Raw genomic sequence first — 72089 nt, 5'->3', positions numbered from 1 at the left:
GACTAGACACTAATGCAATGTCTAAAGCTTTGTGATGAGCTCTCTCCAAAGCTATTGCTTATATTTCTGATGGCCTTGGTGAGGAAGATGAGGAGGCGGCCTCCTTATCACAAGATGCAGAGCTGCCTCCGCTCTTCATAAGTGTTTTACAGTACTGCACAGAAATGGATTTAGAAATAGCTGGTTAGGGCCAGTCAAAATCATTGACAAAAATAGTCATTCAGCCTGATGCCACCTGAATTTTCTATGTTCTATTGTCTTACATTTACCAGCTACAAGGAAAAAAATTATGGTTTCCAAAAATAAAAGCACAACTTACTGAAAGCAGTGGCCATGACTTTAGAAGATTCTAGTCGAGTTACAGCCAAAGTAGACCTAGAGCTATTTGATAAAGACATTAAGAATTCAATTTAGTCTTTTATATTTTCCTAAGTTTCTACTCAAAGTAGGATCAGCAAATTGAGTTGTGGACATCCTTTGAATTAGACCTGCAATCATGCTTCCAGTTGCACAGAGAAGATTAGACCCACTTTTTCAAGCGTAACTTGATTTATATATGTTGACTCTTGGTACTGTGACATTCAAAACTTCAATAGTAAATGATACTGGGCTTTCTTGCAAAGGGTAAGCCCCAAAAAAGCCTTTGTTTTGCTGTTTTCTCTTGTGCTTTCCTGTGGAAATTCATATAACAAAGGTTTTGGGAAGGTAAGAGCTGTAAGAATATAAGCATAGGCTTATATTTAAAGAATATTTCTTTATATTTGCTTAACAACATTTATACTTAATGTTTGTATAATTCATTTTCCTATGTCTAGAAGCAGCAATTTGAAGTAGTAATAAAAGGCAAGCACTGATAGTGAAATAAAACTATGATAAAACTATGGATTGTTTATAGGTATTTTCAGGCTAGTTTATATTTGAATGCTTTCTGACCTTCTTTGTGCCCTATGCTGACATAGACTTGAATTACCAAATATTACGTTTAACATCCTAGCCTAATAAATCTTTGTTGCCAGCAGATTATCTAATGCAGTCTGCAGTTCAGTCAAAAGGCTGGGTTTAAATGCTCTAGAAATGTAGGAACTTATGCCAGCACAAAACCTGGCAAATTATATTAACCCCTTTAGTCAAATTTACACTTATATTTCAAACACGTGATTGGATTCTGGCATTGGGGGGGGAATTTTCTGACTTTATATGTTTCCTTGTAAGAGTCCATCAGTGCTATCGACTGGTCATGTCAATGGCTTAAGGACCAGAATGGAGAGATCCCAAAATGGTGTGTTTAATCTCCCTATGCCTGACCTTTCTGCTGGGAATATTGAAAAAGTCAGTAATGGTTACAAAACAGACACTGGTTTGCATTGACTTGGACTGAGAAGATTGCTTGTCTTCAGTATGCTTGCCCATGGTGGCATCAGGCAATTCCTCTGTACTTTGTTTTCAACTCACTTTATAAACAGAAATCCATCATTCTTTTAATCTGCTGGAGTGCTGGTTGAAGTTGACTCAAACATAAAAGGGTCTGTATCCTGTTGGGCCTCTGCTATCCTTTAAGTAGTATTTAATGACTGTACTGTTTGTGAGACAATTCTGGCAGAGTCATAGGAAGACCCTACTGCATTGTAACCTAGATCATTATCAATCAGATAAACTTTAGAAAGAGAAAGAGCCCTACAGAGCTGGTTTTTAGATTTAGTTGTAAATAGAATGCATTCTATAAAGTTTTGTATGAGATCTGTTTTACAGAGGATGTTTATGAGTCTTTTCAAAAAGGAAGGGAAGTAAACTATTTAATAGACTAATTAATATATTGAAAACGTATTTTGGGCCACAAAAAGTCTTGAGTTTATCCTTCTCCCATAATACAAACTAACCCAAGACAGGTCCTTTTAATTGACCTCCTGTGTTTTGAACTGTCAATGGACACAAAAGTTATATTTCCAAGCTCCAACTTCAAAACAGAAGCTAAAGTACTTCATTTTTAAAAGAAAGCTTAGTTTCTGATGTAACCATAGCATTCTAAAGAGAATAAGAGGGTATAGAGACTATAAGGCAGATGTTATTAAACTTCAAGATAATGAGAGAGTCATGAGAGCTGACAACACCAGATAAGCTTGAGTTTCCACATTAATTCATGGTGCTGCTCCTTGCAGAACCAAATTGAGATTCTGCAAGCTGGGTCTTGAGGCTGTCAAGGACAGGTGCATGAGGTTGTAACCAGTGGGTACCTTGGTGTATATAACATGGGAGATCACAGCTTTGGTTTCTATCTGAGTTTAACCCATTTGTATTTCAGGGGAGATTAAAAAGAAAGATTAAAAATGTTTGTGTCAGCCAGACATCAAATGTAGCAGTCTGCTGCTTTAGATTTACCCAGTCCATAGTAAGATGGAGCTTTGTCATTGCTAGTGTTGAGAAGATCCTTAAGCCACAGAAAACTTTGTGCTAAAAGTTCTGTTTCTTCTAGTTACTGTGGAAAGTCTAGGAATCATCTTTTTCAGTGCAATCTTATTCCATAACCATGTTCATATCCAAGAAAGCTGCGTTCACCTAACAGTTCTATTCAGATCTTAAATACTTCTCTAACTTGAGTTCTAGCTCAAGGCTAGTCCATAGAAAAGCCTCCTGTCAAGTTTTGGGTGTTGTCAACTGCATATGAAAAAGTCAGCATTTTATTCACAAAAAAAGAAAGAGAAAGGTTGTAACTGTCTGCTGTCCTCTTTGAGGGCACATTTGAAAATATGGCTAGTGAAAAGGACAGCATGTATGCCAGGATAAAAATTCCTTAAAAGGGAGGAAGAAATTCCATTTGACTGGCAAGCAATTCCAGTTAGCAAGGAAGTATGTGTTCCACTCCAGGTTTGAGTTGGAATATAGCATTAACCAATAGTTGTGAGGAGTTATTAGCCACACTAACATTTCTTTTTCCAATTAGTAATAAAGTGTTTACTAATACTTCCCTTTAAAATGTGGTTACTCTGTTTCAGGATTAGCTCCCATGAGACATACAGAAACCATTCACATCTCATGTCTTTTGTTATACCAGTCAGCAATCCGTTATTAAGTTGATATGCATATTTTGAAACTTAATTGTACAGCTGCAGGCATTCCGAGACAGATATTAAGGTTCTTTGAATATATTTTTATAGCATCTTACAAGAAACTAGGACACTGGATCACAAATACATCAGATAAAATAGGATTCAATTTTGGGGATATGAGAGATAAATAGTAAATCAAAGTTTAGACTCTGAAGAATAAATAAAGCTATGTACTTCAAAAAAGTAGAGTCATTACTACTGAATAATCCTTTAGATATGTATATGGCAACATATTCCTGAGTATTTGCTACACAAGATAGATGGATCAGGTAATACTGCTTCAAATTCAAAAATATCCTATCAGAAGAGTTCCTAAATAACAGCATGCAAAGATATTTGTGTCTATTTATGTCTGATTTTAATTCATTATCTGTACATGAAGTCAACACTTTGAAAAGTGGAATCGGTTTTAAAAATTAATGTGATTTCTGTACACTCTGGCTTTCAGAAAATTTATGATTTATTGTCACATTTCTCTGATTCCAAACAAGTGTCTTCTTTCCCTGGTTTCACGTGAGAGACTTACGAAGCTGACCAAAGGTAAGCTGTTATCAAAAAAGCAAAAGAAACAGACAGAAGCCTCTTTTAAAAAAATTCTTTCTGTTAAAATGACATGCCACAAAGATTAAGTTAATATCCAATTCTGGTGGCTTGACCTCGGCTGGATGTCCAGCGTCCACCCAGCCACTCTATCACTCCTTGACTGACTAGAAGTTTGTTCCAGTGCAGGCTTCCCATGGGATCACAGCATCCTTCAAGCATTACCCTGTTCCAGACTGGGCCTTCAGGAGCCACAGGTGAAGCTACAGGTGGATCTCTGCTCTCCTGTGGATCTCCATGGCTGCAGGGGCACCGCTGCCTCACCATGGGCTGCACCAGGGGCTGCAGAGGAATATCTGCTCCAGCACCTGGAGCACCTCCTACCCTTCCCTCTGCAAGTATTTTTCTCTCAGGTATCCTCACTCCTTCCCAGTGCAATAATTTACATTTATTATTTGATTTTTATCTCCTGTATGATTTAAAACAGTAATGTAAAAATTGTTAATTAAATAACAGATGAAGTAAAATAACAATCTATAACCATATAATAGTCCTTTCTGCATAGCAAGACATTTGACTTAAGGCATCCATAAATTTGGGAAATTACTGTCTCCCACTCTTTGTCTTTTTGGTTAGCTAGAATGTAAATGTCTAAGAGTTTATGTCCAATTGCTGAGTGCTTCAAGGAGAGGACACAAATTTTCCCAGTCTCATACAGCTTTTGTTCTGACCAGCCTGTCCAGCATGAATCTGGTCCATGTACAGGGGGAGGTTCAGTCCAAAGCCTGCATGAATCTCAACCCTGCAGCAGGGGCTGATGAAAGCTGCTGCATTGTTTCAGCCTTATATGAATTTTAGTCTGAACCCATGGAAAGGTCTAATCACTGTGTAACTCAGCACCATTGGTGATTCCTTATGCTTGTACAAAGTGTAAATATATGGTGGGAAACACCAGGCTTTATGAAGAATATTGTCCAAATAAGTCTCTTAGACAGCCTCTACCATACATAAAGCCAGCAAGACCTTTTCTGTGCAGTCATTACCTTTGAGTCTCTAGAGGCTTGGTTGTGATTTTTTTTCTTGTAGACACCCTCCCCCAACTCTGGCATTGTTTTTTCCCAGGAGCTGACTTCAGTTAAGCTTTTAATCTCTATAAAGTCTGTGCTGTCTAATTCAGAATGGAGAAAATTTCTTGGACAGATATTATACCTTCACTGTGCTCAGCTTGAAGTTTCAGTTGAAAAATCATTGTCTAAGTTATCTTTCCTGTCACAGTTTGTTGTACAATCATGAAGAATGTTTCTATCTGTAGTATTTTTCTTTATTTTTTTCCTGTTCTCTCTTTTCTATGCAACTTGCTCCATGGAATTTTGCAGAGGTAAGACTTAACTATAAAATGTTGATGTCAATCCAACATGCACAACTGCCTGGCTAAGTAAATACGCTCTTACTGCAAAAAAAGAAAAAAAGGAAATAGGCTAAGGGAGTGGAACCAAAAAGCAGGAGAGAAACATAAGATTGGTAGCAAGAGAACTTGAAAGAAAATTAAAGAGTCAGCAGCGAAGAACTTCCCTGACTGAGTAGCCTTATGTGTAAAAAGAATGGCAAGCTTGCGCTCAGAACGTTGTCTTGCCTTCAGCACACAATCGACTTTGATAGGAATTTTTTCCTGTCTTTTTTTTTCCCTCATTGCTTACCTAAAATCAAATGACAGTATTTGAGGAGAAAACAGGAAGCTGATGGCCTATTTTTTTCAAAGGGCTGGTTTATGGCAAAGGTTATAATTTTTGAGTGGCTCCTATTATGCAATTGACACAGAACAGGAACTTGCTGTTCAGAACAGAACATGAAAAATCTGAAATGCAGCTCCTTCTCAAAAGGTTGCTGATGTGATTGTGATTGCATATGGCACTTACAGGTTGCTGGGAAATCCAAAGCAAATTTTATGTACACAATTACAGGCTCTAAGCAGTTACTGTTCAGAAATACTACTAAGGAAACATCAATGCAATATTCAATGGTGACCACAAAGCAAAAAGATTTTAGATATGATTTAGGGAGAAAAATACAATGAAAAGAAAGCACTTTTTTTTAATCTAAGGTACTCATATTCTGGAGGATACTGCATTTCTCTTTCTGTCTTCTTTAAATAAACAGGCAGCAAAATTGGCAAAAAAAAAGATGCTGAAATATAAAACAGTTTCCATGAAAGGGACAGAAAAAGATGTTCTGCTAATAGATACATTATTATCTCAATGAGCATGAGAGAATTTGATGGCATGTGAAAAGTATGGAAAAGGTGAATAGGGAATAACTTTCTTTCAATGCAAGAACTATGGGGTATCATATAAGTGGAACCTCTGAAAGAGATATTTCTTGTTACAAGATAGATAAGCTTCTTGTAACTCATATACCCCATGTAGTTACTACAGAGCTCCTTGTCACAGGACATCATGGATGTTAGGAACTTATATAGTTCAGAAGGCAAGAGATTCTTTAATAGAAGCTGGTAAAAAGCAGCATATCAATGGTGACACAGAGCTGCAAATCACTTGAGGAAGGGGAAGTAGTCTATCAAGTTTGATGTATGTTTACTTATCTTTTAAAAATATATTCTTGCAATGTCTTGTCAACAGCTGTTGGAAAGAAAATACTTTGCTAGATGAATGTCTGCTTTAGTGTAGAGTCCTGTTTTAACATTAATTTATGGTTTTTGTAAAGAAACAGACCTGCAAAACCAATGATGATCATGGTGCTTTTACCTCAGTCTCTTGTTTAAATAATTGATATTTAAAAGTAGCATGATTTTTAAGATTATTGAATATCTCAACCTAAACCAAATGTTTAAGGATCATGTTCTGCAGGATTGCAAATGCATCTCAGAGAATCAAAGTATTCATTTCTCTTGGGCAAAAAAATACTTATTGTTTTTGCATTTGGCTGTCATTCATCTTAGACACTTCAGTTCCTGGAGCTTTTTCGTAAAAAAAATCAAAAGGTCAGGATGATATCCTACACACAGAATCCAACAGATAACTTTTCCTGTAACAGTGATTCACATTTCTATTTGTTCTTCCAAAAAGGAAAAAGGTTCAGTCCGTCATTTGGTGACACGCTCTGTTGGCAGAAAACTGAAAATTTACTGGAAACAGTCCCCTCTGACTTTCTATATGTGCATTATTACTTTGTTACAAAACAAAGTAAGCATAAGTGCTTTATTCTACAACGTTACTTAAACACGTGTCAAATGTGTTTCTGCTGAATTTCACAGAAGTTTTTATAAAAGAATGACATTTCAAGGACTATGGTGTAAATGTGAATAGACAAGCCCAAAGCTTTGTAAGAAGATTTACATTAGCAAATCATCATGTGCAAGAAATGTATCTTGTTGTGTTTGATGGAGAGTTCTGTTTTGAACTTGGTTTTAATGCCATGGAAAACAATGTTATCTTAGTGTCCTAATGTTGCACTTTGCCTTTAATATTTTCAATTACAAGTTGTTCCTACGTACATATGTTTCTTCTGGGACAAAACGAGGTACCAGCTAAATACAGGTTTTTAGAACTTTCCATATATGATTTTGGCACCAATTTAGAAGCATTACAACTTAATTATTTTCCAAATATTTAAATGCTTTTAAAATAAGTAATATTCCTGAGCATTTCACCTTGTGAAAATATTTATCTTTCTCCTCAATCAGATATATAATAAGTAACCATAAGAACAGAACACTTAAATGCATTTCTCTACAGTGGAAGTCAGACTCTGTCTCCCTCAAAAATTAAAAGAACCCAATTATGTCATGTTTCTGGCTTACTAGTATGTGAATGCAAATCAGAATCTGTGCTTTAAGCTCTGCTGTTCTTGTAAAATTTACAGAGTTTTAACCAAAATCATTCTCTGTTAAGATAAAAACAAAATAAAAAAATCAGGACTTAAATTTATCACATAGAAACATTATGTATACAATTTAAAAGCAATTACACCAAGCATATGGGGTAAAAAGCAAACGGTCATAAATATTTCAAATAGTCTCAACCAAAGTCTAGCAGGCAATTTGTAGGAAATTATGCACTTAACAATTTTTAGTCTGCTTTATTGATTACAGAATGCCTCATTATTAAAAATTTTTGACAGGTCTTAAGAAGTCTGTAGACTGTGGCTCGTCTCATGAGCACAGCACTCCAAATTCAACTCTCATGGATCTGACTTAGCCATTGTTTATGTTTATTGACCAAACAAGCAACTAGAACCAGCACTCCTTATGGCTGTGTTTCTGGTCACTCATTTGCCAGTCAATTTCCATCAATATTTGTCTTAAATGCAAGACAAATTTACTGTTGCACTTAGCTTGTAAAACTGACATAAATGTCAACCCAATTCACATCAAAATAAATACTGAAGTGACCTGGAAGGTGGACACCTGCTGTGAGAAACTTTCCCAAGGAAAAAATTTTTAAATATGGAAGACAATCACAATCAAATGTTTTTAATAATGTTGGACTACAATCTAAACACAAGTATCTGTGTTTCTTAGTGCGAATGAATGAATGAATTGATTTGGTAGGAAATTGTGACTTTTATTCTGATGATATTTAAAATTGATGCAATACGGCTTCATTGCATTTTGTCTCTCATCAAACTGCACTTTAGCAGTTTAAAAGGCAAAATACAGTTTTCTGGTACTCATATTGGCTTTGTGATTTTGTTGTTTTCTTCTTTTATCCTTTTGTCTCAGTTATGTGCTCCCCTTAATGTGTTCCATCTACATATATCTGCTTCCCCCTCCCATTCTTCTGTGTTCTTAATACTTATTCTCAACTATTCTTTTAAAACCCTGATGTATTAATTCTCCTTTCACCCTTAGTGCAACCTATAATACTCCATTACACAAGTTTTTAAAGTATTTTGCTGATTCGCTATCAACATTTGATTACTGAGGAGGAAATCTAAAAGCCACTAAAAAATATCAGGTTTTGTTGTTGGTTTTCAACAGTTTTTCATCTTTATGTGACCCAGAATCTTAAAATTCTGACAAGTTTCTCCACGGTAAAAATTTTGGAAACATACAAAGTGACAGAGGAGAATAACAGGTAGGATCTACCAGAACTCAGAAATAGGTCACACTGTTTTGTAAATCTGCAAAAAGTAAATCAGTTTCATATGGGTTGTCTTGACATACAGAAAAAAAACCAAACACATTGGGTCTTCAGTGAGCAGGGGAAGATGATGCACTAAATCTGCTTCTGACTAAATTTGGTTGAAAATTACCTCTACATTCCCCTAATATGCATTTTGCACTCTTGTCTTCTCCCTTAAACTGTTGTTACATTTTATTAACTACTGTTACCTTTGGTTGAAGCACAGTATTTCAAAGTAAGACCAAGTTTTTACTAAGAGCAAACCTTCCCCCAGCCCTAGGCAGTGTTTGCATTGTTTTAATAACTTAACTTTTATTTTGCCACAAGTGCTAAACTCACTGAGAGTTAATTAAAAATCTGTGTGGTTTATGATAATTTAAAACATGGCTACTGTATGGAAAAGGTATTGCCGCAGGGTACCTGGGACATATGCCAGAAAGGCTTAGGTCAGGAAAGAAATAGGTACATTTGCTCTCTTATCTAAATAGAAAAACAGCAATATTTTCTAAGGGTCTGCATGGGAATTGAGAGAATAGGACATAATTTTAACTTGTAACTGCCTATACTTACTTACTCCCACCTGTTGTTTCCTAACTTGCTCCTTCCTCTCTCCTAGTACTTCTTTTTATTCAGAAGGACAAAAGCTGCTTCCTTCTTGCTTATTTTTAAATCATCAGACCATAGTGATGGCATCCATTATCTCTTTCAAGTCCATCTTTTGTCATTTTTAAACTTTGGTTTGTACACTTTACCGATCATTTGTCTGCTGAAACCCAAAGCAGCATGAAGAAGCAAGTGATACGGAAGGGAGATGCACTAATGCTTTAGTGCACCATTTGGGTTTGATGGAGAGATTTCAAACACTGAGGAAATTTCAAAGTCCAACATTTTACATACTTACACGATTTAGGGATTGTTTTATTCAAATGTATCCATAATTTAAAAGCATTATTGTTGTTTGGGGATAATTCCATTCTATAAGAGATCTGCAGCGGCCTGAAAGGAGGTCATAGTGAGGTGGGTGTCAGTCTTTTCTCCTGGATGACAAGTGGCAGTATGAGAGGAAATGGTCTCAAATTGCACCAGAGGAGGTTTAGACTAAATTTTTGGATTTTCTTTTTCACAGAAATGGTTGTAAAGTGTGTTGGAGTCACTATCTCTGGAAGTGTTCAAAAAGACTGTGGATATGGTGCTTGAGGACATGGTTTAATGGTGAACATGCTTGTGGTGTTAGGTTGACAGTTGGACTTAATGATCTTAAAGGTCTTTTCCAGCCTTATTTTTTCTATGGTCCTATGATCTAGTGCTTTTGTAGCTCAAAGGTGTTTGTGGCCTGCCTGAGACTGAAAAGAAAGTATTATGTGGGTTGTCTAAAACACCCATATGTGTGCACTCCCACACACATACCTAATGCAATATATTTAGTTGCAGACTAAGTATGTAGAAATGTTTTACTTTATGCCCCTATATAGTAGTACTGCAACATCTGTACTTGGGTATAACTAAAACAACCTTTTTTTCAGGCTTCTGGCTGAGAATGTTGATCAGCAGTCTGTATTTCTTCTTTCTTTAGACAAGTATATAAGAAAAGTAAATAATTTCTGTTCCTGGACTAATATCTTTCTAGTAGATAAGCAGTGCTTACTTCAGTTTAATTTCAGCCAAAGTAATAGGCAAATGTAAGTATTCAGTTTGCATATGTTTTTTGAAAAGAGGCAAAGTTTTACAATTACACGTGTTAGAATGATTGTGCTCCTGGCCTAACAAAGGAAGAACAGAAGTAGAGACACACTGTAAAAGCCAAGAAGAAATCGTCTTATTCATACACCTACAGGCTTTCCTCTCTGTGGTTTAGTGACAAAGGCAAGTTAGGAACTGTCTCAACCTGTTTTGTGTCTACACAGGCAAAACTCTGTCTTGAGTCAATTACTGCTGTAACTCCTAGGCCTGAAGCTCAAGCTATGTGGTGGAGCTGCAGTCACAGTCTCCTCTTGAGCTAGTGCAGCTGCTCCTTCCACCGGGTCCCTGCCCAAGGGCAGCTGCTATCCAGTGGTGCAATGGTTTGCAGTAAAACTGCTCAGCACCCTGCAGCCCTGGGGTGAAACATTGCAAGCAATGGGTCCGACTGTCATCTCCAAGATTTCAGATTAATGAAGCTGATTTGCAGTCTGTTATTTAGGCGCTAGATGTCTCCATGTGCTATAAGTACACCACACCACACAGGCTATGCTTACTATGCTCTAAACAAAGAGGAAATCGCTAGAGGCAAAGTTAGCAGGGCAGTGTTCATAGACATACAAGTGAGTTATCACTTTGACTTCATCTGTTTGGAGTATTCCCAAGGAAATAACTATGTTGGGAAATGCTTGTGTTTCCCGAAGCATTTCATTGACCCATCTTGAATCCGATCAGGGAATGCTTTTTTCTTTTTTTTTTCTTCCACTGGCTCATTAGTAATGAGTGTGGCCCAACCTTGCAGCACGGAAACGGTGGGAGGTCCCAAACTTAAGAGAAGCCCGTTGTCAGATTTGCATCAAAGCTGACAGCCTGAGGTGCCCTGAGGCTTCACAGTCCCTCTTGAACGTCTATACCAATTGATGCTCTTTGCTGGGTAACAGCTTCAGGCAGGGATTCCCTGAAATTCAGAACATTTTGGGCTTTAGTTTGATTTTCCTTAAAAAACATTAGAACCCGAAACAAAATTAAAACAAAACAAAACAAAACAAAACAGCAAATCAGAAAGCGGAATCAGGTTCTCCAGTCGGCTCTTTCCCCTGGTCAGACTGCCCGGACTACAGCCGCCGTAAGTAACTCTGTTCAGCCCGCACGTACCGACAGCCGCCGCGTGTCTCTGCTCTGCTACTGTCGCCTCTCATGCGCTCCGGGTGTCCCTCCATCCCTCCCCTCTGGAGACAGCACAGCGTCTCTTCCCTCGCTGTCGCCTGGCTCTCGTTCCTCGCGCACATTCCACACCGCCCAGGCAGCACCTGCGCGTTTATAACTGTGGAATTACTATTATTAGCAGTATTATTATCATTATTAGTAGTAGTAGTACTACTGCTGTTGTTACTATTACTTTAACACGGACATCGACATCTAACGGTCCGTCCAGTATTTTAACTGAAAATCAGCTCTTTTCCACTCTGCCCAGAGGAGAGCCGTAGGTCAGGGCACGGATGCAAAGTACCCCCTCGCCTCCTCTTGCCCCCCAGGCCCGGGTGCTGCAGGAGGCAGCGCCTGGGTCCCCCGGCAGCAGCGGGAGGCCGGAGGGATGCAGTCCTGCGCGGAAGGAAGCGCCAGGCCCGGGCCGGGCAGCGCGGCGCCCGGGGAGCGCAGCGCGGAGGTGCGGCCGGGCCGGGCGAGGGCGGGCGGGCGGCAGGGGCGGCCCCGCTCCTCCCCCGGCGCGGAGGCGGCGGGAGGCGGGGCAGCGGCGGCGGGGCTCGGCCGCCTCCCGCTCGGGGCCCGCGATCTGGGTCGCCCCGCGGGTGCGGCCGCTGCCAATTGCGTAAGGGCGGCAGCCGAGGCGGGGAGCGGCGGAGTTGGCGAGCAGCCGGCGGCCTCCCGCCGTGTCCGGGGCGGGGAGCGCTATGCCGCCGCCCTGAGAGCGCCGCCGCCGCCCCGAGCGCGCCGCCGCGCCGGGCCCAGGTGAGACGCGCCCGACCCGGCCGGGGCCAGCGCGGGGCCGGGCCGTGCCGGGCCGGCTGGGGCCCGGGCCGAGCCGCCGCGCCCGGCCGGCCGGGCTCCGCCGCACTGGCCTCTTTGTTCCCGGGGCCGGCGGGAGGGGAGGGAAGGAGGGAGCGGGGGCGGCAGCAGCAGCAGCCGGCGGCGGGGCGGGGAGGGCCGGGCGGCGGGCGGCGGCGGGCGCGGCCGCCCTGAGGGGCCGCGCGCGCGGGCCCGGCAGGTGTGGGCCCGGCGGGCCCGCGGCAGGTGCGGCGGCGGGGCCGCGCTCACGGGGACGCGGCTTTGTTGGCGCGCCCGGTCCGATGCTGCCGCGATCGCGGTGGAGAGCGACCGGGCTCGGGTCCGCATCGCGGCGTGACTGCGCTGGGACTTGTCATAGGCATCGCCGAGAGCTTGGGCTGTCGTGGAATGCCGTCCTTGTGACTGATAACCAACAGCTGCTTCACTTGCCCAGAGGCACGGAAGAACCAGTGGGAGCTGTACATCATTGCAGCCCCTCTAAGAAAGGAGGGTGTGCAGCGATTAATGCATTGCATTTGTGCTACATCACAGCTAGATGAGGGCTGTGTGCTGAAGATAATGCCCTTGTTGGTACTTAAGTGTTCATGTAGTGATACAGTTTCCTTGAAAGGAAAGAGATTTTATCTTTTTGGGTGGTTCTAAAAGCAGAATAGCAGACAAAGACAGTGTAATATGGAGGATAAAGTAGTACTTGGTACTTTTTTGTGGCATTAGTCTGTTTTCATGAATCACAGAAAAAGATTTGCAGTGCCTTAGCTACTGATGTGAAATGGCCTGTGGTAGCAGTAAGGGGAAGGGATGTTCATCTTTGTTCTTAGGGGTCTGCAGCTCTTCGAGGTGCTTTGTCTACGTGGATCTTGAACACTGCCTGCACAAATGTGAAGTCTTCTGCCAGATCAAGTTTGTTGGGCCTGCTCCTCCTGCACTCTCTCTACTAATAGAGCATCCAGCAGACTATGTCAGGGACTTGAGCTAGGCAGGGAGGCCAGAGAAATAAGTTATATGTAAAGCATGAGAAATGCCCCAAACACAAAGGGATTCAGGAATAAGAAAGGGTGTGTGGAGGGGAAAAGGACAAAGACAAGGGGTCCATGGTCAATAGGTCCATGCTAAGATGAGTATCTTCTGGAGTTCAGTGTCTGGTCTCAGCAGGAGCTGTGGTGGTGTGTGCTGTTTTGGGATGGGGATATATGTTTTCCAGTGGCACACTGTGAGTTTCTTAATTACAAACATTGACACGTTTCTCCACGGTACTTTTGGGGAAGTGGTGTTAAGGATTGGCTGAAAGCTTTTAGCCAGTTTGTCTGACTTGTTGCTAGTTGTTAGAGACCTAACTAGTAGAAGATGGTGGACCCTGTGTGTAAAAACCATTGATTACCGAAGGGCCTGTTAAATCTTCTGAATATTTCCTAGCTTTTACAGGTCTTGTGACTGGAAGTTGCCTTTTGGTGGTACAGTTCACTTTTCTTCCAAGTTTACAAACCAGGGGACCAAAAAAAGGTTGTTTTTACTTTAAGCATGAATATGAAATTAGGTAGAACACAAGTTGTGGGACTACTTTGCTTATTTTACAGCTTTTCTTTCTTTTTTTTTTTAGTTTGAGTTGATACATATTTGAGTAGTTTGTACTTCAGAGGAAGTCAGGAGGTTTCAAAGGGGGCAGTGGGATAGGTGCTTTTCAGTCTTATTTAAATACTTCACAACAACATTCTTACCACCAAGGCTGTGAAGAAATGTCTGCATGCCTTGGACAGTTGGGACTAGAAATTTATTTATTTAATTATGGATAACTTTAAATACAAAGGACAGTCATTAACTTCCTTTATTATATGTCCAGTGTGCTTCAGAAGTTTCATTAAACAGTTTTAGAAGACTGTTTTTGTATGTTTTGAGGTAAGTCCAGTTTCTTGCTGTGGAAGTCTTGTTTGCAAAAAATGAGCAGTGACTCAGTTTTGTTTATCTTACCTGTTGAATAGGACGGAGCTGTTTGCTTCTGTACCTGTGGGACAGCTCTGGCTACTGTCTGTGCTAGGATTGGAGCTCCATCTCCTCTTGATTCTGCCTTGTACTGGAACTGGGGAGGAGAGGGACCCTGGTCCCCATTGTCTGCTGGAGGCTGATGCTGTAAGGGACACCTCTGCTACCTCTGCCCTGCAGCTGAAGGAGCTCCTTGGCTGACAGGCCACGTCATGCATGACTTCAGGGAAAGTGTTCCACAGTGTTTGTGATTAACTGTTCTTTACCTTATATATGCATGCACCAGTGATTCAAAAACTTCAGACAGAAATTACTGGGAAAATTGTCACCTAGTAAATCTTGCTTTCTATATATTAAAAAATTAAATCATAGGAATATAATCTGAAGTATATCAGTCAGGTTCATGCTTTGCATTAGTAAGGCTGTTCCATAGAATCATCTACAGTATGCATCAAAACACGATTAAAGTCTGTGTTGTAAATTGCAGTTTCTTGTTTGGAGTCAAACAGTGATTAGACTTGATACATTCTCAGCTTATTTTTACCAAAAGGGACTTCACTGTCGATTTGATTGAGGTATTTTTGGCAAGACAAATGGAAATGATTTATTTGTAGATGTGGGTGTAGAAATCCACAGAAATATTTTCGTGGAGTAGTAATACTGAGAAAGTGGAAAAGGAATAGAAAAGTTGAGCAAAGATCTGAGGGAGAAAAGTGATATATTTGCCAATATGGAAAGAAAATACTGAAGGCATTAAAGAATGCATACTTTAGAACTTGTAACTGATTTTATTGCTTTGTTGTGAAGTAGATTAACGGAAGGGATGTGCTAGTAGCTCTTCTATCTTTTTGGCACATGGGATTAAGAAGAACATGTAAAAATGAGTAGTGCAGTCATGCAAGATGACTAGCTATACCTAGCAGGATGTTGCGGTACTTGGCAGTAGGGTGTGGAGTTCTTGGAGTTTCCTAGAATGGAATTCACTGTAGGTAAGCCAAAATATGAGTGTAGCCACCAGCTCAGTAGAATGCATAACTAATGGTGGATTACAGGGCTTTGTTTTGCTGTTTGAAGATTGTGATTTTGCTGTTTTGAGATACCCCAGATATGCTGTTTGTGTTTTTTACAAAAGGAAAATTATAGCATGTTTTTTCTTTTACAAAATTCTTCAAAGGTATCATGTTGTGTAAGTTAAGTCATTGTTCCTTTTTCACCGGGTTCTTAACTCAGGTAGTTCTGAGATTTCTGAGATACTTTAGAGCCATGGATTATGTTGGCATTCAGATACACAGTCAAGTTACTCTTCTTAGTACATCAGTAGAAACTCTTTTCACAAGACTTTGTGCCCTCATGCCTTAGCTGGTATGTACTGTGCTCTTCTGCTACGCTGCTGCAATTTCTACAGCAAAATGAAAACTGTACTATATTTCAGCTACTGTGTATCAATGAGTGTGGCATATTCATGTCAGCGATCAGGTAAAGGTGAATTTTTGGTTGCTGATCTCAGCAGGCAGTTGCAGTGGCTGAGTTGAGAGGGATTTGGTTCTTAGAGGAGGAGAGGTGATTTTGGAAAAGTGAAGGTGAAAGACAGGTAAATGAGGTCTTAAAGTGTAGTAGAAGAATGACCACATCACATCAGGCCAAGTGTCCATCCAGACAATTACCCAGGGTCTAACAGTGGTGGGGAGTAGTCATTTGGTGAAGCTACTGCATTGTGATGCTACTGCTTCCAGCTTGTGTTTCAAGGACTTGCTAAACTTGGGGCAGTGTTATTTATCCAATAATCCTCAACTGAATTATCTTCTGCAACCTTTTTGTTCCCTGAACCTGTGTAAATTCTTGATGTCCAAAGCATATAGTACTGAGACAGGTTCAAAGACTTCTGTGTAGCTTTTTTTTTTCCTCCTGGGAAGAGACATTAAATGTTTTTTGCATTCTACCAGCTACTTCTGATTCTATGGACCTAGTGACATGTAGCCTCTCTCTTAATCATCCATCACCAGTATGAAGAGTCCTTTGGGGATTCCAAGAGTTCTTACTGGATGTGATTTGCAGCTCTTAATTATTTTTTTAATGCAGACTCATTTAGCTTGGCTCATACAAAGGCAAGACAAAAGAATGTGGGTGTGCAACTCCAACAATTTAGTTTTTCAAGTAGCATTCTTTTTGTGGTTGATGCACAGTTAAAATCTGCTGAGGCAGTCCTTCAAGTATGCAGAATGAGGGGTGACATTTCATTTACTGAAGCTTGAGTTGGACTGAAGAAAAAATTCTAAGAACTTAACAGCTTTGCCAAAGAAAGAAATCCACATGCTGATATGGAAGAGATTGTGTTATTATGCTGATTCTTGTTTTAAATACAACTTAAAGATGACAGCCCTTTGATGATTAAGTGGTTATGTGAGTACACTCAGGAATGCTTTGCATATGTCAGTTTACTGAAGCTGAATATCGGATCTGATTCTTTTCCCCACTGCATGTTATAGTCTGTACTTTCATATATGCTTATAATCTATTTATAAGAGCTTTTCTAATTTACTAATAGATATCTAATCTTACTGTCCTTCTCTTTGGAGTAGGGTTGTAGGCCCAGTGATTCAAGCTAGTGCCAGAACTCAACTTCACCTCTCTGAAGTGCATTACCATTACATAGAAAATTTTCTGCTTTGAAGTCCTAGGCTGTAGTTGTTAGATTGGGATTTGTGTTTTTCTAGAGACTGCAGATATCTGTATACTACTTCTTATTGTCCATATGAGAAGTAGTTTAAATGGTTTTCCCTGATTTTTATTTGGATTTTTCCCTACCATCTTATTCAGGTTCCCTAAGGTAAATGTGGCAAATCCAACGCTTTCATGTGAAAGTTGTTGACTTAAGTGTAGCTATTTATTTACTTAAAAGTAGACTTGTACTCAGATGCATCACTGAGCTGAGGCCAAAGCGTTTTCTAAACTAACCCTCACAATGTCCCTGTGAGGCTGGTGACCATTTTTTTGCTCATGTTGCAGGCTTGGGGCCCAAGTAATCTGTGACTCATGCAGCAACCTAATGACAGATGGATGACTAAAATGCAAGTTTCCCCTCTTGATCTCTTACACAAGTTATTAAACATTTCATTTCGGGAAGTGGAGTAGTAAAAATGATTCCATTCATTTTGCCTATCCGGCACATGCCATATTTCCTAGTGTGCTCTTGGATGTGCTGTATTTAAGTTGTCGATAATTCATTTGTTTCTGCACGGTTTCCTCCAGCAGAATATGCTATTTTTTAAACAGTGAATGAAAACCAGAATAGAGTTCCACCAATTTATAATTTACAAGGATAAAAACTGTGTCAAAAAGAAACAGAGGGCAGGAAAGTAGAACTCACTGGAAATGTCAGATACTGTTTTAGAAATGCTGACTACAGTTTTCTGTGGCTGCTGGCTTGTATTTCTTTGTTTCAATGGGCACAATCTGAAGCTACTACAGTTCTACTTGAGCAGACTGAAAATTGCAGTGTCTACTGGTCAATTTAGAATTCTTGAAATCTTACCTACATGTTTGGTGTCTAGGAACTGGAAAAAAATGTCCCTTCAATTTCTGCAGTAAGATGCATATCTACAGCACTACAAAAATCCCCAGGTTTTGTACATAAACTTTCTGCAAGATCAGATACTTCATCTGCTGCATCAAATGCTCTGTAAGTGAAATAGGTGAGTGCTGCAGAGCCTGTTCACACAAACTGCATCTCAAGGACAAAAGCCTAGTTGTCTTTGGAGCAGGGAACCATTTTTATTGTACAAATACCCTCTGGTCTTTGTCTCATCCTTAATGGTGATCTGCCAAACACCTGCACAAGAGGATAGAAATGAAATTCATGGCTCTCCTGTATGCTGTCAGCCATGAACATGGGAGTGGTTTTACTTGACCATAATTTCGTACTTATTCCCACAGACAAGTTCTATTCCAGAGTGTCTATTTAGCTCTTTACCTTGGAATGCAATCTTTTCCCAATCCTCTGCCCCTCACCTCATTGTCCTTTCTAATCCATAGATAATAGCTTAATTGTTTTGCCTATCACCTAAACATATGTAGTCCAACTTTCCCTACTTGTACATAAGTTTGAAATTTCTTCTGAACTGGAGAGAGACTTGTGTTCTCCAAGATTTCATTAGACTAGCTGACGAAGGTTATTTCTATCTATAAGCCTTCTCTTATACTGTAAATATAATGCATGGTTTCACTTCTGTTTCTTGATGTGTGGTACTAAAGTGGTTCTGCGATTCTGTACTTTGAAAGAATTGGTTTAAGAAATACGGACCTTGCAATTTTACACGTTTTCTACATGCCAAGTAATTCACTAAAGATTATTAAATGCTGCACAGGAAATTCAGAGCTTATCTTCTGAGTTTTGTAACTTTCACCATTCTTCTATCTTGCTGGTTTATGCTCTAATTTTCTTCTGAAAATGTGGAGCATGGGAGAAAACTTGTTGGAGGCATGCAGAAAATGCATATGTGTCTAGATGTCAGTAGAGTTTCTAAAGGTTTTTCTTCGTAACTCAGTTGAGATTTTTCAGGCTGTTCTAAAAATTGTGATTTCCAACAGTTACTTAACTTAGCAGTGCATTTTACTGTGTGCATATTCTTTCCTGCTTTTGTACATGGGTGGAAAAGTAGGTTTCTTCCAATATGCTGTCTGTTGTCTCTAGTGAATAGGTGTAATTTCAGAATGAGGCAGGAGGAGAAAATATGAAACCAGGAAAGAAAGCATGTGGGCACCCTGTCTAGAGTTGTTCTTACTGGTGAGGTCATTTGTTGACCTGAGGACTTCCAAGACAACTTGAGGGCACTGAAATTTGTATTTCTGTTGTGGTTGACCAACTTGAAGTTCTACAAAGCTGTGCATGTCATGCATTAGGAGCTTGCCTGACATCACATTCTGTTCAGTAGTTGTTTCTGATTAGGAGCTTTTTAATACTGATTTCTTGTCCCTTTCCCTTTTCATGGGTTTCTCACTGCCCTTTGGTTTTATACCAGACAAGTGTCTCTACCAGGAAAGCAGTAATAACTTTTGTGGTACAGAATCATTAGGTTGGAACAGACCTTCAAGATCATCAAATCCAACCCATGCCCTAACACACCTCAGCTAAGCCATGGCACCAACTGCCACATCCAGTCTTTTTTTAAACACATCCAGCGATGGTGACTCCACCACCTCCATGGGCACACCATTCCAGTATTTTAACACTTTTTCTGTAAAAAGCTTGTTCTTATAGCCAACCTATATTTCCCTTGGTGCAGCTTAAGACTGTGTCCTCTTGTTCTGTCAGTTGCTACCTGGAGAAAGAGACCAACCCCCACCTGACTGCAGCCACCTTTCGGGAAGGTGTAGAGAGTGATAAGAGTGTGTCCTTTACAGTAGATAGAGATATCCTTAGATAGAGAGCAAGTCGCCTTTTCTCCAGGCTGAACACCCCCAGCTCCCTCAGTCGTTCCTCACAGGGCTTGTGTTTCAAGCTGCTCACCTGTTGCCTCCTCTGGATGCGCTGAAGCGTCTCAACGTCCTTCCCAAACTGAGGGGCCCAGAACTGGACACAGCACTCAAGGTGTGGCCTCACCAGTGCTGACTATAGAGGAAGGATGACCTCTCTGCTCCTGCTGGCCACACTGTTCCTGATACAAGCCAGGATGCCCTTGGCCTTCTTGGCCCCCAGGGCACACTGCTGGCTCATGTTCAGCCGGCTGTCAACCAGCACCCCCAGGTCCCTTTCTGCCTGGCTCTGTCCAGCCACACTGTCCCCAGCCTGTAGAATTGCAGGGGGTTATTGTAGCCAAAATGTAGGACTTGGCACTTGGACTTATTAAACTTCATTTTATTGGACTCTGCCCACCCATCCAATCGTTCCAGGTCTCTCTGCAGAGTCCTCCTACCTTCGAACAGATCGACACATGCACTCAGCTTAATGTTTGCAAATTTACTACTGTGTTGCGTGGGGAAATATTTTTTTGTGTATGTGTTTTCCTCCACCCTTTGCTCAGTCTTTTCCTTAGTGGTAATTGTATACTCTGAGACTAGACAGTGTGGTAATAGGTCAGCACTAGAGCTGGTGTAGTTTGATGGCCCAGATCAACAGAAGGGTGTAATTTTTTCTGGTTTCTTTTATTTTATTTTTAAGACCTGTGATCCTTAAAATGTGCTTAAAGAGATGCATGAATTATGAAGTAAGCAAACATTCTGTACAACATTTTCAGATGGTGCAGGTGTGGGAGTTTATTAGTATGTTTGACATGTTTTATTACACTTAGTATTCAACAACATAGCAGTGTAAAATATCTTGGGTTTTTTTCCACTTTTTGGGTGGTGTCATGTGACGTTTTGAATTATCTGGTAAAATAAGCCAATTTCTTTCCAGGAAACCAGCCCCAAAATGAATAACGGATAAGCACGCTACTTGCTTCTGAGCGCACAGTCATGTCTCAGGAGGCTCATATGTTGTGCCCTGGTTGTACAGTGCATATGTTTCCAGTTTCTGACTGTATGGAACAATGTGGGCTTGTATGAGAGTGTGGTAGTGGCACAGTTAAAAGTGGTGAAGGAATACTTGAGGAGACAGGAGATGTTGCAGCCTGTTCGGCAGCTCTCTGCTGTCTGCAGGCTGGGGTTTGCTGTCCACATCTGTTTGCTCACTTGCTCTGTTGACATATCCAGACTTGCAGGTATTCACTGTTTTCACTTGGAAGCTGTGCAAAAGAAACCTTTTAAATTTTTTTTTTTAATTTAAGGTAGTTTAAGCTGACTTGCCTGATGTGAGCAGTATGAGAAGTAATTGTTTGCTTGCTCATGCTGTAGGATGGGGTGCATGAGCAGAAATCTGGATTGTGTGGAGTTGCACTACTCTTGCAAAAGAGCAATATGTAAATAGTCCAGTCATCCAGCAGATGGGTGGCAATGAAATATCTGAAATACTCCAGATACATCGTGGGCTGGAGCATCTGAGATCCTCCAGATGAGTCTGTGCAGGGAAGCTTCCCTCCTACTGATGGGCTTGAAGCACATCAGCTTGAAGTGTGGCTCTGACTAAAAGCTGTGTTGAATAATGGATTTAAAATCTTGCATAATACTTTGTTGAAAGCTGATGTGCAAAAATTTTGGGAGTAGTGAGAAAGCAGCATTTTTAAATGGCATGACAAATAACACATTTGTACAGATAGAGCTCTGTACAAATGTTAGGTAATTGGTTGTATATGGTGTGAGAACTTAACTGTTACTGAAAGCACTCTGAAACAAGCTGCAAAGTAAAATTTGTGGCACCATTCTCTGTACCACAGTACAATTGCAAAAGTGGGAGATGTTCTTGTCTGGGACTGGCCATCAGGAAGAGATGCCCAGATCATGAGTTCCTTTAGGAGACCATGGCATAGGCACAGGTCAAAGGGAAACATGGGAAAATTCAGATGCATAGGGATTTTCAATGTGGTATTTAAATAGTTCAACGGTTTGGGTATTTTGTCCTGCATTTCATTCTGTAAATGCATTTGCAGAGTAAAATTTGTGCTGTATTTGCGACACACAAACTGTATTCATGCAGCCAAATAATTGCATTATTCTCTGGCGCATAACTGTCCCTACAGACAATTACTATACTTGCTTTTATGTGGTGCTCTCTGAAGTATTTCAGAGTGGAAATAAACAAGCCAATAATTTGAATCAGATTATCAGTCTATCTTTCAAAAAAGCTAGTAGCTGCTCTACAGGATAGAAGACATCCTTTTTCAGCTAGAGAATTTCAAATAATGCATGAAGAGTGAAGGAAGTATTGCAATGGTTACTGCTGTTGTAATGGAAAACTATGGTGAGTTTAGAATATACTGAGTATCTCCTTATTGGTTTAGTGTAATTATTTTTATTTTGTAATGGTTAAGGCAGCAATTCTACCATCTCTTTCCCACCCATCCTTGGGGTGAGCTGTGTTTTCACTTGAGTGGGACAGTTGAAAACTGTCTACAATTGCCAAAATAAGGGTTGCTAACAAAGCAGAATGCTTTGTACAACACAAAATATGTTTGAAATATGACACAAGTGTTTCCAATGGCTGCTGTAATGAATGTTTTTTGTTTGGGTTTTTTTTTTGTTATTTCTTTAGAGGTCTGGCAGTACTTTAGGAGGCCTGGGTGGGAAGAATTGTGGGAAAATTATTTTGTAAAACTGTTTCAATTCTTGCATAGCCAATCTGGATTCAGTTGCTATAGCTGAGTAGTTTAACAGCTTTTTAACTGTTGATATTACACTATAATGAACACTGTAATAATTTTGTCAGTGTCACAGGAAAATGTCCTAACTGAAAAATTAGCCAAGTTTAAGGAGTTGGGGTTTCAAACCATAAAAAAAAAAGAAAATGTCAATGCTGGATCAGATTTCTTAAAATGTTTAATTAAGAAGCTAGTCCAGCATTTGTTTAGCTAGATATAAATACTGTCTTTGAACTAGCTGAAAAGTTCCATCTCTACCCAGCTTTTAATACCACGTCTAAAACACAGAGATTACTTTCATTTCTGAGAGGTGATAAGTTGAGTAAAAGCACATGAGGTTAAAGCAAACTGTTCCACAGTGCACATGACTGATTGGGCAGTTAAGTTGAGAGCAGAGGATTGGGTTTGTCAAAGAACAGAAAGGAGAATGCTGAAAATTAATTTGTTATAATGAACAGGTGCAAGAAGCACTTCTGGAGGACTTGAATAATTTTTGCACTCTGGGATAGCTACTCCAGTTAATGTTTCTGTGCCTTCATTGTCATTGTGCATACATCTGGAGATGCATTGTCTCCCATGAAAGGGTAATCTAGCCTGTTCTATAGTAACAGCTCTTTTTCCTGGAAACAGTGAACTATCAGATTTTGCAGCATGTGGAACAAAAGGCTCCTTTGCTACGTCTCAGAATAAGATTACAGTTGTCACATTTCTACTTCATCAGCGTGCCTGACACTTCAGAGTATGGCTCAGACTTCCCTTTGTTAATGGAACAGAAAGAGGATCTTTATACTCTTCCATAATTAGTAGTTTTTACTTTTCCTACACTTTGCTGTTTAATGCACATGACCTATGCCTAAATCCCCTTCAGGATTTAGTTTCAGTTAGGTTTCAAAAGTTAGGTTTCAGTTAACTGAAACTTGAGCATCCTTCTCAAAAAATTTCATCTATAAGAAGTGTTAATCATAATGACGATTAAAAAAAATTATGCCAGCTTTGTGAATACTCTGTGCAACACTGTTGACTGGAAAACCAGAGAAAACAATCAAATGCAGGTTTGTCTCTTAAACTAGAGTGGTGAGTTAGAGCTGCTGCTGAGGATGGGCCAGGCAGGGATGGCGATGGTGTGCTTTCTTCTTGGTATGCATCAGAATAAAGATGGATAGTACTAGTAACTGAAATAAAAGCAGCCCTCACTTCTGGGCAATAGGTACAGAGATCTGGAGCAGGCATGTTGCTTCCAGGCTTTGTGTCCAAACCCAGGTATCTCAGCAGAAAAAATCACAAGGTTTCCTGAATAAGATGTAGGTGACTTAGAGAACCATTCCTGATGTACCTTTATTAGCAACTGAATCTTGCTGTGAGTAAATCAAGAATTTTCTGGCTCTATGCACCTCAGCTTATTAAAAGTGTTGACTAAGTTGCATCAGCATGACTAGAAATAAAAAAGTATTTGATATTTTAATTTAAACAGCTTTTAGGGCTTCCAGTGTAGAAGGCTTATCTTTTTAAGCTTCTTTTCTGTAATGGAAAGTGAGGAGTTTGCTCAGCCTCTGTGTACAGAAAAAATACATTTAGACATTCTTTGCATAACTGTGGGGAAGCAGGGGTTGCTAGCTTTCTCATTGTTCATCTGATTTCTTAATCTCATAATACAAGTTAACTGTGAAAATACTCAGTGAAAAATACCCACTGGATCTATGAAGAAATGGTCTGTGTTGTACTGGGTTCCCACACCACATGCTTTTGAGTTTGTGTTGAAGACACATATGTTGTTCCATGCACTTATACCATGGCAAGTGACCAGTAGCGACTGAGTAACAGATACTTTGTAAATATTCACAGCTTCAGTGGCTCTTCTTGACACAAGTGGCTTAAAATTGCCTTTTGCTGTTGTTTCTTTTTTTTTTTCATGCATTTTGATCTGTATTCTGAAAGCCTGTCTCTCTGTTTTTTCCCTCTGTGTGTGTGTTCCAGTGACTTTATAACATGCAAGGCGCTGATACCAGGGGGAGCTCCCCTGCATTCCTCCGTCCTCAGAACGGGAGCAGTCACAGGTCTTCGGGGTACGTCCCGGGGAGAATTGCCCCTCTCCGTCCCCCACCGCCTTTGCAGAGCCATGCTGCAGCAGAATTTACCTCGGCGAGACAGGAAGCCCAGACAAGACTCCCGTCCTTGCCAGTGGAGCAGCACCGCCGACAGGCAGAAGCCAACAGACACAAAAATACTCTTATTTGCTCTGCCGTTTCTAGCCTTTCACTTTTTGTTGCACTGGGGATTTTTTTGGGAATAGCTTCAAAGTATGCTCCAGATGGTAAGTTCATTAAGAAAATCATCCTAAAAGTTATGCTACCTGTGAACATAACTCAATAATTTAGCATCAGGATTATTGTTGAAAGATAATAGGACACTCACTGTGATTTTAAGATCTGAGGAGGCAGAGATTGGGGGCAAAGATCAGCTCCTTTTTTGTTATCAGTGTTGTTTTTATTACATATGGTTTAATTTACTTACATGAAACAGAAAGGCACTGCAGTAAATAAAGATTAGTGGTGAGGGGAGAAAGAGTCATGAATGTTTTGTAAGCATAGTTATTTCTATCTGCAGAAGCTGTCTCATCTGTTCATGAATTGTAGACAAAACCAAATCCTGTCTCTTTCAGCAGTAACTAAGGAAGATAGTAAAAAAATGTTAAAGTCAACTAATTTAAAAGTCTTTGAGAACCTATGCTAATAGTATGTGTTTGTTTTGTTTATATGCAAATTGGGCAGGGAGCTTTTTTCATATATGAGCCCTGATTTTTTGTTTTCAGCTCATCTTAGAAAACTGGGCAACTCTTTTGGAATTTGGAGAATCTCTGAAATGTGTCAGTGGTTTTAAGGCACCAACAGGTCATGTGATCACAAAGTGTACGTCCCTGTAGTCAATTACTCCTAGAAGATGGTATGAGGTGTAGTTGCTAAATATTGGTAGTACAGTTTGGAGTGTGGGTTGTTTTGGTGACTTTGTTTGGAATTTTTAGCTGTTTTTAAGGCAGTAGTCAGAAGCTTTCTAGAAGCTAAACAAGATTTTGAATTGAAACTGTTGGCTACTGTAATAACAGACTTCTCAGTGGCTTTTGAGATAGTAATCAAGAAGATGCTGTTTCCAAAGTCAGTGCAACACAGGCTGAACAAATCAGATAACCAAATGAAGGTTTCAGATGACAGTACAAAATAAATGCACATATCCAGCTGAAATGCTCTTTGTGGTGGCTTGCTGAGATACCTACTTGGGTGAAGTTGCTGAGCTTTCCTAATAAATTATGAAGAAAAATAACAAAACCTTAGGGGCTAGTAAGTGGAGGATCACTCCTCTGTTACGATACATACTGCTGGTAATGGGTACATATGCATTAAGTACTTTTGTTGCAGACAGATTCCAGAGGAGACTGGAGGGTGACTTACCAGTTAACACTCTGGAGTACTTTGGAGCGCGGCCAGGCTGTTCTTAGTGCTGTTGTGCAGTAAGACAGGAGTTAATAAGAAGCTCCACCTTAATATGAGGAAGACTTTTACTGTGTGGGTGACCATTTGCTGGAGCAGATTGCCCAGAGAGGCTCTGGAGTATCACTGGAGATACTCCACAACTGTCTGGACACAATTCCGTGCAATGTGCTCTGGGATGACCCTGCTTAAGCGGGGCGGCTGGACCAGATGACCCACTGTGGTCCCTTCCAGCCCTATTTATTCTGTGATTCTGTGAAACCCTGACACGAGAGAAACTCCTACAGGGGCTAAGGAAAGCCTGGTGATGTTTAAATCTTGCAGTATGGATGTCGCAGAAACTCCCCAAAAGTTCCCCAGCAGGTTGAAATGTTAATGTGCATAAACATAATAGCTCTGACCCAAGCACGTGTGGTGTTGCAGTGATCAACACCAGTTCTGCTTAGGTGTGCTTTTCTTCAGGACTACTTGTCAGAACTTTTAATGGTTGTTTAAAAGGCAGTGGAATGAACGTGGCACTTGGTAGTAAATGCATGTAAATTCTAAACCTCCACCATATTTTCCCCAAAGGGAAGATGCTGCTTGTCAGCATTTCTGTTCTTGCTTATCAGCTGATTTCTGTTTCCTCCATGCTTCTGTGTTCCTGACTCATCTAAGGAGCCCTGAACGCTGGAGATCAATGGAAATGCAATTTCCTTCCCCATTCCCCAGGCCTCTGATGCAAGGTTAAGCTGGGGAGACAGGGAAAAGTTCTTCGCTCTTCCAGCTCTCAGCCGGACCTTGCCTAGAGTAAACAGGATCCTCAGAAAATTTAGCTGCCAAAGTCTTATAAACTTCTGCTGAGCGTAATATAACACTGATGAGTTTTTCCCAGAGGCCTTAAGAGTTCTAGACATGGTGTCTAAACAAGTAGAAAGTAACTGTTTAGTTGTATCTTGAGAACTGTTCCCTGCTTGTCTTTTTCTCCTGTCAAATTTCTCTCCATGAAAGGTTCTAGCATTGGACCTTTTTTTTTTTGTCAAGATGCTTTCTTGTGGGTGGGATGGTATACTTTTCCTCCACTACTTGCAGAAATTTTACTTTGCCCCTCAGCTCCAATAGAAGCTACTTAACCTGAAGGAATGCTGTCCCATTTTTACAGAAATGTTTTGAAGCAGAGGCTTGACTTGAAAAATCTTCAACATGAGTGCCTAAATTTGGCAAGGTCATCACTACCTAACAGTTTCTGGTCTGTACTTCTGTTTTTATTTAACTTTAAAGGCAGTAACTGTTATCTATAAAATCTACTTCATAATTTTGGAGATAACATATGGTGAAGTTCTAAATATTTGATGTTTCCATGTGGCCCACCACAACTGCTGAGGGGGAATTTCAAAATAAGTTTGCTAAACATCTGATCTGCTTGCCAAAAAGTTGACCCAATGTGCCCCAGAAAGCTTGTTTACTTTACAAGAGTGCCTGGTTCTGATTCTGATAGCTTTCTTGCTGGATTGTAATGTACAATATATTTTAAAATATTTTTTTTAGTCACTGTTTTATAAGTCTTCTTTCTGATTCAGCAGGAAAATATATGTTCACTAGATCTTTTCTTATGTGAATCACACTAAGCAGAAGTCATCAGGTTGCTGACTCATGGTTTCCTCACACTGCCCTTTGCTACCGGCCAGGAAATAAGTGTTTCTTCACAGTGCTTGTGTGTGTGGTGTCTGGGGAAAAGGGATTAGGGACTCTGCATGAGTCAGGCAGTAGACTTGCCTTTATCTGGTGAATGCTCAGCAGTCTTGCTGATTGCAACTCTCCTGGCTTTTCAGTTTTCCTTCATGTTGAATTACATTTTCTAAAAGCTGTCTTCATAGTATCCTCCCAAAAGATTTTATTTTGTCTTTATTTTCATAATACTACTTGTCTGCCTTCTGCCCTTTCTGCAGTTTGCTGATTTTTCCCCACTGGTAGTCAAATCTTGGTTTATGTGGCTTTCCTGAGTTGGGAGGGATTTGAAATGCGGACAGTTAATACCAAAGGAAAAACATTTCTGTTAGCAAAACTAAGGCTGGCTTGTATTAAACTTGTGGATAGGTTTTGGTTTCTTTAGTTATTGCAAGAATGGACTATTTCTGATAGCTTTTTGCCCCCGAAGTAGCACTTCAGAAGTGTGGGTGTATTTCTTCAGAAGACAGGATGTGAAAAGGCTATTTTGGCTGTTAACCTCAGTTGGCCTGCTAACATGTTTATTTTGGCAACTTTTTGATTGTCTTTTGCACAGGAAAAATATCTTTGAATTTTTTAATATTAATTTTTAATTTTGATAAGATAATCCAAGGAATCTACTTTCAGTTTTTATAGTGTGTCTATGCTTCCACATTACTCAGATGCTTAATTTGTTAAAGAGGTGCGTGGTATAAATGCTACATCGCTGTAACTTTGTCTGAAATCATACAAGCCTGTCTCTTCTTGCTGTTGTCTCTTCTTCCCTGGCCTTGTAGCTCAGTTTATAGCCTGTGTAGTGCCATGGCTTTCAGCAAGGACTGCGTGTGTCTTTGCTCTTGTTTGTAGCCTGATATTTAAGCTGACTTCCTAAGGGGTACAAATGTTTAAGTTAGATCCAAATGTCTCATGTCCCGGGAAACTGCTCTAGCTAGTTAGGTTTTATACTAAATATCTTCAGGGAGTCTTGTCCCTCCTGCAAACTTCCACTGAGAGAATGATGTGAATGCTTAAAAGTAGGAAGGGATCAGCCTTTCTGACAGGGTTGAGACCTCGAGGAGATGGGATATTTAGATGCTCTATAACCATGTTAGCCTAGTTAGCTGGCCTAAGGCTTTCTGTGCTCAGTGATTGCTCTCTGTCTGACTGCATTTTGCATCTCTTCTTATCTACTACAGGTGACCTAGCAAATAAGAGAAAAATCAGATGGGGTTCCAAAGTATCTATGGTCAATTGTGGTCAATAGTAGTTTAATTCAGTAGAGAATGCTCTCTTACCCCTGAGCTTCGGCTGTTTTTCAGATGTCTTTTTGGCTATTCAAATGCCATGACTGCAGTGTCAAAACCACAGAAGGATGTGGGAGTCCTTTGTGGGTGACTGACCCTTTCTTATTTCTGTTCATCCTAATGCTGCCTTGATTGATGTGATGATATTTGTTTTTAAAATGTTTTCACATTGTATTGCAGAGAATTGTCCTGATCAGAATCCTCGCCTTAAAAACTGGAGCCCTGGAAAAGATCCTGAAAAACGAGTTATTATCAAAAAAGGGGATTTGTTTCGTCTGAGCTCAGATGCTACAGTACACTCTATAGTTATACAGGATGGAGGTATGAAATAGCAAGATGAACACCTTGCTTCAGTGTCCTGTGTATTTTTTACTCCTGTGATTGCACAAAAATATGTTGAAACTTTTATCTTGCAGCTTATTGACCAGTTCCCAAGCTTTTTTTATTTTTCGGCCTGCTGCCAGGTCAGGTATATAATTCAAAGGATGAGTTCTCTGTGATGATACTCTAGTATCTTTTCAGGACAGCATTGATGTAGTTTTCTGTGCCATATAGGAAAACAAGGTTGTTTAGTAGCCTGTGCGATACTCAATCTGTTTGTCCTCCAATGGAAACTGTTGTATATTAGTATTCCTACCAAACAGACAGAAAAGAATAGGAATAAACCAGCAAATGCTTAGAAAGATGAATCAGAATTGGTAGCAGTTACTTTCTCACATATTCTTAAATATATGTAAGAGCATAACAGCTTAATTCATGGGTGTGAAAATAAATCTGTAATTTTTCTGCTGTTCTTTCTGCAAAACGTGGTTGAGTCTCTCTGAATTTTGCTTTGATGTATAGAAATTTTTTTTTCCTTTAGGTTTACTTGTTTTTGGTGATGATAAAGAAGGTTCTAAAAATATTACCTTGAGAACTCGATTTATCCTGATAAAGGATGGTGGAATGCTTCATGTTGGAGCAGAGAAATGCCGCTATAAATCCAAAGCAACTATTATTTTGTATGGGAAGTCAAACGAAGGTGCTGATGTGCCAGAATTTGGCAAAAAATTTATTGGAGTGGGCCCTGAAGGAACGCTGGAGTTGCACGGGCACCAGAAGGTATCATGGACTCTTCTGTCAAAGACTATATATTTCTCAGGGCTGGCCTATGGTCATTATACATTTAAAAAGAATTTTTCCCGAGGACTAAATGTTAGAGTGATCGATCAGGATACAGCGGAGGTTTTGGAAGTGCTGAAGTTTGATACTCATGAATTTGCAGAGGAAAGCTTAAAGCTCCAGAACTTACTGAAAAATGGGCATCCTGGTCGCATTATTGCTATTGCTGTAGGAGATTCAGCTGCTAAAAATCTTTTGGAGGAAACCAGAGTGACTATTCAAAATCTTCTGGGAAGTAGGTTTGTCAGAGGATTAAGTTACAGGTAAGTAATTTATTTTCCCCTTTGTGTTAATTAAAGATGACATACAGATTCTGCTGTGGGGGATTTGTTAAACTTTGACAGTTCATGAAGTTTTCAGAGAGCTCTTGGTGTTGTACATAGAGTTGCAGTAATAGTATTCAGTTAGCAGTACAATGCAGAGACTGGTGTCTGTGTGACATACCTTTTTACTTACTCAAAATTACTTGCTTTCACTGTTCTTTATAGAAATTAAACTAAGACATAGATAGGTAACAGTTGCTAGGTGAAGCTTTTAATTGTATGACATTGGAAAAGCAATGAGTGCAACTAAAGGATCTCTAAGGTTCCTTCCAACCCAAAATGTTATTTCTAAGGGATACTAATCCCAGGTATCAACATTTTATTCATACTCCTGCACTGTTGAAATAAAAGTATGTTACCTCTCTATAGAGTTCTCACAGGAGCTGACCTGTCAAATTATTTTATGAGTGAAATGCAGTTACAAGGTGTTTCTATGTCTTTTGACTGTTCCTTTCAATTGGCCAGGATTTGGATGGTGAGACAGTAGAAAAAGTATAATAACAGGAGTTATTAAAGCAAGAAACTTACACTGCTTCTCATTGCTCTTCATTTTGTTGTTGCAAATGGCTTTTTGCAGTGCATGTTCTGAATTTGGCTTTGTGCCACAGAGGGTTGTCCACTCTGCTCTGGGCAGCACAAAGCAATGTGCCCTCATGGCCAGGAATGTGCTGGCTAGTATCAGCAATAGTGTGGCCAGCAGGACCATGGCAATGCTGTACTGGGCACTGGTGAAGCCACCCCTTGAGTCCTGCGTCCAGTTCTGGGCCCCTTTACTAGAATAAAGACTGATGTGCTGGAGTGTGTCCAGAGAGGGGCAGTGGAGCTGGGGAAGAGTCTAGAGTGTAGTAAGTCATATGAAGGGCTGCTGAGGGAGCTGAGAATGTTTAGCCTGAACTAAAGGAGGTTCAGAGGGACCTTATTGCTCTCTACAAGCCTGGTGGGGGTCAGCATCTTCTTCTAGGCAACCAGTGACAGAACAAGAGGATGTAACCTTACGCTACATCAGGAGAGTTTTACAGTTTAAATAGGAGGAATTCCTTAAGGGGAAGGGTTATTAAGCATTGGAACAGACTGTCCAGGGAGATGGTGGAGTCATCATCCCTGGAGGTGTTCAAGAAATGACTGGATGTGGTACTTAGTACCATGGTCTAGTTGACAAGGTGGCCATCAGTCAAAGGCTAGACTTGGTGATCTTAGAGGTATTTTCCAGCCTAATTTTCTAGCCTAATGAATCTGTGATTCTGGGTTGACAATACAAGTGAAAAGTATACCCAGTCTGTTGTTGTTCTATTGAGATGGTGTTGTATAACCTCTTTGTATTGTCCAGTGTTTTCCAGGAAATTGGTCATTTGGTTTTTCCGTTCTATTCTTATCCATTGCTATCCCCTGACATCTGGATTCCAGTTAGTTTCCTCCCTGTGCTTTGGCAGAGGCGTGTCAGTCAGGATGGCATGTTCTGACCTCAGTTCCTGTCAGGATTACATTTGTGTCACTGGCTGTGTAAGCAGAGGGGTGTGGAATGGAACGCTCTTGCCTCTGAAGCAGTTTGGCCAAAAGTGCCAGGACCTGGATGTTCTGTAGTAGAGTACCAGTTCCTGAAAGCAGCAAAGCCTGTGTGGCTTGACATTGCTCAGGCTGTGGTGCAGCCAGCCCAGCGTGTCCTGAGAGGTGTATGTTTCTGGGATTTGTCTCTGCCCATGACCTCCACACAGTTTGTCTCAAGTGAGGAACTGCATCTTGTAACTGGGAAAAAGCAGCCTTTTTTGCCTCTCTGCTGAACTGATCCTTGTCGGCTTTCCTTAGTTGGTAAAAGCTCTGTAAGCACATAAAACTGTTTTGCTCTGCAGTGGAAGATAGGCAAGAAGCTGTCCTTGATGGGTTGCTCAGGAAAAGCAGGTCATTTTCTTAAACCTCTAATGGTAGTGAAAAAGATATCAGCATGGGGGTGAATACTCCATTACAGCCCTGTCCCCTTCTACTTCTTCCTGCAGCATGTGGAATGCAACGCATGCATCAAAAAAACTTTATTTTAAATGTTGGTATGTGAAATGTTCAGCTTGTTTGCTGCTGCTACTAAAAAGCTGGCCCAGTATGTACTTCTGTAAACATGTATGTATATGTATTTCTGTGAACATGTTAATGCTAAAGTCTTGTTTGGCTTTTTGATCCCAATCAACAAAAACATCAAGAAGGGTTAAAATAAAGGCAACTGGATTGAAGATGGGTTTAATATCTGCCTTTGAATTAATTAGCAACAGACTGCAGTCCAGCTAGCTGACACTGTTTTCACTTGGGGTGAATGATTCAACTTTAATGATGCAAAATTGTCTGGCTTTTTTATAGATGATCTCTTCTGCTTCCTTTGCACACATGGTTATGGCATTACAGAGCAGTAAAGGACAGAAAAATAAACTTGTTTTTTTGAACTTGGTGGCAGCTATCTGTGGTGCGTGGTTTGCTTTCAATTTCCAAACACTCACACATGAGTGGTATATTGTATGAAGGTTGTGTAACAGCATGCATTTCCTTTTCTGGGTCTGAGCACCCTGAAAGATTCAAAAGCTGTTGCCTGTCTGGCCTGGGGGTGAACACCAGTGGCTGTGGTGATGCTGGCTGTGTCCATCCCTCCTGGCCTGAGGAACCTGTGATCCCCTGGAGTCCTGACTGCTCCTTTGGGGTGTTGCTGGCAAATGGCAGGAGCATTGGCACAGATTCCTGCTCCTCCTGGGCCCTGCTAAAGTTGTTTGAGAGTAGGATCCTGTGTGACTTTTGTCACACATCTCTAGCAATTTGCTTTTGGAAAAATGTGTATCTTGTTGAATGTTTTACTAGAAATGTATATGAAAGCCCTCTCCAGTAAGAGCTCTTGTCTGCCAATTTGTGTGTAGGACTCCCAGTTATTTTAAACATTTTTTTCTCTGCTGTTACATCTGCCCATTTCCTTCTACATTTTGAAGTTGCATTTTAAAATTAATTTGGAAGAGCAAGCAAAAGGGTTTTTTATGACTTCTATACTCCTTGCCTTTCCTGATTTTGTAAAGAATTTTTAAAGGGCCATTATATTTAAACATTTACTTTTGATTTTTCACAGGCAAGCCTGGGCTTTAGTTGGTGTCATAGGTGGTGGAAATTCTTCCTGTAATGAATCAGTGAGAAACTATGAAAATCACAGCACTGGTGGGAAAGCTCTTGCTCAGAAAGAGTTTTTCACAGTGGATGGTCAGAAGTTTGTTGTGAGAGCTTACAGCGAATGGAATGATGGTAGGAAAGCGTTTTGTGAAATTCTACATTTGAGGGAAAAAGAAAAAATACTTCATATGCTGTTTTTTCACTAAAACTTCTGGTTGTAATTTAAATTTTTGAATGCTCCCATAAGTTGTTTTTTCTTGCTATGGATGAAATAAGAGGACACAGTTCTTCAGTACTACCGATTTCTCACTCTGTTTGTATACAATATGTGAGCAGCATAATATTGAGTCTTAAATTCTAGTGTATTTAGATTAAGATAGGAGTCTCATAAGTTTTGACACTTTTAAAATTTATTTTCATAATCTGGCAGATCATGTAGATTTTAAGCTTCTGAGATGTTGATTATGGTACAAAAAAAAAACCCAAAACCAAAACAAAAAAACACAACCCAAACTTTAGAAGCCAAAAGGAAGTTTTTATTCTTGTTACAATTTTTGGTTGCTCTTAGAGTCCTGAACTTTAGGCAGCTGTTCAGGTACGAAGTTGAATCTGTGGTATAAAAAGCTAGAAGACCTACCACTTGCTTGCTTTTATCCTTTTCTTTTTTTTTTTTTGAATTTAAGATATCTTAGATCTGAGTTTTTATGGGTAATAATCACTTTCTGGTTTTAGAATTACTAAATGCTATTGTGTTTTCCTCAAAAATTTTTTATGGTAGTTATAAATTTTATTTGTTAGGCAGTTGAGCTATTTGGTACTACTCCTTTACTGTTCTTGATAGCCCCATGAAAATGTAAAGACTTACATTTAAAAAAAAATCTACCAAAATATGTCTTTTACTTACTGGTGCTGTAGAGTTAGATTCAAGAGTTAGCAAAAGTGGGTGAACTTAGGCAAATTCATCATGACCCAGTGAAATTCTATGTGTGTGCTACTTAGTCTGCCAAACTGTTCTATTAGTTGTGCTTAAAAAAGAAAGTCCTCTACTTTGTTTTCCATGTCCTTGATTACTTCTGTACAGTTTAAAATGGCAAAAAAATGTCACTTGAAACAAGCAGAGGTGGCTGGACCTACAAATTGTTGCCATATGATACTAGGGTTTTTTGAAGGAAAAAAAAAATCATAATTTATTCCAGTCACCATTAGTTTCTGTGTTTTCCCTTTGTTTTGTTTGAGATCCAATAAGTAAGCAGGCTGTAAAGACATCTAAGTAAGCAGGCCATAAAGACATCTCACACTGGCATGTATGAGGGCAGAGCTGTACTTTAGAGGGCTTTGGGGCCTGCAAAATCTCTTGTATTTTTTGTTAGTATCTTTTTGGGAATTGTTTAATATAAAGGTGAGTATAATCTTTGTTTCCTTTTCTTTTATTTTTTAATTAGGTGTCCCAATATCAGGCTTCCAGGTGGAAGCGGTGGGTGGAGTAATACTGAACCTTCTGGAAGATGTTAGTAGTTGGGAGCCTGGAGACCGGATTGTGGTTGCGAGCACAGACTATTCGATGTATCAGACAGAGGAATTCACCCTCCTTCCCTGCACAGAGTGTACCAAGCATCAGGTTAAAGTCAAAGGTATGAGAGCAGTCACCACCTGAAGATCTGTGTGGAGTATGTGTTTGCTGCTGGACAAGCCCTTGCAGTGTCAGCAGTAAAAAGCAGCCTTTTCTCGAATTGCTGTATGTCTTTGTTACCACATACACAGATGTCTAATTCTCCTTGTTATAAAATGACTCTGTATGTCCGGTCTGTCTCACAGCTCACCATGCTAACTTTTCTTTCACATTTCTTGCCTCATTGAATACCTTATTTTTTTTTCCAGTAGGGTTAGGCTTGTTTTTCTTCCTTGGCTCCTTTCTGTCTTTTCATATGCTTGAATAGGTGTTGTGGTCATTTCTTGTTTCTCTTGCCTTTAGTGGCACTGTCATCCTTTGAACTGGTATCAATATAATCTTTTTCTGTTGTTACTAAAAAAGTAGAAATGAAAACAGGAAGGAAAAAAGAAAATTGCAATCTTTGAACCCGTACCTTTTTTTTCCCCTTTCCCTCAGTCTCCTTTTTACCACCTCACCAACAAAATGGTTATAAAATAAGTGGTGGCCCTTCCAAGATTCTGCTCTCACAGGATATCCCTGAGTAGGTGCAATCTGTTTTTCCTTTGGGTGTGATGCACAAGTAAATGGTCATGCGTGTTGTTGACCATTTCCTTTTTATTATCTGAGTCATTCTGCTTGACATCACAAGAGCCTCCCATGGGACTGGCTTGCCAGCTATGCTGGCGTCTCTGTTTTCCTTCTGCTGCTCCACACCTGCTCCATGGTACCACCCTCTCCCTTGGTGTCCTCCAGCTTCTGGTCTGGAGCTTCCCTTCTTGTTCCTGATGGGCTTCAGCATCAGTCCTTAGCACAAACTAACAAGTACTGTTCTGCAGTGTTAGTTTGCAGCAGCTCATGGGTGCTCTTCTCAGTCTGGTTTTGTCCCATTAATTTCTGCACAGTGCAACTTCGTCTTCTTCAGAGTGCTCTTCATCATACTGGGAAGTTCTCAGTCAGCACCCTCAGATTTCCCTGTACACCTCTGCCTTAAGGGACTGCCAGTCTGGCTGTCCTGCTGACAGTGAAATTTGCTTCTCTCACATTTGTTAGCATGCGTCATGCATGTTGTACTACACTGAGAAATCTCAAGTGTGAGGAAAGCATATCCACGTTTACGTGATCGCGCCATCAGAGAATACCAGTTTGAGTCAAGCTGCAGAGCTAACTTAGTGCTATTGAACATACTGTTTCCTGGGCTTTGTTCTTAAGTGTCATGTGGTGTGTTTTATTGGGCACAGTGTTTTAAAGAGCAAACTTAGCTGAAAGGTTGCAGTATGAAGTTTAAGTTTCTTGTCACCACTGAGTAGTGTGTGTGTAGACTCTGTTTCATCTTGGAATCATGTGCTGGGAAAAAGCAGCTGCTTTTAAAGGTTAAAAAAATCTCATTTTCACAAGATGTAGTGTAAAACACAGAATCTTGGCTTTTTTTTTTTTGAAAGTAAATCCTAACTAAAAAGATATTAAAGGAGTTGAACTTAGAGCCACCTTTCCCATTTGGAGTTCTTTGCCACCCTCAATGTAGTTTTCTTTGTCATAGTAATGAATACAGTTTAAAAAATCCACATGCCACCCTACATATTTGTTCCACAAAGAATGGATTTTCTCTGTAATGGTAAACTTGACATGCTGATGAACACATAATCCTTTGAAATTATTTCTTGCATTGTTTTACTAGGTTTTTTGCTGGTTTTATCTTTATGTAGTAGGAAAACCAAAAAGTTGTAGGAGCCCTGGTTGCTCTTTCTGTGCTTGATTTCTTGAGTTTCTAGTCAAATATAGGGGAAAACAATAGGCAAGCCGTTAGGGGGAGAAGTGCAGTCCCATTTACAGATGTCTCTTGTCTTTTTAAATCCTCAGAAGCAGATATAGTGTTGGTGTAACTCTTAGTTCTGCTTCATGTTGTGGTAGTTTTTTTTTTAAGGAGGGATAGTGATAATCTGTATTCAGGATATCAATAAATGCATAAATGCATTTTTTAAGGTTTACAGAACCAGATAATTTTCTTACTTTCAATGAGAAATTGATTGGGTTTTTGAAGACAGGTGTAAAACCAGACTGGTCTTCTTTTCATCATTTCCTTTTTCTTAGGTAGCTGTTCTGAAGATACATAAAGAGGAAATTTAGTTAGGAAAGCAAGTCCTTTTTTCTTTTAGGAGGAGATCAATACAGCATTTTCAAACAGTGTTTTGGCTTCACTTTCTGGTTCCTAATTTGTCTTTGAAACAGATTAAGCAGCCAGCATATTTTTTTCTTTTAAAGCAAGTCTGCATCTGTGTTTCACTAAAAGTTTGATACATTGGATTAATAAATTCTTCTTTGTTTTTTCCCATTCTGTTTACAAACGATTGGACTGAAACTATAAGATGCACTTGCAAATAAAATGTTGATATTTTTTGAGGATTGATTTCTTATTAAAATGAAAAATACATCTACTATAAGAAAAGCTAAGAGAGACCAGCATGTTAAGGAAGAGAAATGCATAGGTTTTGTTGCTGTGGTTATCTTTCTTATTTGTGTAAGTTGATTCTGGTTTTAATCAGTGGTGCCTTTTTTCTTTTTTTTTTTTTCCCTCCTGCTTCGGAATTTGTTGTTGAACAGAAAATCCTCAGTTTCCTCATGTTGGAGAAGTAATTGATGGAGTGGACATGAGAGCAGAAGTTGGAGTTCTTACAAGAAACATCCTAATAAAGGGGGAGACAGAAAATACCTGCTATCGTGAAAAGGAGTGTCAGTTCTTCAGTTACGATACATTTGGTGGACATATCAAGGTTTGAAAGACATTTTAAATTAACTTTCTGTCATATAAAGGCATATTAAGGACAAAAAGATTAATGTTTAACTTCGACAGATTAAAAAACTTAAAGAACATTGGTTCATTCAGTTGCTTTTTATGGAAATTACTTCATTCTCATCTTTACCCAGATTAGATTTAACTCCTCAAGACTGAATCTGCAAAATTAAAGGAAGGGATATAATGCTCAAACTGTTATAGAAACATCCAGCAGGTACTGTAACATTGGGATTGAACAAGTGACATCCATGCATGTGCATCCTATAACATTACAGAATAAAACTTGACCTCCCTGGCATTTCTCTTCCTTCGTTTCACTGCCCTTGTACCTCCCCAGGTGATGAGCATTGAATCCTAATTCAGATTTCCCATCTGAACCTGAGCACTGTAGAGGCATAGGGGGGGAAGAAACTCACTTGTACTATGGGGTTTTATATTTAGTTTCTTAGAAGTCTGAAAGTACTAAGACTCTATAAAGGAAACTGCTTCAAATTTCTTGTATTATGAATAAACAAACCTAGGAGAATGGAGTGTTCTAGAAACTAGTATTTAAACTGGTGTTCAATTACATTTTTAGATTAAAGATTTGAGCAGCAGTGCTTCAGTGATACCAGAGAAGTTTGAGGCCTCAAATTTTAATTGCAAATATATTTGTGTTCATTATGTGGTCAACACAGTTTAAATCTCTTTCTAATGTATTTGGATACAGATTTTAATTTCATAGTGGTGGTCATAATAGTGGGAAGAAAATAAGCCCCATTCTTACTATGTGGCTGCTTTTGTTTTGTGGAAGAAGTTAGGTGGACTCCAGATGTCAAGGGTTCAAGATAATGTAATGAAAGAAGATAATGACAAGCTGTGAATTTTGCTAAGTGTGACCGAAGTGTAAATAAGCAGACATTCAGTTGTCTGGAAGGTAGAAAAGAGAACAAACATTTTGACTCATCAAAGTTAAGTTGTTCCCAGGAGACTGAGTAGCGAGTGTCTGCTGCCAAACCTAGACTTCAGCACTGAGAGTATTTTTGGTTTATGCTAATCTTATCTGCTCAAGCAGAGGGATCCTAGATGTTAAGAAATGTAATAGCTTTTGAACACCCTGAATTTCCTACTGGTCACTAGGTCGGTAGCTTAAAGGGGGCTTAGTAGCAATGAGGAGAGGCAGTGGTTTGCAGTTTTGGTGCTTCTCAGTAGTAAAGAACTAGAGATTAAGGATTCCTAAAAGGCCAGGTTTTGACCATCCCTCTGTATGTTAGGTAAGCAGACTCTAAGGGTTCAATTAGAGAAGGAGGAAAAAACAGTACTGATTTCCCTATGAAAATGGATATTTTTGATAAATACTCAGTACAGCTAAATTAATGAAATGAAGTTACAAGAAAGAAAGTAGGGTTTGTTTTTTTTGGTTTCTGGGTTTTTTTGTTTGGTTTTAACTCAGGTTAGCTCCTTGCAATTTAGCTGTTGCATTTGGTTTATGCTTTCATAGCAGGTTAGGTGGAAGAAAATACTTTCCTGCATTACTGATACAACCACATTATGACTTTACTTTGTACATAGTAACACTACTGTGAAGTTGTATGATTGTGAGGATTATTTCATATATTCCTTAGTAAAGACATTTCTCGGGAGTGCAGTGTCCAGTTTTGAGTTCTCATTGCAATGAAAACGTAGATGCACTGGTCTGAGTCCTGGAAAGGTGGTGTGGCAGTGTGTGATGATGAGTGATGGGCAGTTGAGAGGAGAGATCTTCGTGCTGTCTTCAGGTACTGGAGAGGGTTCAGTGTGGTTACAGCAGTTCTTGGAGGTGCACAGCAAGAGGACAAGAGGCAATGGAACCAGGCTTAAAGAAGGCAAATAATGCTCACATACTGGGAAAATGAAAGGGTGGAACCAATTGGTATCATGAGCATCTCTGTGACTGGAGGTATTCTCTGAGCACTGTCTTATGAAGCTGACCCAGCACCAAGCTTTCAACTGGGCTAGGTATCTCAACAGGTTCCTTTGAATCTGCATAATTCTGTGGGTTTTATTCAGCTAAGCCTGTCCCAGATGGACAGTGCTGGGGCGCCTTATTTACTGACACACCCAGATAAGGGTGACTTCTGTTTGGTTGGACAGTACATGGAAGAATATTTAATATGACACCCGGTAAAGACCAAACAGTAATTTGGCAATATTTCTGGTGAAAGTTCCTCTGTTGTAGCCACATAGAGATTTAAATTTTGAAATCATATGTGAAGGATACAGTTTTATAAGGCTTCTTGTAGAGCAAGACAGTAATGCTTGTTATAACTTGTATGAAGTTGCTACAGGCCAGCAAAATAAATCTATCTTCTGTACATCTGGGGTAGATGATGTATTGACTTAAAATTTCCATTGATTAAAAAGCAAATTGGTTTTTCCCTCTGGACTTAATTTTTTTAGATTTTGAAGAATTTTACATCTGTTCACCTTTCCTATGTGGAATTGAATCAAATGGGCCAGCAGCAGATTGGAAGTTATCCTGTTCACTTTCACCTTTGTGGGGATGTGGATGAAAAAGGAGGATATACTTTTAAAACTTATCTGGAAGGTCTTTCCATTCATCACTGTTTTTCCAGATGTGTGACTGTTCATGCAACTAATGGCTTGCTGGTAGGTGCACAGAGAGTAAAACCTATTAGGTTGGAATAAATATTATAAAGAGCATTTAGATGCCAAAATAATCCCATCTCTTATGCAAATCCAATGCTCAGCAATGATTTTCTTATTTCAGTGGATAAATAATTTACTACAAATAGTAATTCTATTCAATTCTACTACAAATAGTAATTCAATTCTCATCGTTCTGGTTTTTTGAGATTCTTACAGCAGCCAACTGTAAAACAGCTGCAAGGCAGCTAAACTCTCCAGACAGCACTGTGTTTGTAAGGGGTGAATAAAACTATGTGCTTGAATCATCTGAGCTGCTGCTACAGACGCTTTACTCTGCAGCTGTGCCAAGATAGTAAAACTTAGATGGTATTTGTCAAATAAATCTCAGTAAATGCTGTTACTACTGACATAATGAACTTGTATTTCTACAGATAAAGGACACCATTGGCTATGACACACTAGGTCACTGTTTCTTCATAGAAGATGGCATTGAGCAGAGGAATACTTTGTTCCACAACCTTGGGCTAGTCACAAAACCAGGCACTCTTCTACCTACAGACAGAAACAGCAGTATGTGTATTGGGATTAGGGATAAGGTATATGGAAGTTATGTCCCAGTGCCAGCCACAGATTGCATGTGAGTATGTCATGATGAAAAAGTAAAATGCAGCCAGCTGTAGCAGTTAAAGTGCTGATGATCTTTTGACAAAGTACAGGTGGAAACATTTTTATCTATAATTTAATGAATGTAGTTCATATAGTACTGCTGTTTAAAAAATAGCAATAAAAAATAACACTTAGACTTCTATTAAAGAAAAAAAAATATTTTATGGGAGCATTGTTGTTTCTTGTGATACTTGGGACCTTAGAAGTCTGTTGAGCACTTCACTACTGCGTAAATGTATGCATATTCTGAAGTTGTCACCACTATTTTTTCTGAATGCTACTTGTTTCTTGCGAAAGCTTCTTAAAACAGTTTATCATTGCATGGGATAACTGTACAACATTAAAATACAGTACTGTCCACTGAACTAAAAAAAAAGGTATTTTTGACTTCTAGATGTGGAAGGTTTTGTGATTTGTATTTTGCATGCAAAGTAGTTCCTTCATCAGTTTACCTTTTTCTGATGATGTTAAAAAGGGAAGATATTTCTGTTGGAGATAGATATTTTCTTTAGTAACTAGTTTCTAAATAATATTTCAGGGCCGTTTCAACATTCTGGATTTCTCATCCCAACAATCATCTTATAAATAATGCAGCAGCAGGCTCACAGGTAAGGCATCTGGGTGTAATTCATGACAAACTACTTATGTCACTGGCATTTGTAAAATCTGTAAAATTTACACTGCCAGATATACGTATATTTTCTTTTTATATATATGCCTCTTTTTATGTTTGGCGGCATATTGCCATTGAAAGTGCAGGGTATAGGGTGTGCATTTAAATGACACCAAAAATCTTTGTTGTGGCTGCAACAGAGGAGGTCTTCTGTATTTAATAGACCTGACAGTAGTGTCAATGTAGAAATGTAGTAGTGTCTGTGTAAAAATCCTTTTATTTTCACAGAATCAGTGCATTTCATATTAAGTCGTCTGTATTTTCTGTAGGTTGTCATGAGTTTAGTGACAGCTCTGCAAGACCTGTAGTGGCTGGAATAAAAAATTGCTAGGTGTTCATTGTGTAAGAAACAGCTAAAATGCTTCTTTTCTGTCAGTGGTTAGGTAATTGTTTTCAGCCAGTGACTGCTGATAGGCTTTTGCTTGTTCTGAACCTTATATTAGTGCAAATAATCTTCTCATAGCTGCCCGTGATATAAAGATCTGTACATACTGTGGAGGAGGGAGCTGGAGTCTATTTTATGTTGTATGAGAGGCTGAGAAATGTAAGGTTTTTAATTGGATTTTTCTGAAGAGATCAATGGAAATGGAAAACAGGAAAGGTTGTTGATTGTTGTTGCAAAGGCTCTGGTGTTGGAAGAATATGAGCCTGTGTGTTTTTAACCACAGAAAACATTTATCTATAAATGATAACATTTATGTAAGTAAATTATTTATTTTTTAGCAGGTAACTGCTATTAGTAAATAGAATAGGATTCAAAATACTTAGCTGAATTTAAATATCTGGAGTAATAAAAAGGTCAGAAAATTTTGTTCTGTTTTTTGTGTGGTCTAATTCTTGTTGCTTTTACTGTAGTGGGTTTGCTTCTGTTTGGTTTTTTGACTGTCTATCACTAGGAGGGATCTGGACTCACCTCCCAAATTAAACCAGTTCTTTTTTGTCCAACACAATGTCTTTCTGTTTTGCCTATTTTGTGTAATATACCTAGTTTAGGCTTTGCAGGCTAGGTTAAACAGCCTTCATTTGCTTCTCTGGTGCTTAAGTCCTGTAAAGTCTTTTTCTGCCTGTGTAGCTCATCCCAGTAGATATTACTTGCTTTTGTTAGCAGGATGTGTCTGACTGGAGCATACATTTGTGTCTTAAAAAGTTCAGCCTCTCTGATGTACATCCCTTGCATGGATGTAAACATATTAGTATAAAGGGACCACAGCTTATTGTTTCAGAAATAGAATAATTCAACTGTGTTCATACAGACTCGGCACTATGGAACTTTTTCTGGTATAAACTAGAGCAATTCACAGCCAAATAATTCCATTCCTCCCCAAGATCCTTAATTATGCAGTGAAACCTATTGAAAGGCTCTACAGGCAGTAGATGTTTCTTTTGTTTTGGTGTGTATGAGAGAGAAGGGAAAAAAAACCCAACCTTTTTCATATTTCTGAATGCTTTCAGATGCTTAAGAAGCTTTTAAGTTTATCTAAATCTATTTTCAAGCATGAGGGGGTTTTTTGGGTAAAATTTGAGTCTGCCAAACACAGAGCTGTACTTAATTATATGTGAGGTAAGATTTTGGTATTTTTATTAATGGAACATCCATATTTGCTTTGTAATGGTTAATCACCAGAAATGTCAGTGCATAATCATTACACACTGGGATGGGAACATTACTGTAAAGTAGAATTTCCAGCACTCCTTGGAAAATTATTATATTCTTGGAGTGAAATGCATGAAATCTTTTAAGCCAGGGTGAATTGGGTTTATCCATGATTCTTGAAAAAGGTTGATGGCTGTTTTTCATGAGATGGAGCACCCAAAGTTTCTTTAGCTACCGTTTAATTCTTTAATGTGGCTTGTGGGGTGATTCTTCTTTTTTTTAAGGGCACACGGCCAATGATCAGGCAAAAGTTTTGATGTCAGTAGATGTCTCCAATGCAGATCTTGTCATGATGCCACCTCTTGCAAATGCAGATGTAGTTGAGAGGGAAGTTTTGTGGGTTTCATTTAGCAGATAAATCCAGTTTCTTTAAGAGCTGAGATATTAAAGAATTATAGAAAATGAACAGACTAAAATTATTACTGCATGTCATTGGCACAGTGCCCCGAACTGGCCAGATTTCTTGATGTGCTTTTTTTTTCTGTCTACTGAAAGCTCTTGAGGGGTTTTTTGGCTGTGCCATTTAAATTTTGATGGGAGCAGAGATGAATCAACTTTAACGGACTGAAAGAGCAAAGATAGGAGGAATGATTTTGAGTATCTTACTGTGAATAGGATTATCTACTAGTAAAGGAAAATCTAGTGTGTGGGATGACATAACTAAAATGCAGAAGTTACATGAATTTGAACACTTTTCTACTTTGAAATATTAAAACATCTAAAATATGTGGTGTTGAATGGTTCACTAAGAAGCAAAACACTTTTTAGTTGATATTGTCCACTAGAATGTAGCCTTATTTGCAAAATCTCACGTTTTCACTGATTAAATTTTTGTTAGGAGTCTTTTTTATAAAATACATATCAGCACCAATAGTAGTATCAGAATCACTTATAAGTAATATTATTCTCTCATTACTTGCAGGATGCTGGAATATGGTATTTGTTCCACAGGGTTGCTACAGGAGATTCTCATAGTCTAGCCATCGAAACCAAATCAGAGCTTACACCCCTAGGAATCTTCTATAACAACAGGGTTCATTCTAATTTTAAGGTAATGTAGTATGTTATTAAAAAACAGGTGAAGTTTTTATCTCTCAGTATTCTATATTACAACCTGTCTGTTTGCATTTTAAGCTGGGTAGGAGATTGTTCTACAGTAGAGTTCAAACACAGCACAAAATCCAATGTATAATCAGCATGGGTATATTTTTTAGTTGCATTTTGGATATTCAGTGCTTCAGAGCCTAGTAAGATACAAACAACTAAAATAAATTAATCCTTCTAATAAAATACTTTTTCCAGAAGCATTTCAGATCCTACTGTTTACAGCTTTGTTTCCTACTCTGAAGAACGCTGACCCTCAAAGAATCAAGTTTATTATAGCAGTGGTTCATCTAATAGCTTGCTGGAGTTGCTACAGTTTATTTTTCTGAGTCTCAGGTGTTTGCACATGGTGGCGCAATTTTGGCTAGAGATTAAGGTTTAATATTGCTTCAGGAGCTCACTTATTTGCAACAGTTTTCTTATGAAGTTCTCAGCCTGCAGTCGTTGAGGAGTGTTCTGTTAGTATGACTTCTAAACCTTTTCCACATCTCAGCGAAAGTTTCACTTCAGCTGAAATCCTTAAAGTATTTCATTTGGAATCTAGCTGCTGTGTGTATGTATAAATATGACATTTACAAACCACCTAATTCTAAATAATTACTTGTGTTTGTTTGCTGCATGAGATTCTCATAGTTTTAACAACTGAAACCTCATAAAATCATTATTGGATTTTTTTTGCCAAGTGAAACTGATTTTGCCTTACAGTTGTCTGGGATACTAAGAAATGCAGTGTTTGATGGAAGTTGTGTTAATATTGTTTTTGGGACTGTAGGGTATTTTATTCAGATTGGAATTAGAGCATGCTGAAACAAAAGTGCATTGTGAAGAAAAGATTGAAAAGATTTTCACCTGTATAGCTATTATCATCTTTAAACAAGGGTAGCAATTTGTGTGCTAAAGTTCCATGTTGAAGGAGAGCTCCACTAGCAGATCTGAGAATCTGCTTGTGTATAAGACTCAGTTGTAATCCTGATTTGGATCACAGGTGAAAGTAGTCACAGGTATTTGTAAGTAATTCAGGTAAAAGAGCACAAATGCTTCCTCACACTTATTTTCTCAAGTAATTTATTTCATACTGCATTATTCAAGCTTATTACTGCATGGATCAAAATTATCTTTTATGGTAAAGGTAGTTTAGTTTTAAAGTGAAACACAAAGGATTTTTCACAGTGGGTTTTGGGGTTTCTTTTCCATTTATGAGAATAATTTGAACTCACCACAGGATTGGCTGATTTTCCAGCATCTGGTAATGTGGAAGAAATCTGAAGTGAACTTAGAAAATTTTCCATTGCCTTTTTTTTAAAATCACAAATAATTGGTATAATTTTAGCACTGACTGGTTTATTATATTAATTAGCTTGTTTTCCATTAGAGAATATGCCGATTTAAGCCAAATGGAAAGATCTAAGAGTTTCTAATATATGTATAGAATGCAATGCCTAAATTTTAAAAATTTCATTTTTACTCTATCTTAAATTTTGGATATTATGAATTTTCTTTTCTTGCTTATTTCAGGCCGGTTTGTTCATTGATAAGGGTGTTAAAACAACTAATGCTAGTGCTGATGATCCCAGAGAATATCTCTGTTTGGACAACAATGCAAGGTAAAGGATATTTTCTTTCAAGTGGGTGAAAAGTGGCAAAGTTTTGAGACTGCTCTTATATCCAATGGGAAAAACTCTTTTAAAACAATAAAATAATTTATAAATTATAACCAAGCAGTAAGTTCATATGTATTCTTTTCCTTCATTTATTAATCTGTTTTGGGAACAACGGAGATGGTGTCTCTTAAAGGATTTGGGTTTCTTCTGAGCTTTTGCTCAGGATAGTTTCCATCCTCTTAGAGGACACCATTTTAAACATGCTCTACTGCCATGCTTAAAATGTTTTCTGGAATTGCTGCTGATAGGAAAATATTCCTTTAAAATCTAATCTTTTTATTTGTAAATGAGTTTTAACTAATTGTTAGAAAAAGGCTTCAGTAGTGCACCTTTCCTACTGCTGAATGTTTCTGCTGTTCCTTCTAGACTTGGAAGTCATAGCTCGGTAGTACAGTTCTACTGAAGGCTCTTTGCAGAGGTGGTACAATCAACCACATTTTCTTCAGTTTACAAAGTGAGAGAAGGTAATGGAGAGTCTAGGAAAGTTCCAGGTTATACTGTACCTGCTTAGTCTTGTCCTGAACTTCAATAAAATAGCCTGGGATACTGGTTATATGAATATTGGATAACTGTATCTGTCAACATTTTATTGTGTTAACTGAGTATTAGCACGGAAAATATGGTTCATAGATTCTTTATTGTCAATCGACCTATGTTTTAAGACAAAGAAAGTTAAATGACTGCTACAAATGCAAAGAGGAAAGTTCCAAATTTTGATGATACTCAGTACTTCATAATTTGGAAATGAACCTGCTAGTTCCATGTTTTGACAGAAAATCCATATGACCCTTGCGGTTTACCTCAGTTGTAACAGGTAATTGAGAGGAACTTGAGAGGGGCAAGATGCCCTCTGAGAGCCTGTAGTGTGTTGAGGATGCAAGAAACTCAGTGCACAAAATGGGGTTGTGTTTCACAGCAGAAAGAAAAGGAATGAGATGCTGCATAACTGTGTGAGGTCCCTAATCGTTGTACATGGAACCAGACTGGAGATATTTAAATGTTATTTGAGAAGACTGAGTCTATCAAAACCTAGCATTTACTTATCTTCTCATTTCTCCCTTGGATGGGGAGGGGGCAGATCCAAATCTCAACAAAAGAGTATCAGGTGATTGGGATAACAGACATAGGTATCTTTACCCGCTCAAAATGCCTGTTTGCAGTTTTTTAAAGTGTATTACTTTTTGTCTGGGGTCCTGGGGGTAATCAAGTGAAAATGTCACCAGTTCTTAATCAGACTGTTTCTTCCTACTATTTAAACTAGATTCTGGTCATAATTTACTGTACAAGACCATCTTGGTAGCAGTGCAATGAAAAAAAACCCTCAGGCATGCCCAAAGAAGCAGCATTGCTGTATGTCAGAAAAGCTTGAAACATTTGAAGGATCAGTTAGAAAAATGTCCAGACTGTTTTAGCATAACTAATGTCAGGTGTGTGTGTCCTTCCAAGGAGTTTATAATTCCCTTCTTCAAACTTTCACATTAATGCTTCACTACAAGTGGGGAGGGCAGAAGGAAAAGGGGGATAAAAGTAGGCTAAAGGCAGCTAAAGAAACTTAGAGAGACTGAGCCTGTGAGAATTACTGGAAAAGAGGTGTTTCGCTTTCCCTGCTTCATGGTACCCCAGATGCTTTTCTAGTAATAGTGAGGACCAGAGATGTACCTGCTTTTAGCTTCTTTCATTCCAAACATTAAGCAGAGTGAAATTTGCCCATCAGATGATTGTTTGTCTTTCAGGTTCACTCAGCACAACATATATGGCACATGTAAAATAAAAAGTTTCCTTGTACTAAGTGTTTATCTCTCACAGGTTTCGACCTCATCAAGATGCAGACCCTGAAAAGCCCCGAGTTGCTGCCCTGATTGACAGATTAATCTCTTTCAAAAACAATGATCATGGAGCCTGGGTCAGGGGAGGGGATATCCTCATTCAGAACTCTGGGTAGGTATTTGGAAGCAAATAGCTGCATGCTGTTTTCTCTGAGGCTTTGTTTATGAAAGTGCATTACAACAGGGTTATTGGAGAGGATTGATGGTTAATTTTAGGTACTTCTCAGTATGACCAGCTCTCATACCATCCCACAATTTCAAATATGCAAGTTTATATGTGATTTAGATGAGCACCTGCCTTAAACAGCAAAAAAACCAGCTGTAGTAAAAAGAAGCCTGAGAGTTGGTAGAGACAGAAAATTCAGACTGGGATTTCTGTTGTCTTCCTGAAGCTCTCAAGTCCTGTTTAAAATGTGTAGAAAATTATTTTACTACTTTTTAACAAGAATGCTTTTAGAAAAGTTAACTGTGCGGTGGTTATGTGTTTCATTAATAGAAAAATTCAAGCTTTTTTCAGTGCATAGCAGGATGTGCTCTTGCATTAACCAATTGTAGGATAATTCAGAAAAAAACAACTGATGTTTTGGACTTTCTTGTAGGTTTGCAGACAATGGAATAGGTTTGACATTTGCGAGGTGAGTACTTTTTTAATAATTTCTGTATTTCCTTGCGTAGAAGCTTAGAAAATCTACATGTATGTATTGAAATTAATAGGTATGCTTTCATAAGGCTGCAGTTTTTGTTTGGGGCCTGGTTATATTCCCAGTCATGCAGACGATGTCATAGAAGCTGTAAACTGGCACAGCTGCCAAAGTTTCTGCTTTAGTTCAGCCTGTGCTTGGTTTATACCACAGCTTGTTGCCTCTTTACCAGAAAGGTATACTTATTGAGGTATTCTTGGTAGTGTATGATTCCTTAGGTGGTATTTTTGTCCTCCTGAACAGTTGAAAGTGTGTAATAGAAAAGAAAGGGGAGTGAGCATTTGGCAGGGGTAGAGTCTCTTTCTAATGAAGAATATCAAGAAACTTAGGTAGTGAACTGAAATTACTGCTGTTGAGATTATGACAAACTGGTTCTAGGACTGGAAAAGTGGGCTGTAAATAAAAAGATGCTCCACTACAAAGGGAGTTAGAAATTTTAATGTTTGAATCTGCTGAACATTTCAGTGAGTTAGCGTCTGTTAATGATAATGATTAAATCTATTGTTTTGTGTATTGTCCATGAAGTCTATACTACTTTGCTTGAGGAGGGCTGTTACAGAAGTAAAAGTGGTGTTATGGCTTGGTATAATCATCTGCTGGAGAGTCTTGGCTAAAGATTTGTCTTTGATGTATAGTGATGGGAGCTTCCCAAATGATGAAGGTGCCAGCCAGGAGGTATCAGAGTCGCTGTTCATAGGTGAGAGCAAGAATTACGGGTTTCAAGGTGGACAAAATAAATATGTGGGAACTGGAGGAATAGACAACAAGACCCGCACTCTGCCTAGAAATCGGTAAGTATGTCAAGAATGAAGGAAATAGAAATACAAGAAAAATTTGCTGTATCAGATGTAAAGACCCTTCTTGGTTGAGCTGTCAGAGATTAAGAGTCCATTGGAAGTGATGCTCTCTTTTTCTTTTTAATGCTTTGTGTGCAGCTGTGTCACTTTCACCTTTTTACTGAAGCAGGTTCATCTGATGCTTCCACAGGTTACTATTCTGTAGAAATTTAAGTTATCCTACTTAAATTGAACCTTAGACTTAAAAAGTGTTTGGGTCTAGAAGAGAGCTTTCGGGTAAGAGAATTTCAAAGGTCAGCTTGGGACTAGAGACTGCAGTTTGTCTGTGACAAATCACTATCTGTGACCACGATCCTTCTCTTTTCTCTTTGACTTGCACTGGTGCTTGTTTAACATAATACCAAGTCCTACCCTTACCACAGAATTAGGAAGAAGACTGTTTTGGTTTAAGCCCAGCTGGAAATTGAGCCCCATGTAGCCACTCCCCTTTGCCCAGCTCCTCAGGTGAGAAAGACAAAAGACAGAGATCTCAAGCTGATGCAAGTGTACTGGAAACAATGAGATTAAGAATATTAACAATAATAGTGACAATATTAATAACAAAAGTATACAAAACAAAGGTGATTTATGTGCAAAAAAAAAAAGCAAAATGCTCACCACTGAACCTGGCACTGGATAGCCCTCAAGACGAAGAACAAGATGGCCAAGAGACCATCAGCACCCCAGATGTTCTCCTGGTGGACAAATCCTCTGGCCAGGACTGGTGTTACCCCACTGCTTCCCCAGAAAAAGGAATGCTCTGCCTTCAGAAAATGAGAGACAGTCTCTTTCCCCCACTTCACAGCCATGATGTCAGTTGGTATCAAGTAGCACAATGTATTGGCCATGGCCACATGGCTGAAGGTTCTGTCCCCACACATCCTTGGCCAAGTAGGACAAAGGGTGAAGTGGGCCCCAGCCACCCTAGTTTTTTGCTGTTCAGCTATTTAAAGAGGGGAAATTAATGTGGTGGTGATATGAGGTATTCAGTCTTGTTGAGTGGAAATCACTGAACAGCTGAGGCTGGAAGGGGCCTCTGGAGGTCATCTTGTCCAACTCCCCTGCTCAAGAACTGTCACCTAGGGCTCAGGTTCCAGGACAATGTTCAGGTGTCTTTACTATATTTCCAAGGGTGAATTCTTCATACATTTCCTGGGCAACCTGTGCCAGTGACCAGTCACTCAGTGAAAGGTTTCTCCTGTTGTTTAGCAGGCACATCTTATTTTTCATCTTGTACACATTGCTCCTGGCCTTGTGACTGGGGAGTACCCTGGCTCTATCTTCTTTGCACCCTCCCTTCAGAAGATTGAGATTCCTGCCTGAGGCTTTTCTGCTGCTGGCTGAGCATGTCTCCTAGCGTTTCTTCCCATGAGACATGCTCCAGGGACTTACTGGAGCATCTCTCGTGGGAGAGCTCCATCTTTGTGGCCCTTTGCTGCACTTTCCAGTATCTTCATATCTGCCTTCGTACTGGGCACAAGCACTCCATATTGTTGTTTCACCAGTCCTGAAAAAATGGGAAGCATCACTTCCCTCAGTGAGCTGATAACACTTCTCACAGTGCAGCCCTGGATACTTTTTGCCTCTTTGTGGCAAGGGCACATTGTTTGGCTTATGGTTAGTTTTGCTTCCTCTAGGACCCATAGGTCCTTTTCACTGGCACAAGGAGTTGTTGCTCCCAATGTGCAAGACCTTGAGGTTCCCATCCACCCATTTGTCCAGCCTGTCAGGGTCTGGGTGGTAGCACAACCCTCTGCTGCATCAGCTGCTTCCCTCTGTGTTGTGCCCTCTGCAGACTTGGCCCATAGACTATACTTGGCCTAATCATCCAGATGACTAGTGAAAATAATGAGCAAGACTGGACTCAGTATTGACCCCTGGGGTACATCACCCATTATTGCTCACCAAGTAGACTTTATGCCATCACTTTCTGGGCCCAACCATTTGTCCTCTCATCCGGCCCATACTTCATGGGACACAGTGTCAAAAGTCTTACTGCAGTTTTGGTAGACCCTCGCCTCTGCTCTCCCACTGCTCTACCAGGCCAGTCATTTCATCACAGATGTTTATCAGCTTCTCCTTGGTGAATTCATGCTGATTATTCCTGATGATTTTCCAGTCCTCCAGGCACATGAAGTGGTTTCTAGGATTAGCTGCTCCATCATCTTCCTGGGGGTCAAGTTAAGCCTTACCAGCCTACCATTCTCTGTGTGCTCCTCGTCAAGTTAGAAATGACATTTGCTTTCTTCCAGTCTGCAGTCATTTCCAGTTACCATGAACAATCAAAGAGCAGGAGGTATTATTTTTCTGCTGTATTTCTCATATTGAAAAAGGGGTACATTTGCACATGGAGACTGATAGCTCTGCTAACAGGAAAATTTAGGAGCAGGGGATTTTTTGACTCATTAGAGAAGTGCAGAAACCATATTTCCTTTGCTAAATTCTATCTTGCGAGTTGTTCTGTAATGGTTACTTTATTGATTTCTGAGTTATTTGATACAGATTCAAGTGTACCGTGAATTTTGTTACAGGATGGTATAAATATTTGCTTGCATCAACAGGACATTTCCAATCAGAGGCTTTCAGATTTATGATGGACCTATTCACCTTACTAAGTGCACATTTAAAAACTTCATGCCAACTCTGGACAGATTTACCAGTGCAGTTGGATTCTTGATGAAAAATCCATGGCAGATGACTCCAAAAAATAACATTTCTCTTGTGAAGTTTCGTCCAAATGTAAGTTTACTACAAGTTTTCCTGAAGTCTTGCAAATGGTTTTTTTTCCCCTTGTATTTAACATACACAAACAAGAGTTGTAGGTCATCCTTTCTATGCATACCTACTTCAGAGTTTTTCTCCTAGCTGGAGGTCACACCTCCTTTGTCTCCTGACCAAAAAATCCAATACCAACAGAGATGTAGGATATGTTGCACTAAATGATTCATGGCTTGTGGTAAAGTTGAAAAGAAATTTTTATAAGATTTTTAAGGTTTGGTATATATCCTTAGTAATGTATTTTCTGCAGCAAATATTAACACTGTTCAGAAGCAAGAGCTGGGTTGAGCCTATTAGTCAAACCCAGCACATCTGCTTTGCAAGATTCTGCTATCCTTGCTGTAAAGTTTTTAATCAGCTTTGTCAAATTCCTGTGTTTCTGCACATGTGCAAATGTAGGTCTGTGTTTCAGCCTCAGGAAAAACAAAAACTTCTATTGTTCTTGACAGGTTTCTTTGAAAGCCTTCTTTGGGAAGCCTGGTCCCTGGTTTGAAGAAGGAGATCTGGATGGTGACAAGAACTCAATATTTCATGATCTAGATGGCTCAGTGACTGACTACAGGGATACCTATGTGGGCCGAATGGATAATTACTTGATTCAACACCCCAAATGCATTAACATCACAGAATGGAGTGGAGTGGTTTGCAGTGGGAACTATGCACAGGCTAGTACTTTTGTTTTTCTGTTTGGGGCAAATGTATAGTATGAACTACTTGTGGAGTCAGGTAGTGTAACAAATAAAAAATTACCTGTCTTTGGATTTCAAAATTTTTTGACTTTTAAAGATACTTCTATACATATCATACTTTTGAGCCAATTGTGTATACATCATGCTTCCTCTCAGCAGACTGAGGGTACAGTATCAGATGCTGCAAGATAAAACTAAATGTGTTTGCCAAGAATTCTGTGTTGCAGCTGTATCTGCTAAAACATCTTCGTTGAAGGTGTCTTCCACACAAGTTCTGTCTGCTTTTTTTCACAGAGTAGATTTTAAGGGGTTGTTTTGTTGGTTTGTTTTCTGGAGATGTTAAATAACACCTTCTGAATATGAGTCTTACAGGTTCCCATTCTGGTTCCTGCGCTGTGTGGCCAGGTGTTATAGCTAATTTTTTTTGTCCTTCATACCCTTTTTTGTCTGTAAGATGGGAAAAATCTATAATAGTTTTTAAAATAGGACTTTTATTCAGGATGGATTTGTGCATTATATAAGTCAGAACATCAGATTGCAGCATTTTGGTTAATAATGTCCTGATTGTGCTTCACTATTTGGTTTTCTTTTGCAAAAGAGACCAAATATTCCTATTTTCGCCCTCTTAAATATCATATAGGTTTATGTCCAAACCTGGAATGGACAGAATCTTTCCATGACTATTGTCCGAGATGAGTATCCAGCCAATCCCATGGTTCTTCGAGGTATTAATCAGAGAGCAGCTGCCTTTCAGCAGTACCAGCCAGTGGTGATGCTCCAAAAGGGCTATACAATACATTGGAATGGAAAAGCTCCAAATGTCACCTATCTGTATCTCATTAATTTCAACAAGTATGTTTATTTTCTTTTGAAATGTATGTCTATATCTTCTTTCTTATGGCTTTAATCCATAAGGCAATACTGAAGTTATGTCCTGCAAAATTATTGTGCATGAGTTTGCAATCATCTGGAAGAAGAGAGCTTGGGTTTGGTTTTTTTTTTTTTTATAGTTACAAATACAAAAGTGTGGGATTACACAACAGATCTGCATCTGAAGTTAAACACTTGTCCAGTATAGTGTCTTTAAGGAAAAGCCTTTGGAGATGATGATGTACTAATAGTGAAGTTGAGCAGAATTGCACTTGAATAGCTTGTCATACTTGATTTTGTTGGCAGATGAACTTATTTAATATCTGTGAAGTATATAATCAAATATATGCTGAGACAATCTTAATGTTACTAAAATGTTTAATGATAGGCTGTGCAGATTTGATCATCTAGTTGAGGGTTTAGGAGCTTTTTGTGTTCCTGTTTCTTTTTTTTTTTAATGATCTCTTTGCTCTGTAATGACGCCTAAACTGTTCCTGTGAGGACTCATACATTTGATATTGGTTGTAGGAACGACTGGATACGTGTTGGTCTTTGTTACCAACCAAAGACAGATTTTCTTATAGTGTTGGAAACCTTTCAAAGGCGGTCATCTGCTCTGTCAAGCAAGGTGGAGCGCTACACGCCTGTGTCTTCAATGATGGAGCTTGAAAAGAATAGATCAGACAAGAGGTTTTACTTTGACAACAGTACTGGGTAACTCTTGTCATTTGACTCTGCTAGAAGATGTTTAACTTTGAAATGTCCAGTTTGAAAGTGTTAAAAGCAACTGGTTGAGGCACCTGCCTAAGAGGAAAGCTGTTGAGAAGGACTCAAAAACTTTTTGGAAGAATGTTCATATGTCTTTGAATCTCTAAACTACCATGGTTGTCATTGAAATACTTTCCATGAGCACCACAGTGGCCAAAGATATTTCCTACCCCATGTCTGGGGAAAATATTACTATATTTTCAGTATTTCTGGTGTGCTGCACAGCAGTGCCTTTTAGGACTTAATTTCTTAGTCTTCAGAGAAATTGTCTGGTTTTTTGTTAAGCAGAAAATTCTATAAATTTCCAAGAGACTTTCTCTTCCAACATTTAAAAATTATATTTTTGAAAATCCTAATCTGTTTTCAGCTGTCTCAAAAGAACTTAGAAGTCCTAGTCGCTCTTTCAAAAGTACTTCTCACAGATGCCACTAAGATCCTTCTGAGAGGTTTTAGATATGATCAGCTTCCAGTAAATTAAGTCCTGTGTATATCAGTTGTGAGTTCTGCAAACATTGAGTCTAAATTTATGATTTGTTCTCTTATTTATTTTGTTCTGTTACCTGCTACTGTGCTTGTCTATAATAAATCCACAAGTGAATTGTGAAAATTCACAAATAAATTTTGAACAGACATTTTATGTTGCTTTATGTTGCTTTTTAGGGTGTAAGAGCTTTTCACCCTAAAATGCCTTTCCAGGCATTTGAAGTAGCACAACTGTATTGTTCAGTGTTGATGGGTAAAACTGAATATTTCTGCTGCATGTCTGCAAAGATCTATGAGCAAGGAAAAAATTCATGCTGAGCAATATGGTTTTTGTTTCCTGTAAGTCACTGATATGAGGACTGTTATTTCTTTACAAAGCATCTATGTTTATATTAATGTCTCCTTTGTGGGGAGTTATAGATAAGTTGCTAGGGATTTCCTAACTCTAGTGAACTGTAAATACCTTCAAACCTTTGGATAGTGGCGCACAAGTGAATACTGTAGTTTGTCTGCTTCTGAAAATCATGAAATATAGCTGCTAAGATTGAATATAAATACCTATATTTCACCAGTTAATTTAGATTGTTTTTCCCCTTTTTGTATAGATTACTGTTTTTATTTCTTCAAGCCAAATATAATAGGGATGGTCACAGTTATTGCTCATCTCAGGGATGTGAAAGGATCAAGATTGTGACCAAAGATTCATCAAAAGGGATAAGTAATTGCATGGCAAAAGCTTACCCAAAGTACTACCAAGTACCAACCGTCATAAAGCAGATGCCAGAAAAAACTACTGTACCATGTTCAAAATGTGGCACAACTCAGGTAAAATAAAATAAGCTAAAACTTTCTTGAATTGTAGGATTGGTGATGATGTCTACTCAATTTAAGTCCAAATTTCAGTCTTTCAGCACAGAATACTGCACTTACCAAATTACAGTGGTCAGCTTGTTAATCTTCTTGGACTCCTTGAAGGTTTGGAGTCTTTTCTGTAGCATGGTTTCAAGCAGTTTTCTTTCTTCTTTTGTACAACTCTTGCTCCAAGTGCTACAGAAGAGGGACATAGGTGGATTGATGTCTTGCGCTGCAGTATTGTCTGTGATACATGGAGAGCTTTGCTGCAGAGATCTACATGGCAAACCTCTCTGTTTGGATCTTTGCTTATTAACGTGAACTTGAAATTGTCTCAGCTATACAAGCTGAGAAAAATATTGAAATTAAGAGATAAAATAGGTTCCACTATGTATCATTATATTTATTAGGATTAGTAGTACCATAAATAATGCCATTGACAAATGGATGTATTTGCTTTGGAGCATGGGCTGTCTGTTGTAAACTGGCATGATAAAGTGTTGAAGAAACATTAATATGTGTACTTAACTGTTTTGTTTGATATCCAGATGGTGTTCACCAGTGACCCCCACAGAAACTACCTCCTTGTGCAGATTAATTCATCTGATGAAAAAGAGTCAAGCAGAGGCCAGCAAGCATTTATATATGTAAGTATTCTTTACGGTTTTCTTCTTAAATATTACTATAGCAGTATGTATTGTAGCAGTTGTACGGCTCTTCATATTGCAGATCTCAGTTTTCTTCACTTGAACGAAAAGATTGGTTCATTGTTTAAAAAATAAAGCCAAAAAGCTTATGTTTAAACATTAGAAAGTGAGACTTCAAAGCCCCACTTAATATCAGAGTTTAAAATGTTCAGTTTGTGTTTAAATCTGTGTGGGCATACATTTATGGCTGGTTTTGGAAATAAACGGAAGACATAAACGAAAAATTTGTTAGTTAAATCCATTTTGTTGAAATTGTCCTTGTGCAAGCAGATTAGTAAATTAGTGGAATGGGTCACATGAGCCATTAAGCTTTGCTGAAGTCCTCTAAATGGCAATTGCTAAAGAATCAGTAGATTTCTGTATTTGTTCAGGTGTGGCCCAAATAAGCTCAGTGATGTGATACTGTATAGCAAGTAGTTTAGTTTGACTTTTCCATTCAGATGCTGAAGTAGACTTGCACGTGAAGGTGAAGTACCACTTAATGGTACTTCCTTACATTCTGCAGTGTCATTGTTGACCTGGCTGAACCTTCAGTTATTCAGGTAGACAAATGGCACGTGAACAGATTGACCTTTGCAACTGCAAACTTCTCCAGGAATGTGTATGCCATATCCAAAGCAGCAGGAAGAAACTGGGCTGGAACTAACCAGCTGCAGGGATCAGTTGACTGTATTATTGTAAAGAAGTCCAGGGGATTCAGTGTCTTTTAGCTTACCAAAGCTGGAGCGATGACTGAGGCAGGTACTAAGTCACCTGGAATGTGCAATATTCCTGTAGAAGCTACAGGCTTAAGACTCCCATGCAATTTCAGAAGTCCCATTAAGCAGCATCCTTTCAAAGGAAAAACTGAAGAGTTGTTAGGGAGAAGCAAGTATTTGTAAGGAAATTACTGTGTCTAAACTAGAGTAAGATTGATTACCACTGAGTGCAGTAGAATTGCTGTTTGATTCATATTAACTTCCTTTTCTCTCTCTTTTTCTTCCCATTCAGGTCAATGACACCATGTTTTCCTTCAAGGGTAATGGAATACTTATTGTTGTAGTAGATGCCTGCACTGGCACAGTGTTGGGAAACAAATTATTTTCTGGAGTAGACATTAGGCATGTAGATGGATATTTAAAATCTGGAATTCCACAAAGGTATGTGCAATGACCAGTCATTTCCAGTATGTCCTGCAAGCTGTAACTCTGCTGTCTGACAAGGATTTAAATAATGACAAATAGATAATGATACCTGGGCACTGAAAGTGAACAAAACATATGTCTAAATTCAGGCAGAAAGGAGAAACAGAGGAGCAATTTATTGGACAGTGTATCCTTATTTAAGAAAACTAAGCAGATTTTGAGCACTTAAAATTGTTCTGGTGTTGCTTTTTTCCTCAAAAATAATTTTCTTTAACAAAACATCATGTAATAATGCTGCTTTGCTTAAAACAAGAATAACTTTTTGTTTAATAAGGACAGTGGTGAGGACTGTGTGAAAGATGTGATACTGTTTTCTCCCTATAGGGAGAAAGTTATTTATTACTAAGTAAAGATAGAGAGTTAGTGTCAGAAAATAAACAGTATTTTAATTTTCTAAATTTGGATCAATATCCAAACTTGATTTTTTTGATACAAAATTGTATCTAAATAACAATTTGATACAATTTGTACAAATTTGATACAAAACTGTATCTAAATAACATTTTCCAATGACTTTGAAGTTAAAGTCAATTTAAAACCAAGAAATTCTAAGTACTACTTTCGGAAATGCTTGACTATTTCCATGTCATAAGTATTCATAAGGAATTGGACACTGAGGGCAGTTAGCTGGAAGGGTGTGTAGCCAGAATATTAAAAAATGTGTTTATAATAGCTGCTGTGTCATGCTGTTCCTGTTGCAGGTCTATCATTCTGCTGAGCACAAGAGGTGATGTAGCAATTCCTAATAGTTTAGGTGAAGCCTTAATGTCCCTGGGGACAGCGAAACCACCTTATCTTCAGAGCAATGGTTGGTGGAAATGTTGCACGTTTCTTTGACACCACCTTGGTCTTTGTGTTTATATTGGCGTGGTGGGTTTCTTATGGGGTGTGTGAGAAGGATGCAGCTGGTGGAGGGTGGTTGCCAGTTTGCACTGGTGTGGCTGCTATGTGTCAGCTCTTGTTGAGCAGCCCTTTAGCAGATGGGGCAGAAAACCCCTTTAGCCCATTGTGTGACGCTTGTTTTAAACAGAGAAGTAACTAGCAGTTCTTTGTGCCTGTGGATCACACAAGAGTCCCAGGCTTTTTTCCTGTATTTTGTGCCTCACCCAGTAAATATATCTTTAAGCAATCTCCTGTGCCTGCCTAGTATTTCCTGTTCTAAAATAACTTGAAGCTAGGAATGAGAAACTATTGGTATTTTGAGGCATGATGAGTTTATAGGCCGCATGGGGTAGCTCTTATCTGTTCAGAGTGATGCCACAAGTTGTGGTTGAGAAAGCAGTTTTTGTAACTGTCCAATTAGCTGTGTTTTCAAATTACCCCTGTGATTTCAGGGTATTTAATACGAAATATTGAGACAGGAAATTGCAAATCATTATTTCTTTGTAAGGTGCATGTAAAGCTGAGAATGGATAAATGTCCGAATAATGTGGGGGAAAGAATTTTGCCTTTGCCTGCCTAACCAGTCTTGTATGATGCTGCAGTGAATTTAGCTGGTTTGGTAATGCTGAGCTTTTTCTGTCACAGGAAGCTTGGCCTTTCTGGGCTTCAGAGGAAACATTAAGCCATCCTGGATTAAGCTGTTTACCAGTCCTGCTGGGCATGGGCTCATTCAGATAGAAAAGTATATCCCTCTGCAACTGGAAGAGTATGGCTGTGCCAGAGCAGCTAAAAGCCGTCAGAAAGACCTCGAGCTTCTGAAGAAAGCTGCACGATCTCATTAAAGACTAAGATGTACATAAAATCTGGGGAAAAATGTGAACTAACTTATTTTTTAATTTATGGCATTTTAAACTATATTGTTATCCAAGTAAATCATGTTATTGTCTGAGAGATGTTTGCCAGCATTGACTGCTTGAATGCCAATCTGTGCACCTTCTAGTTGTACAAAATATTAAAGAATTTATTAGTATTTGTATAAACAGGTTTCAGAGATTTTTCAGATGTTTGTATTTACTGTAAACAAGTTCCTTCTGTTTAATACTCTTTTTGTATGTAAGAGGGTATTCATAAAAGCCTTAAGTTTTTAGTAACAGGTGTTGGAGCGCATTTTGGGTTACTTGAAAGATTAAGATCAATGCCTTCATAACCAGCTTGAATTGGTCATTATAACTTCAGCATTTTTCCCTCAGCTGTTTGGATGTTTCCATGGGAGTTTTTCTGTTAGCTCAGTTACATTCTCAGTCTGGTTTCCAACATCTTAAAACCCACTTTCCCCTATGCATGAGGCTGACTCAAGGGATTTTTAAGTGCAGTAAAAATTTTTGCTTTCCTGTGTGAAAGATGGAGGAAGGAATTCAAAGATCCAGCCTTGGGCTGGGTGAGGATTTTGTACCATTCAGTAGAGTTTTACAAGGCTTTGTGTACAAGTATGGCACACAGAGCAGGAAATTACTTCTGTTCTTTAGGATCACTGTTTATTATTCTCCCTAAATACACAGGTGTGTCTGTAAGAGTTACTTTAATAAACAGTCTAGAAGTTAAGGCTGCAGTCTAGAGTACAGCTTAACTTCAGCTTAGTCTTTGAAAGCTTTTAGCCAGAAGGGCAAAGCTGAGATACTGTTACTCTCAATTTGTTAGGAAACAAGGCTTCTACTCTTGCAGTGGTGGATTTTTTTGTTTTGTTTTGATTTTTAAATTTTTTTGTTGTTTTGGGGGTTTGTTTTGTTGTTTGTTTGGTTGGTGGTTTTGGGTTGTTTTTGTTTGTCTGTTTTTTGGTGTTGGTTTTTCTTTAATTATTTTAAGGCTATCTCAGCTTTAACTTCTAAGTGAATGGAAAGTGCTCTCAGTTCATTAAATCATACCTTCTGCCTTAACTTTAATTCTCTTAGTATACTCATCTTAATTCCTGTTGACTTTATATCAGGTCCATTGATTTAATCTGGTTTTGTTGCAATTATTTGTCTTTGCCAATAGTGTGAAAATCATTTAGAACAGCGGCACAGCTGCTCTTTTTCAGGATCTTTGTCTTTGAAATTAAATTTCAGAGACAGTAAAGATGCATTTCATAATAGGGAACAACAGGTGCCATAGGACTAAAATGTAACCCTAGTTCTAATAAAACTGACATATTTCCTTCTTGTATATGTTCTCATTCATTCGAGCTGGTATAATGTATCTACCATTCATAGATGCTTTGTGCTTTGAATTCAAAATAGAGTGGCTGTTGGAAATGAACTATGTGCCTGTCTTCTCCAAAGATGTTGAAAAACTGTGGGGATGTTTATTTGTGCTTTAAAGGAGAAGAGGCAGAATATCAAACATATTACTCTGTTCAATTAAAATATGCTACCTCAGTGCTGCAATTAAACTGCCTGGTCTAGGTGAGAAAGGAGGGGGTAAGGAGTATGACACGAGAGTTAACATATAGATGACCGATACTATTTTTATTGTAAAACCAAGCCAAATGGATGATTGTGTATTTTGCAGTTGTTTTGATGCACAGTTCTCTTGTTATGTTTAAAAGAAAAGTAATTTCTGTTAGGGGAAGCTGTGATAAATCTTTACGACTAACTGTAATGTTTGGTGTTATTAATGCAGGGCAGTGATGTAAATGCTCTGAGTGCAGTAGTGATAGTGTTTGGGGATTAAAATGGCTTTAAGGCTTCCTCTATTCTCATGCTCGGCAGAGAAATAGTGATGAGGTGGTGATCCTCACGCTTGTGAAGTTGGCCATTATTTATGATATTCTGCTGTTCTAAGCGTCTTGTAAAAATTGTCCTTGGAAGTGTCAAGGGTATTCTGATGTAGGGCTTATTGATGAACAATTGGACCTGAAGTTAAAGTGTTTGTCTTTTGTGTAAATTTAAACACTTGACAAATAGCATAAATAAATTTTTACATCTGACAAGGCAGTAAAATTATGGGTGTCTTCTGTTCTTGTATCAAGTAATTCTATAGTGTGTGCTGTGTCAATAATATAAACAATCTTATTTCAACACTGGTTTACTTGTGAAATTTGCGGAGTATATCCTACTCTTCATTCAGAGACAAGCTAGCAACTCTGGAAAGGAGACACTGATGGTGACTGAAATTATGGGTCTGTCTTGGAAGCCAGATATCTCAAAGCTGGTCTGAGCTGCTGAGTCTGCAGTCATATCAGCTCAGGGGAGCAAGGAGCAGCATTACTGACTCAGGGGCATCCTATCCATGTCTTTAACTACCTGGTGGGGAGTGAAGAAGGTGAGCACTGTTCTCAGTGGGGCCCAGTGGCAGAGAAAAAGAGTCTATGGGGACACATTGAAATGCAGGCAGTTCCACAAAAACAGAAGGAATGTTTTTATTGAGTAAGTGGTCAAGTACTGGAATTGATTGGCAGTGCACCTGTGGAGTATTTTTCTATGGAGGAGCAGCTTTAACTGACCCTGCTTTGGGACAGCAAGTGTCCTGGGCCCTCTCCAGTGGTGATTGCCAGCCAGGTGATGCTGCAATTGTGGGAAGTTAAGGCCACTGATGTACCTAAGCCTCTCTCTTCAAGTGCTTCTCTTCAAGTGTTGCAGCCTGCAAGGACTGAGCAAGACACTTCTCATGTCTAAAACACGGCGAGTCCCCAGACCCATTCCAAAAGGCATTGTAATTGCTTGTTCATGCTCAGGCTTTGTATACAAATAGATTGATTTCCATTCCTGGCTCAAATTATATCATCCTGCAGTAAAGAAATTTTAAAAATACCCAAAAACTAAGGAACTAATTTCTTGGAGCCATTAGCAGATTAAGTGTGCTATCAATAAGGCCCTGTCTCTGGCCAAAGGCACCACTGGAAATCCACTATATGAGGGACAAGAGACCCATCCCCAAAAAGCCAGGAGGATGGAAAGGACATGCTTAGGAGAATAGAGACTTAATTTTGTGTATTGTGGGACAGCAGTGACAGCTGAGGCCCCAGATAACTTCTGACCCAGGCCATGAGTTTCCTTTTCAGGACAAGTCACATAATTTCCTCTGCTTCCCCTCAAATCCTTTTCACCTTCTATAGGAAGGATGTAGAGCTAGGAATAGTAATCCTTCTCTGATGGAAAAGCTCAGTCAGCTGGGTTTGATGCTATCTGAATCTGTAGCTGCACTGGTCAGTGAAGGTCTTAGTGTTTGTCATGGTTGTATTTGTTTAAGGTAATTCTGATGTCACCTTAGTGCCAGAATATCTGTGTAAAGCAGTAACTTTTCCTACTTCAAAATGTGAGCTTTACCCAGTCATTATTTTTCTATGTCTTCTGGTCATACTTGTTCCAGAAGTTATGGGAAGGTTTTGACCCTTCCTCGAGTTCACAAATATATTTTTCTGTCTTAATGCCTTTTCTTTTCCCTGTTTCTTCAGCTAGTTAAAGTTCTAAAATAGTAATCAGTATTGAAGTGGAAAAGGCCACCTCTGGCTTGAGAAAATTTATGAGATTTTTAATTGTATGGCTGGAGACTACTGCAATTTTGCAGATCAAATTTGTACTACCAATTGTAACTTGCTAAATAAAAAAAAGGGCTTGTCTGGCCGCTTACTTGCATGACAGGGAGTCATGGGACCGGCAAGTCATAGAATTCCCTTTCAATTTTTTTTTCCATTATGAAATCCTGGTGTGGGGTGTAAGTAGTTTTTGGATATAATAGGAACAATTTTAGACGGAGAGGATACTACCACTACCTCCTAGTACCTGAAGGATTTTCAGGATGGCTGGAGAGGGACTTCTTATACGGGCCATGTGGTGATAGAACAAGGGGGAATGGCTTCAAACTGAAAGAGTGTGGCTTTAGGTCAGATATGAGAAAGAAACTCTTAACTGTGAAGATAGTGAGGCATAGGGAGAGGTCACCCAGAGAAGCTGTGGATGCCCTGTTCCTGGCAGTGTTCAAGGCCAGGCTGCATGGAGCTGTGGGCAGCCTGGTGTGGGGTAAGGTGTCCCTGCCCATGGCAGGGGGGTTAGAACTGGATGATCTTTAGGTCCCTTCCAACCCAAGCCATTCTATGAATCTGTGAATTTTGGGAGATAGCAATCTTGGGATCTTCTGAGATTAGTCTAGCCTTTTTGATACATCATCTTGTGCTTTTAACCCATGATGAAAAAATGCAGAGAAACTTTAGTTTTTCTTGAAAGGTTTGTAGCTGTCACGTTTGATATATTAGTGAGAAATTGGCATGGTCAGATCATGAGAAATTTCAAAGTAATCAGTCTGTATAAACTTTCTCCTTAAAGGTGAACTTTGAAACTTTTTCTATTTCTTTTGTATTTACAAATGCCAAGCAGACTTAACTGCTTTGCCTGGAGAGGGAATTCTTTGTTTCATCTTTTTCCAAGCTGAATAGGTTGACAGTTGAATATTCTAATTAATATTTTTTTGAGAAATTGTTCACAGAGCATACAAAGGCCTGACTTTATATATAGTTTATTCTAAATGGAGAATAAAAACAAAGTGGTATTTTGGGATTATTTTAATGTGTGCAATTATTCTATGTAGAAAAGTTCTTTGCTAGAGCTGCTATAAGCAAATGGAAACACAATAGTGTCTTTCCATGCAGCATTTCCAGTGAAATGCCTTTTTTCCCCCCATTTTTTTAACAGATACCCTAAAGTCAGTTCAGGGTGTGTTTTGTGTAATTGGTAGCTTTTGGGGATGGATCTCAGATGACATCATCTTTTTAATATCTGTGAAGTTCAAGAGCAGAAGATGGTTTATTCCATCTGTAGGGTGTGAACCATGATCTAATAGTTTTCCTTCAGCTCCAGTGCAAATGACTGGTGTATGTTCGTAGTAACAGCAAACAACACTGTAGTTCTCTGTGGTCTCATTTCTACTTCTGAAAAATTATTCTGTGATGAGCATCACTCAGTATTGCACGTTTCTGCTTTTTAATTTTTAATAGTGTAATGTAAATTTCCATATGCAGGATGTTTTGATTACGTTCTTCTTTTTAATGTTCTTCTATTGATATCAGGTTTTTCTGTCCTTCACTGCAGTGAAATACAATGTGTTAGAAAATATGAGTATCTACAATCCCATGAATCATAGCAGCATGCACAATTGCCGCTGGGTTGATTCTGCTAGCCAGCAGAAAACATACAGTGAGAACTCATTGTGAGGCTTTAATAGCTAAACATGGAAAAAAATGAAGATATAAGAAAAAGTTATTTGTAGTCTATATTCCCTATAAGCTGATCTCACATTTCTCTTTTTGCTTTGTACAGACACTCACAACTTTCTTCTCAGTGAGGTCTGGGATGCTACTCTGGTTAAGTATCTTATTCCCATAGAATTTTCCATTTCTGATATTTCCAATGTTTTGCCTGCAGATTTGTCTGAGTAGCTGCCAGTCCTTTCCATTAAATCTATTTATGAAGTTTCTTAGAGAGTAGGTTGGACCTCTCCTGTTGTCCCACCCTTTTTGAGTTCCAGGATGTAACCTGTCTCTTTGTGGTGGCACATCTCCTGCTGCCTCCTTGAGCTGTGCTGACTTCAGAAATGCCCATTAGGCCTTGGCCTTGATGTGGGAAATTACTGTGGCTAAAGCCAATTTTCTTGCAACCCTAAAAATATTGGTGCCAAGTGAGACCCTTTGAACTCCCCTGGGCCACCGTGGGGTGTGATCAGAAATCTCCCTGGGAGCGGGCACCTTTTGGAGCCAGTGAAGGATACTCTGGGATCGCAGCAAACGCTGACCCCATCCTCAGGGCTCAACCCCTCACACACTGAAGAGACACAAAGGCATCCCATGTGAGTCCTTCACTGAACTTGAGGGCAGTTTTTCACAGGTCCCTTGTACATATTTCTCTGGGTCATAGAGGTGCATACAGGTGTGAATATGTCATAGTAAATGTGCTGTGAATGCTCTTAGATGCTTAGGTACTTCAGATTTGTAAGTTAGACTTATAAGTGAGCTACTGTTGTGCTTGCAGTAAATTCTGTAGAATCTTCTGATGAATTATTTAAGTCAGGCTATTGATTGAGTGCTGTTGAGTACTGTTAAGTTTAAGTAATGTTAAAACCTTTAGGCCTAAACATTTGATCAAGTTCAAGGCTCAGTTTGGCAAAGGCATTCACTCTGAATCTTGTGATTCTGTAGGGGAGTCTCTCTTATTTCTTTTAATCCTTGCTCTTTCCCATTCTTACCCTTTTCCCATCCCCAGCTTCTGTGATTTAAATCAATTTTATTTTTGGACTGCTTGATTCAAATTTTAGACCGATTTTTCTGTGTGCTCTAACTGTTCAGTAAATAATACAGCGAACTTTGCCCACAAATTTTTTACACTTTCACTTCTATATTAAACTTGCTTTACCAATAACTTTATCAGTGATTCCTTGAGCAACATAATACACTCATTCCTGACTCTCTAAACAAAGTGATCATCCAAAATATACTTCTTTCATAAAATTCTCTGCTCCTTGTCACTCACATTGTAGCAACATGTTCAAAATCAAAGAGATTCATAGAAATATCTTTGGTGAATAGATATTCAGAATCAGGTGGGGGGACACTGCCCATGTCACAGAATCACAGTATCAGTCACCTTGGAAGGGACCACAGCGGGTCATGTGATCCAACCTCTCTGCTCAAGCAAGGCTGTTCCAGAGCACGTGGCATTGTATCCAGACAGTTCTAGAATATCTCAAATGAGGGAGACTCCACAACCTCTCAGCGTCAAACTGAAGGAATAAATAGCACAGAACTTGTGTAAAAATATTGGTTTCCCCTCCCTATTTTTGTGTACAGTATTGCTTGCTGAGCATCAAACAGGCCCTTTGTAATCTGTGAGTCAGGGTAGGTTTCAGTTCTTCCATAGGCATCATGTTGAATGAGCCAGATTAAACACTTTGCTGTGCAGATTATGGAATTAGAATGAGTGTTGACATGAAGCTTAGAAATGTTGATATCCCTTCTTTGTAGGAACAATTGTTTGGGTTTTTTTCTTATTCTTCATCTCCCTTGCTTTCACACTTTAGTCACTGTGCACTCTTTACCCCCTGCATGCTCCCACCCTGGGCAGTTGTACACAAATAACATCATGGTTTGTAGTGACATGCAAGATCACTTTCCAAAATGAAGATAATAAATAAAGTTCACGCTAATATGCATATGTTTAACAGTTATTGACTATACAAGTAGAAAACAAGGGTCCTGAGTGAATTGCAATTTCTAGATTTATGTATGTTTAATACATATGTGTGTAAACAACTGTATTACTCTATTTTTCAAAGATCCTAAAAATTACAAAAATATTTTTGTTTGCAAACAGTTCCCCTGTTTGCCTATGAAAGCCTGATCTGTGAAAGAGTAAATGATATTACAAATTGCCTAGAATTTAAGTTGATAAAGAAGGTCACTGCTGGATCACCCAGAGCATGAAGTCTCAATACAGAGCTTAACAGGGAGGCCAATGTTCTGTTAGGAGCACAGTGTGTGGTAAATTTGAGTAAAAATCCTGTTTTTTCTCTCACAGGTGACTACACATGCACTATAACCAATATGTGAACCCATACGGTTAACACATACGGTTAACCAAATTCTTGCCATGGGTTTAAAAGACTCAAACACTCTGTATCTTAACTGTAAACATTAAGAATACTCAGTAATGTTATGCAAAAGTAATAGCTGTACAGAGATATGTTATTTGCCAGAATATACCTGCATAATGAAAGTACAAAGTGAGATGAAGTTTCTCACTAGGCAGAGATGCGACAATATAGGTACAGGCAAATCGTTGATCTCTAAAGACAGTAATTACCCTGGCCATCTTTGTAATTTTTTTAAGCTGTCATCCAACAAATGCTTAACTTGTGCACAATCCGCTATGTGAGGTTAAGGTCATAAGAACAAGTGCTTGAATAGAAGTTTGGGGTTTTGTTCATAATTGTTGCAGAAATAATTTGTACCTGAAGCGAGTGTTTAATTCTGCTTTTCTTTTTGTAGTCCATTAATTCTTGCTTTAAATTCTACTCCTTGTAAACCAAGTTCTTATACTGTGAACCTTCTTCATAAACAATTAATGAAAGCAAACAAAACCCACCTTTGTCCATGTGACAGTGGGTAGCAATGTGTGGGGGGGGTTGTGTGTGTGTGTATTTTCGCTGACTTTTCACATATTTCTCTGCCCTTCCTTGACGTTGATACATTTGCTGTAATACAGCTTGTTTTTTATGTAACAGGGAAGTTACAGGAACACAATTGTGCATAATTTTTGGAAGACAGGAAGCCAATGATACTGATACCAAGAATATGCAGTCCATATAATAATACACTTGCAACGGGATATGCAGATCTTCAGGTCTGGTTTTGAAAGCCAATGCAATAGTTATATATAGACTTATTTTAATTTCCAGCGCAGTCACCAAAGCTCATCCCCAAAGCTCCTTTTACTGGTTGTGTAGAGGCTGTCCCAAAGAAAGTGTGGGGGGATCACAAGATAGAGAAAGAGAGTTGATTTATCGTGGAAGAGAATTAGTTTAGGAAAGAAATATTTGTAAAACTTGGCATGATTTTTCTTTTTGAGATAAAGCATGTCACAAACAGGAATAGGTTCCTGTGCAGGAAACAGCTCTTCCGTAAAAGGGGCCAGGGAACAGAGTGTTTTAGGCCAAGACAGTGGCACAACAAGCAAAATAAGTGCAGTGGCTACTGATTTCCTTCCTCTGTCATGCATAATTCATTGCAAAACTGCAGAGAAGCAAATGCTCCAGCTTTCAACACTCATCTGATTCAGTCAGAGTAATGTATGCTCTCATCCTAACAGACAGATCAAAAGGTAACAGATATGGAAAAGCAAACGTGGGCAGATGAATAAATTTGCCAGCAAAATAATTATCCCAGGAGTATTAATAGAAAAAGGAAAGTTCTCTTCTGAAGGAAGTTTTTCAAGAAAAGATTGGCATCAGGCTATGGGTTGCTTTGACCAGTAGGATTTACATTTTTGTGCCTCCAGCAAGGTATTGCTTGTGAAGCAAGAAGTGGTATGATCTGCAAAACTAAAATTTAGTCCTTTTGATTTTACAAGCACTACCATCAGAGGCAGAGAAACCCCTTCATGGGCTGTGGTCTCATACTCAGAAAAACCATAGACAAACTCACAAAAGAGAAGTGTCACACCTGCCTGGCTGGAGCCAGCAGACAGAGAGAGAAAGGAGATGGCTGAGCAGCTAAGAAATTCTGTTCAAAAGAATCTGTAGCCAAGTATTTCTGGAGTGAAATATTTTGTAGTGAGGCTGCTTTGAAGCACAACTTTTCTTGAGCCTTTTGGGAGCATTAGCCACTGTATGGTATCTCAGGCCCTGGGAGGCTTGTGATTGTTTGCAAAAGGTGGTTTTGGGTGTCTCAGCTACAGCCTGTAATGGTGAGGGGTCCCTTGCTGGGGTATTGGCAGCTCCAACATGTTTGGAGCCAGAAGAGGCAGTGCCAAATGGCAGGGAATGTGGATTGCTTTACCGCATGGCACCTGTCCAGCAAATACTGCAATTTCAGGAGATCTCCCTGCCAGGCAAAACAATAAAGAAAGACTTGCCACCACATTAACTGGTTAAGATGAATTTGCTGTAATAAAAAAAAAAAGGTCACTTTAATTAATGGTTTAGTGTAAGCCTCTAAATTGAAATCTTGATGGAGGGAATTAGAATAACCTTCGAGTGAACTTAGCTGGAACTATCATTTGAGCACCACAAGAGGAAACATAAAGTGTGCATTGCCATGAGCGCAGATTAAGGAGTATCTTGGATGGCAGTGCAGGGGAAATGGAGAAAGAATTTAAAGAGACAACACAATTTATTGGAGAAGAGATTTTTCTTGTCTCTTAGCTCCTGCTCCAACCTGAGCATTAAACTGCAGCTGTTACTCACACAAAATCTCCACGTGTCCATCTTCAAACACAAACCTGAGAGCAGGGTTTTGAGTAAAATCTGAGGCTGACTCTCAGCATGACTGAGGATCATAGTTTAATCAACCAGCAGTGATGTTCTCAGATAACTCTGCCATAGCTCTCATGCCATTTTACATTGCAGTTAAAAAACACAACAACAAAACCTCAGAAGCAGTTGCCTCTTGTATAAAACACGGCAACAATCCACTGGAGACAGGAGAAATTGAACTCGGTTGGGAGGTAGGAGTCTGTTTTTCCCATCTTGGGTTTTTTTTCTTTAAAAGCCATGCTTTCACCAAACATTAGTGTGTGGACTCTGAAGAGTAGATATGCATGGCAATAAAGATAGCTTCTGCCTTTCAGTAGCAGATTGAAAGGTACAGATGGAGGTAGAGGACAACAACTGCATTGGGATATTTGATGCCAGCTAATAATTGCAACAGCAGCCTGCTCCAAACATGCTCGTAGCTGAGCTTGTGGAGTTTGTTCCTAACCCATTGCCTACATAGCTTCTTTAAATATTGTGCAGGGAGTCAGGCCCCATGCATTGCCCACCACACCATGTCAGGAGGGGCATCTGAGTACTTTTTTCCTTGCTCATTACAGAGTTCTTCCTTCCAGATCAATTTTTTTCAAGAGATGTCAAAAGCATAAAGCTCGTTAGTTGACATTAGTTCAGATTTAACATCTATTAGATATTTTTCTCTCTCCTGGTCTTAGCTATAATTTTTTCCCTCAACCACTAAGAAATAAGGCTCAAGAAAGTGCCAGGATACCTGGGCTGACCCTGTGAGAATGTGCAGGAGTCAGGTGGGACCTGTCAGGTCACTGGAGTGGCCATCACCATGAAGGGGCTCCAGTCCCAGATGTGACGGTCCCTGGTGGTGGGAGTGTGACTGCCAGAGCCTTGTGAATGGTCAGGCTGGAAAGGTCCCTTAACAAGGCTCTCTGTGGTTTTGTTGTGGGTTGTGCTGCACAGTTTTCATAGCAGAGCAACACAACTGGAAACAAAATGTTTCCCAACAACATTGCTGTGAAGGGAAAGCCTACGGTCCCAAATAGCTTTTCAAAACTATTTCTATCAGTCATATTTGAATAGGAATTATGTTATTCTTATGCCTGTTTGGGTTTTTAAACATTGTTTATTTTTTCATGTAGGGCCTTATATTTCAGCAGAGGGCACTGTGACCATACATAGAATTCAATCCATTGATTGGGTCACATGAAAATGCAAAAATATTGTTCTGTTTTTCCTCAGTCCTTAAACCACAGAGCTATACATGTAGAATTTACTTATTCTCCAGTTTAATCACTGCCGCGTCATCATAGCTAAAAGACGAGATGCAGGCAAGAAAAACAACTTATTGAATTACTATATCTAAAAATAAAATCATTTCATCACTTTTCTGTAAGGAAAAATTAGCTCAGTAAAGGCTTGGCCACATTTTTCTAGGGTACCATAGTTTCCCACAGTACAATGATGTACTGAGTAGGCATTTTAACAGTAAAATGTAGGTATTTTAATGAAGAATTTACAGCAGCTACTGTATCAGAGGATATGAACACGAAGGGCAAAAAACCCAAAACCAGTTGTTTGTCCCTGCTGTAGCCCAAGGTAAGCTGGCCACTGCACCTCCAGCATCTTCAGCTGCCAGGCTGCCTCTGCTCTGTTAAGGTCTGCGAGCTGAGCAGCTCCTGTGTGAACACGAAGCAGAAGTGTTGCTATCAGTTGCACTCTGACTGATCCTGTTCATTCAGGTGCTACACAGAAAGTGCCAGTATAAGGGTAGCAATAGAGATCTTTCATATTAGGCAGTTTAGGGAGCTGATAATATTCCCTGAGATAAGTCAGTCAAATCTTTCAGGACTGTATGTGTATATTTGTGTGAAAAAGTGAGGTCAGGATAACAAAAAGAAACTAATATAGGCTAGTAAAACCATCCTTTAAATTTTCTGCAT

At 39.2% G+C, this 72089-nt stretch overlaps 1 protein-coding gene across 2 annotated transcripts; it reads left to right on the top strand.

Annotated features, from left to right (window-relative positions):
* Window positions 1–12228: 12228 nt before the first annotated feature.
* On the top strand, window positions 12229–62295 carry CEMIP2 (cell migration inducing hyaluronidase 2). Of its 2 annotated transcripts, XM_030968342.1 has the most exons (24): window positions 12229–12430; window positions 24670–25006; window positions 29348–29488; window positions 30030–30591; window positions 33743–33912; window positions 35223–35411; window positions 38030–38199; window positions 40641–40850; window positions 41282–41487; window positions 42055–42124; window positions 44766–44894; window positions 46463–46551; window positions 48415–48546; window positions 49034–49069; window positions 49771–49926; window positions 52533–52710; window positions 53199–53414; window positions 54079–54290; window positions 54837–55022; window positions 56165–56384; window positions 56960–57058; window positions 58109–58257; window positions 59004–59110; window positions 59830–62295. In XM_030968342.1, the coding sequence occupies exons 2-24, from the start codon at window positions 24682–24684 to the stop codon at window positions 60024–60026; spliced, it is 4149 nt and encodes a 1382-aa protein (XP_030824202.1). In that variant the 5' UTR covers window positions 12229–12430; window positions 24670–24681; the 3' UTR covers window positions 60027–62295. The 2 variants fall into 2 exon arrangements, with proteins under 2 accessions (XP_030824202.1, XP_030824203.1); XM_030968343.1 differs by lacking the exons at window positions 12229–12430; window positions 24670–25006; window positions 30030–30591 and having other exon boundaries at window positions 29369–29488.
* The last annotated feature ends 9794 nt before the right edge of the window (window positions 62296–72089 follow it).

This window comes from Camarhynchus parvulus, chromosome Z (genome assembly GCF_901933205.1).
Source record: "Camarhynchus parvulus chromosome Z, STF_HiC, whole genome shotgun sequence".
Lineage (NCBI taxonomy): Eukaryota > Metazoa > Chordata > Aves > Passeriformes > Thraupidae > Camarhynchus > Camarhynchus parvulus.
The sequence above is the reverse complement of the archived record's forward strand: the minus strand, read 5'-3'. Positions and strand labels throughout refer to the sequence as shown.

Bases quoted from the DNA above. Each gene is read 5' to 3' on its own strand.
- CEMIP2 (XM_030968342.1), top strand. From the start codon at position 24,682: ATGCAAGGCGCTGATACCAGGGGGAGCTCCCCTGCATTCCTCCGTCCT. The intron at 41,488-42,054 runs GTGAGTATGTCA...ATAATATTTCAG, and splicing joins GTGCCAGCCACAGATTGCAT to GGCCGTTTCAACATTCTGGA. The intron at 57,059-58,108 runs GTAAGTATTCTT...CTTCCCATTCAG, and splicing joins GCCAGCAAGCATTTATATAT to GTCAATGACACCATGTTTTC.